The 72,089-nt window shown below is 44.8% G+C and overlaps 1 protein-coding gene across 1 annotated transcript; it reads left to right on the plus strand.

Annotated features, from left to right (window-relative positions):
- Positions 1-22,942: 22,942 nt before the first annotated feature.
- Positions 22,943-24,735, plus strand: LOC112105077 (C2 calcium-dependent domain-containing protein 4C-like). Its single transcript, XM_024197727.1, has 2 exons — positions 22,943-23,034; positions 23,366-24,735. Exon 2 carries the CDS (start codon positions 23,420-23,422, stop codon positions 24,719-24,721), a length of 1,302 nt encoding a protein of 433 aa, XP_024053495.1. The 5' UTR covers positions 22,943-23,034; positions 23,366-23,419; the 3' UTR covers positions 24,722-24,735.
- Positions 24,736-72,089: the final 47,354 nt, after the last annotated feature.

Below are 72,089 nucleotides of genomic sequence, written 5' to 3' on the forward strand. Positions count from 1 at the left end.
GCATAATCCAACCAGCTCTGATCTGTGGGGAATCAAGGATCCCCTGGTATAGGGTTTGTGCTTGTTTTGTAGTGCAGCACATTTTCATTGTATAATTGAAGGTCCTGGGGGGAAACACTCCTTATTAAAACAACTATTGTTGCAAGGCTTGATGTGGCTGTGGATTTTATTGGACCAGTCAGTTTCAGCATTCAGGTATTCTAAATGAAGAAAAATAAATTATAATAGCAAGAGTATATTCCTCAGAGACTGACCAGTTCTGTGGTTCACAGCTGTCTAGATTAAATAATGAATTAATTCCCTACTTGCTGGAAATCAACAGGATCTTCTGGACCATGTCACACCACTTTTAATGGAACAGAACTAATAACATTAGAATAAATCACCATATAAGTCACATACCCTTTGAGGACTTGCAAACAATGTCAATTTACTGCAATACTTATTTTTCCTTCAAATAGATGCCTAATGTATTCTACAAGCAGTTTTCACTCCTTCTCACTTCCAGGCTCTCACGTGCAGGCACGATGCTGCAATGTTTAGGTTAGGCTTATTCAATATAAAACCGCTTCCTTTAAATTTTTTTTAAAAAATTTATTGAAAAATAAGATCTCTATGGGTCTTAGGTTTTGTGGAAACTTATTTTCAGACTTAGTCTACATTTTGGTTTAATTTGGTCCCTTAAATTTGTTGCTCATAATACAGTATACCATTAAGGGGCATTTGCACATAGAATAATGGGTCTATAGAGGATGGGAATATGTTGTCTGAATAAGTATACATGTCTGATTTACTTTATATGTGTAAGCATACCCCTTGTATGTGAAGGCTTCCTTATAGTAGGACACACAACAAGTTACTATGAAATACACTTCTTAATAAAGCTAGGGACTCACGCTCAGAAAATGTCCTTTCATTGATGCTAATGGGACCACGATGCTTGCATAATATGCATACATGGTGTGTGCTTCACTCTCTAGACACTGAAGCAGGAATGAACAATTCTTTGTAGATAAAGTTGTGCTGCCCTATTTTTTTTCTACCCTAGAGGAAAACGCAAGACGTAACTTTCAAATTTCATTAACTATGGCACATATTGCTATAAGCCAGAGTGTAGTAGCTATGCTGAGCCATGTGAAGGACTATAGCAATTACTGCTCTCCATGCCTGATTTCCTACACAAGGCGTGCCAATCGGTTGGAGAGGATTTTAAGTAGGAAATTCTTAGATTAGAGGCATTTAACTAGTCAAATGAAAGGAAACAGCACAAGGAGACCAGGCTAGATATGACCACAGCCCATATATCCTGTGAGAGCAGAGGAAGATGGGCATGCAACCAAAACTAAAGTAATTGGTTGTGCAAGGCAGGGAACCTTCGCTTCCGTCAGGAAAATTCTCCTACAGAATTTGTAGATGCCCATCTGGCAATGGGATGGTTTCTAAGGAGTCAGGCAAAATGCCCTGAATGGTGGTAGAATGGAGACTGACAGCTCATTAATATGAGCTCTCCTTCCCTTCTCCACTTTCATTTCTCACTAATGCGGCCTAGTTAATTTTTGTTGCTAGAAAGTCCAGCCATAGGAGAGATGAAATTCATAACCTTCCACAACACAGGAGTGCCCCATGTGCATGTGCTGAAGGGAAACCATGGAGATCTACTAAACAGTTTGGTAATAATCCAGTTCTAGACCCTTCAAACATCACCCGTAAAGCAATGCTTCCAATTCTGCAGGGAAAGGCCCTTGGGGTAGAAGCCAGACTGCTGCAGGGATGCAGGGCAGAGAAAGGAGCACTGTGGGGCTTGGGGCAAGGAGGAACCTCCTTGATCCTGGATCCACTGAGACTCCCCACCGCAAAGGTTGCTCACTGGATGAAGCAGTGGCCAGCTCCTTGAAACTCACTCTCCCACCCTACTTTTGTGGAATTGTCCAATGTTTGTCTGGCTCCACAGAGCCTCTCCTGGAAGCCCCTCACTCTGAGCAGCAAGTAGTCTCTGGTGCATGAGGGCTTCAGCAAGGAAAACAACTAGGAGAGGAGAGCCAGACACTCAAATACAAATCAATAAAGGCAGAAAGTAAAAAGGAGTGTAAAAACAAAGGGGGGAGAAATAACCAGAAAAGGAAAGGAGAGGAAAAACTAAAGACACAGCAGAGGTGCCAGTAATAGCACAAGGAGGGCTCCAACCAAATAAGGTTGGGGGCTGCTGCCAGAAGGGGACTGCTATACTAATCCCCACAGTACTATAACCTAGCAAATATCAGTTTCCAAATTAGTGGTCCGATCATTTACTTTATTACTAAGACTTTAAAATAATTTACTTTTAAATTTCATTACCCAGGACTTGAATCACTCAGTTGAGTCATGGGCTGGAATTTTGCTGTTTTTGAAGGATGCATGTCTGAGAGGAAACAGAGCTTGAACATTAGCTGTCATATTCCAGGTGCATTTTGTTCAAAACAGTTTTGTAGTGGTGGGAGTCTGGGCATTCAGGTTTTTTTCTTTCTTGCATATGGAGTGTATCCTAGTAGTTAGAGCACAGAAGTAGGAGTCAGCACTCCTGATTTTTTCCTTAATTTTCTAAGTGATTTTGAGCAAGTCACTAAGGCCTAAATTTTCAAAAATGCCCACTGTTATTTGGGGGCCTAACTCAAGACAGCCTGGGCCTGGTTTTCCGTGGTATTTTGTACCTATAGCTCCAAGTGAAGTTATGGGAGCTATTACTGCTTTTCACCTCCAAAGTCAGGCCCATAACTTGGCACCAAAAAGTGAAGCACTCACAACAAATAGGTACTTTTGAAAAGGGTTGGCCTTAATTAATCCCTTTGATGAGGCTCCACTCACCATGCTGGTGCTTCCTGCTGGTCCTCTTGGGGATTAGCTCCACAGGTCAGTACACCCTCCCCCAATGGTGCCTCACCCACTATCACATCTGCTCTCTGACCCATGTCACTCCAGGAACCGCAGTGTTCCCTTCATGGCACAGACCTCTGGCCATGTCACATCTATGTTCTCCCCTTCTGGGGGTCTAGTACAGCCTTCCAACTGTCCAACCACTTCCCCAGTGGCAAGTGGGGGGGACCCAGGCCCACCCACCGCTGCAAGGTCCCAGCTCAGAGACCCCATAGATGGCCATCACAAGCTGCATCCCCTCCAACTTCTCAGTACATTTCTCTGGGCCACTTCCCCGTGATTCCAACACCTTCTTTACCCTTACCTCAAGACCTCAGCATGTCAGGCCTAGCAGCCAGCCAGGAACTCCTTCTCATTTCCCCAGTCCCCGCCAGTAACCGCTCTGTCCATGGTGCTATCTTCTATCCACGTGCTAGTAATCCAGTCCTCCCTCCTTGAGTCCCAGGCAGTGACTGACTACCTCTGGCCATGCAGCTCTTTTTATGTGAACCTGCTGGGCCCTGATTGGCTGCTCCTCGCCACCTTTCTCCGTTGGCTGCTTCCCACACAGCCTCCTACATTTCATTGCCAAAGAGTTAACAAGCCAAGTGACTTCTCTATAAGTTGATCCCTACTTTACTTATTATAGTACTTGTTTAGCATAATATTAGTTTTATTATTTAGTGCAGCCATGTAACATACGGTGTCGGTAAACAAATAAACAGAATATTCAGGATCTCATTATTAACCTCTCAGAGCTGACAAGCAAATACTGAGGATTATCCTGAACTTCCCTCTCAATAATGATATCAGTATGAAATCTGATGCATTGTTCACATCATTTTAGGATAATTCCTTATCACATGCAAAGCCTTGTTTTATTAAGGGACCATTCAGTTCAGCAAAACCAAACTCTCTACTCACAGGACTGCAGGCTGGGACATTGCTCCTTTATTCAACTGTGTCACACCAGAGCATGTGTGGTGGTGGGGTGGGGGAGGAAAAGAGTGAATTCCCACTTACAAAGCAAGAAAGTAAGGGAGGTGTGGAGCCTGGCTCCATCCCATAATACTCTGGATAATCTAGTTAACCCTATCATGACCCCTTTATTCCACTTGCTGATTCCAAATTTAATGTTCTTTGGGTCAGCTCTGCAATGATAGTTTCTTAGACATCATTATTATTACTTATTGTTATTGCTGTTGATTTCCTAGTCTTTCATAATACTTCACAGCTATGGCATAGACATGCAGCATCTCTGCAATCCAGCCATTTTAGGGGTGAAGGTTAACAGTTCACATCACAATGTGCAACAGCATTGAGCGTGGTCATTTTGGCTAAATTCAATGGAGGAAAATTCCTACTCTTATAAAGAATGCAATGGAGTCCCTCCTTCCCCCCAAAATCCATATAGTAAACTGCATGACACCCAGCTTATATAAAGGCATCAATAGTGCTGAGATTCAAGCTGTTGTTTCATAGAGTCCAGAGGGAGAGTGGGGGCGGCAATCCTTCTCTCACATAAGTCAATGAAGTTTTGTGCCATTCACTCCAATGGGAGCAGCATCTAGTTTCATTACATTTCCTCCATTGGTTAATACCACTGCCCCAGAGCACTTTCATTCTGTCCTCATGGTTCTGATTGGATCCTTTTTCAGGCGGATGTCTAATGGCTGTAACAGTGATGTGAGTCCTTGGGAAACATGCAAAGGAGTTGTCAGGGGTTTGGCCATGTTCTTTCCTCTGCCTATGAAATGTGCACGCAACATTTCCACACTGTCATGGAAGGTTTGTACAACAGCCCTCCTGAATTTGTATTCCAGACCTTTTGCAACCAGAGTTTAATGGGATATTCCTCCACCCTTCAGATATACTTGTCCTCTAATTGTAGCTGGAAATGTCGTATTTTGGGGGAAATAATTTCTTTTTAAAAATATACAGTTGATTTGAGTTTTGTTCCATTTCCAAGGCAAAATATGGCTAATATGGAATGTGTTCTCTCAGGGCCCAGTGTCTTTGTTGTGTCTGTTTTTTGAGCTTGGGAGCTAAAAGTTCCATTTTGGGAAAATCAGTGTTCACACCTGTTGCCAATGTGCTGCAATTGATACTGGTGGCTTTTTGTGTAGTTTGACTGTGAAGCATTGAAAAATATCTAGGTCTGGTTCCAAATCTCTTGAAGGTTTGGAAGCATATTTGTCAAAGTCCTCAGTGCTAACCGTAGCATTCCCCAAACTGGTATATCAGCCAGCCCATGTAAGGAAACCTTCAATGCCATGAATTCTGTACACTACCTCCTTTCCTCTTCAGCACCTGCATTCCAGTGCCTATGTCAATGAGGATATACATATTGTGCCTGCCCTCCAAACCACAGCCAGGCAAGGCGCTCAAAACTGGCCAGAGAGAAGTGGGCACTTTCACAAGTACTTTTGGTTGTTGTCAGACCACCATCATCTCCTTTCCCAGTTCTGCAGCAGTTTGCTATTAATATTGTACATCACAAAGACTGCTGCCTTATTTGTTTTCCCCGCAAAGTCTATTTCAGGCATTTTAAAGGCTGCATCACAGGAGGAGCATTTAAGATCATTTGTTTTTTAAATCTAGTGTACGCAAGGCAATTTAGCACAATTAATTTAAAGCAACAGATAGCAGCAAACCAATTAACTGACCTGTACTTAAACTGACTTTGCAATTGTCAATTTAAAAAATTGTAGCGTATTTTCAGCATAAAACAGATATTATATGGTACATTCCCCACTGGGCTGTTGTGAGGCTGAATTACTGTATGGAAACACTTTGAGGGCCTGGGCTGGAAGGCCCTCTATACATACTAAATATGTGCATGTTTTATTTTAATTTTATTTTTACACTAGCCTGCCCAGAGAAGATTTTTGTCTTGCCAGAATAACTTGGGAGAATAAAGACACAATGTAGGGGAAGGGAAGGGCCTGTGGAAATATATGCTGCATATTCCAGGGCTATAATGCAGATTAAAGGTATTTGAAATGTAATCTGTGGGATGTAAAGCTTTCATTTAAAAGAAATAGAATTTCTAGTTCTAGTGGTTGCAAAGCTAACTTGACAGTGATCTGAGGTAGGGTTGTCTGACTGAGTCTGCAGACAGATAGGAAAGAGGTTTGTGAAATACCCTTTCAGTTCAAAACACCTTTAACTCCTAAATGGAATGACAACAGTAATACATTACACAACATGCATGATAGTATGTCAGTAGTGTAGTGTAATAAGCATTGGGCCCTGTTGTATTGATTTGTTTTTCTGCTCATCTGCCTCCAGCTGCTTGATATTAAGATGATTAGCTGAATTAAGAACCTAGTTACTCTGTATCTGTGAGAGGTGCAGATGGTGAATTATCTGTTTTGTGATATACTTCCATGATTTTGACAGCTTTTAAAGTGTTCTTCCCAGGGTTCCCACCCCCCATAGTGTTATGAGTCTTCCTGACAAGGTTATTGACAGACTTGAATTTCTTATGTGACCCCTTCAGGAAAGATGCAGCAATTTTCCTATTAAGGTCCACAGTGATCATTTTAGTGCAGTGTAATGTTAGTACTCTAGGCCCTGCTGTATAAGTGGCTGCTTATCAGTAAGCATGTGAAACACAGAACATTATAACGAAGGCTGAACTGTGATCATCAATAAAATCCAGGAAGATAGGAAAGGCTCTTGGAAAAAATGCAAATAGGCATGATAATAATAAAACAAATAATACATTAGACATGTCACAGTTCAGGGCAACTGCACCTGTATTTCCCCTCAGTGGTTCAGCAAGGGCACTCACTCTCGGCTTCCAGCTCCCCAGCCGTTGCCTTTTGGGTGAAGACCTGTGTCTCTCTTCCTTCTGACTGGGGTAATCCAGGCTGCACGGTTCCCTGCCTTAACCGTGTATTTCTCAGCACAGATTGCCCACGGATACCTGCTTGCTTTCTCTTCAGAGACATAGGCATGCACACGGGGTGTGCCGGGTGTGCCCAGGCACACCCTAATGCAGGGGTGGGCAAATGGCCCCCCTCTCACGGCGCGGCAAGCCGCGGGGTCTGCGCTCCCCGGCCGGAGCGCCCGGCCGAGCGCAGCAAACTGCTGGCCCCTCCCTTGCCTTCCCCCCCTCCCATGGAGCCATGCCGCCGCGCACACAGCGCTCCAGGGGCCGGGGCTGTGCACTCCCGCGGGGCAGTATTTGGCTCCTCGGGGAGGCAGACATGTTCCCCCCTCGCCTGGAGCCATGCCGCCATGCGCGCAGCGCTCTGGGGGCCGGGGCTGTGCGCTCCCGCGGGGCAGTGTTTGGCTCCGTGGGGAGGCTAGGAGCCTCATCTCATGGTAAGGGGTCCGGGGCCAGGGGAGTTGGATAAGGGGTGGGGGCAGTCAGGGGACAGGGAGCAGGGTGGGTTGGATAGGGGGTGGGATCCCGGGGGGGTGGTTGGGGCGGGGGGTCTCTGGAGGGGGCAGTCAGGCAGCAGGGGGGGTTGGATGGGGCATGGGAGTCCCGGGGTCTGTCAGGGGGTGGGGGGTGGATAAGGGTCAGGGCAGTCAGGGGACAGGGAGCAAGGAGGGTTCTGGGGGGGCAGTTAGGGTGGGGGGGGTCTCTGGAGGGGGTTGGGGGAGGCAGGGAGCAGGGGGGGTTGTATGGGTCGGGAGTTCTGGGTGTTCTGTCAGGGGCGGGGAGCGGTTGGATAGACATGGGAGTCCCGGGGGTGTGGATAAGGGTCGGGGCAGTCAGGGGACAGGTAGGGGGTAGGGTCCTAGGGGGGCAGTCAGGGGACAAGGAGCAGGGAGGCTTAGATAGGGAGTGGGGTCCTGGGGGGCAGTTAGGGGCAGGGGTCACAGGAGGGTGTAGTCAGGGGACAAGGAGCAGGGGGGGTTGGGGATTCTGAGGGGGGAAGTCAGAGGGCGGGAAGTAGGAGGGAGTGGATGGGGGCAGGGTGGGGGCAGGCTAGGGCAGGGCTCCCTGAGTGCACACCCTAATGAAATGGGCTGCGCACGCCTATGCTCAGAGACTGATAACAGAATGACTGTCAACAGTTATAGGTTGCATTGCCTAGACAAGCCTATTCTTAAGGTAACAAGCATGGCAGAGAAAACATCTTTAAACAATAAAAGAACCTACACATATGCTAATAAATTTACCAGATTTAACCCCGTCCCTCACATGGATTCTGGCAGGCCCAGTCCTTCCAAATCTATCCTAAAGATTGGAGCCCTTTGTGGACCAGGGGTCCCGTCTGTTTGCTGGATCTAGAAGAAGGCCATGAGCTGGTTTTAATCCAGGCTACATATCCAAAAACCCTTTCTTTGGTTGTCAGTCCCTGGAGAATTTAGTTGAAACTAGTATATGCACACACCTTTCCAGGGGGCCGGCATCTCTGGAGATACTACAGTCTGGGTAAATTTGCCTAATCACCCCCTGCTGTTCTTCTATTTACCCTTCCCTTGGAAATACAAACAATTCCACAATACACACTTGCATTTTTAATACAACGATGTTAAAACTAATTGAATAAGGTTTAATTTAATTCGATAAAGTTCATTCAGGATATTTCAGACAATTGTCAGTCTGTCACAAGGCATACCTCTCTTATATATACCTCTCTAATAAATAAATACACTTACAACTCAAGCAACCGAACAACAAAGATTAATCTGGACCCAGGACATTATATAGAGCCCAATGGTATCCATGTCTGTAGTTTCAAATCCCAAAATGTCTCAGGCTGTGGGAAAGTCTGTGGCTTTTGTTTGTGAACCTGGCCTGAGTGTCCATTTTCTATTGGAATTTAGGATGGTTCCAGCTTTCACTGGGAACATTTCACACAGCTTTACCTGGTACATAACAATCTTTAGTTTCATTGGCTGAAGACGTATGGCAAGGTCTCATATTCTGGTGTAATAATGAGCACATTATTCCATTACACATTATTGAGTTTTTCACAGATAGCTCTGGGTTCCCTGAGTGAAGTTCACAAGGACAGTTTATATTAGGGTGACCAGACAGCAAATGTGAAAAATCGAGATGGGGGTGGGGGGTAATAGAAGCCTATATAAGAAAAAGACCCAAAAATCGGGACTGTCCCTATAAAATCGGGACATCTGGTCACCCTAGTTTATATGTATAAAGCCCTTTGTGGGTTGGGTCCTGTATATTCCAGAGACCATCTCTCTCTCTCTATCCGAACCTGAAATCAGCTGAGATGCTAGACCAGAGAATTGCAAGATTTATATGTCTGGTAGCAGGGCATACTCAATGGAGGACTCATGACTGGAATTTGGTTTTGCACCATTGTTCTAGCAGAGCCTGGATTTGTAGATATTCAAGGTATTCAAATCTACTTACCCTTAAAACTATTCCCCAGTCTTTTGTGGGCTGCGGAGGCTTTCATTTTAACAGTTGACATTATATTAAATTAGATGTGTGATTGTAAATCTTTCCTAATGAGTGAGGTAACGGTCTGATTTTTCATTCAGGTAACTTCCCTTTGGGTATTCAGTAAATGTGATTAAAATCGGCAGTCTGCTCTTTTTCTTTATTTCAGCCTTCTTCTCTTGGTAGATGTTACTATATGTCTGGAGTGCTTTGTTTCACCAGGTGACTTCCATACCAAGGCATTTGTTTCCCATGTAAAAATGGTATCTGGACAAAACATTTCTGATAAACATCTAGAATCATAACTGTCAGCAACTGAAATATGCAGACCTTGGGGTTTGTTTTGTTTTTGCTTTTCATTTATCTTTTATAAAATTGATACTAAGGTTTCTCAACATGTGCTAGTGGTAACATAATTATACAGCCTAAATGGACAGGAAAGCAAGCGTTAGCTTAATTAGGAATTTATCTCATTAGCTGACAGCTGTCTAAATGTACACATGTGCATGTTGGAAGTGGGAATTCTGTGACTCTGGAGCAATGGACAAACAATTCCCCACTTGATGCTGCTTAAGATAAAAAAGACCAGTGATTTTTAGAAAAGACATTTCTGATTGCTGGTGCTTAACTAAACATAGAAAATATAATAAAGGCCTGATTCTTATTGACATCAAGGCCACTCTACACTGCCCTCCACTTTACATGTGTTTTCACCTCCTTTAAGGCTCCTTTACTTCGCTAGATAAGTGTAAAGTGGCCTCAGTGTAAATTAGAATCTGGCCCTAATACTGCAGCTCATATGGTGATGAGAATGAGGCATAAAAGGTCTTAAATCTCTTTAAAAAGAACGAGGAGTACTTGTGGCACCGGTGCCACAAGTACTCCTTGTTCTTTTTGCTGATACAGACTAATACGACTACCACTCTTAAATCTCTTTATAATCCAAGGGTGATTTTTTGGGGAGCTCATTAAAGAACAGCTCCTATCCCATGTGAGTTCCCCTTAAAAATGTCTCACACCACATAGCTGCTTGCAACATACTAGCCACGTCAAAATGAGCTGTGTACATTACAAGCTTGATCCAAAGCCTATGGAGGTAAATAGAGTTTTTACATTGGCTTTCATGGGCTTTGGATTAGCCCCTTTGCCAGATGCCGGTTTGAAAAGTCTTTGAGTTGGGGAGAACCCAGGTAGTATGGAAAAGCTCCGATTTCAGGAAAAGTGATTTTTTTTTGGATCAGAGCCAAATTTTGAAGATTTTTGATATTCAAGACAAAACTTTTTTTTTTACCAGCTAAAATGCCAGACTTTGAGTACAGACTGACTGCTCCATGAGTAACATCCGAGATCGTTTGGCAGAGGACACAGAACTCCATCGGAAGCAGCCGGCGAGCAAGAAGCTGGAACTTGCTTTACAGGGTCCTAAACTCTGCAAGATATTTAGAAACACTGAGAAGATACAACATAAAATACAAAGATATTCAGATGTATTTTAAAGTCTAAAATAAACATTAAAGAGTTTCTGCCTGGGCTGTGTACATTTTAAAGCTATAAAGATAACATTTGAAACAAGATCTAGTTGACGCCTCTCAAAAAACCCAATCTACTGAAGCCAGTGCACATTTTCCCATTGATGTCAATGCGAAGAGGATTAGGACCAATGTAACCAGTCTACATTTTACATGGCAAACGTCAGCATGAGCACATTTGTATAAGAAACAGCATTTCTACACGGCCTCTTATTAAAGAACCTCGAGGTGCATTACAAACATTAAGCCTCATCAATTCCCTTCCAGATAGGTAAATTTTACAGGTGGGAAAATTGAGGCCTGGGGAATGTCACAGGGAGGACTGGGCTCTTTCAGAGGAAATTGGTCCAGCCCACTTGTGCCTCATTAACAGCCTCACAATGGGGCCTGGTAGAGGGGTGGTTGGTCTCTGTGAAGAGCTGATCCCTATAAACAGAGAGAGGAAACAATGGCAGTGACTGCAGAAGAGCTGTAGTGATCAGAGTATTCCGGCAGGAGACCAGTGGTGGGGGCAAATTCAGGTCCATTCCCACCAGCAGAACTCTGTTCTGGTTCCAGCTTGTCTCCTCCTGCAGGGACCTAGGTCTCCCTTGGGTGGGAAGTCTTTGCTTTCTCTTACCTGCACAGTGCATGAGCTGGTGCTGCCAGGAGTCGAATTCTCGGTGGACTCCCCTGCATGCTGCCAAACAGGAACTGACTCCCCATGCACCAGGCTGCAACACCATTTGGTGCACCTGTCCCTCCATCTGGATGAAGGAGTAGCTAGGCCAAATTTGAGTGTTGTTGTGACCCCTTATGCCAGGTCGCAATGTCACTCTCTGAAATTTGACCTGGCTGCCCCTCCATCTGTGTGAAGATTTAGTGATCTAGTATGGGATCACTGCTTAAAAGTGGTTGGGGTGTGGCCCTCCACCCCTGTCCCCAGCTGGCACTACTGTTGGAGACCCTTAACTGGGAGAAGAGGTGAGGCCTAGAAAACAGAGCCAGAAGGTTGAGGGCCAGCAAGACCAGACTCGAAGAAAGACGTTCCAGCTGGGAAGCTCTGGGAGTGGCTTACTAAAAGCAGGAATTGAAGCAAACTTTGCAGACTTCCTTTTGAGACTTGGAGTTTTGTTCTTAACTTGGATGTTAGCTTTTTTGACAGCTGCTGCACATTGAGCGAATGTTTTCAGAGAAACTTCAAGATCTCTTTATTGAGTGGTAACAGATACTTTAGACCCCCATCACTTTGTATGTATAGTTGAGATTTATTCTCAGGTACATCCCGCCACTTTGTATTGCTTGGGCAGTTCAGAATGATCAGCTTTGGGCTCTAATTGGTCAGCAGAGAATTACTAACTAAATATGGGTGCCTTTCTCAAAGTCACCACTAATTCAGTGTGCTAAGGTTTTAGCTAGTAAAATCTTTTTTTTTAAATTCTGATACCACAATTGGCTCGCTGCTGTCCCATCATTAATAATCAAACCGCGCGGGTTATTTCTTTTTTATTATAGATTCTGTGGGAATTAAATTATATACATATTATTGGCAAAAAGCTTAGTGCATTAAACCATTTTTGCCACTGTAACAATGACACACTTAAGGCTCATCCACATGGAGCAACAATGAGCACAACAGGTGCACTAACACTGGGTATTAATTGGTCCAAATAGACCCTGCCAGAAGGGACCATTGTGATCATCTAATCTGACCCCCAGTACAACACGGGCCATAACACTTCTACAAAATAATTTCTAGAGCAAATTCTTTAGAAAAACATCCAACCTTAATTTTAAAATTGCCAGTGATGGAGAATCCACCACAACCCTGGATAAATTGTTTTTACTCTTAAAAATTTACACCTTATTTCCAGTCTGAATTTATCTAGCTTCACCTTCCAGCCACTGGATCATGTTACACCTTTCTCAGCTAGATTGAAGAGCCCATTATTAAATATTTGTCCCCCATGTAGGTACTTATAGTGATAAAGTCACCCCTTAACCATCTCTTTGTTAAGCTAAATAGACTGCGCTCCTTAAGCCTATCACTATAAGACTATGTCTACACTACCACAGTAAGTTGACCTACGCTACGCAACTCCAGCTATGTGAATAATGTAGCTGGAGTCAACGTACCTTAGGTCGAGTTACCGTAGGGTCTACACTGCGGGAGGTCGATGGGAGAAACTCTCCCATCAACTTACCTTACTCTTCTCGTCGGGGGTAGAGTACAGGGGTCGACTGGAGAGCACTCTGCTGTCGATTTGGTGGGTCTTCACTAGACCTGCTAAATCGACTGCCGGTGGAGCAATTGCAGAGTGTTGATCCTGGCTCTAGTGTAGATGTAGCCCAGGGGTAGGCAACCTATTGCACGCGTGCCGAAGGTGGCACACGAGCTGATTTCCAGTGGCACTCACATTGCCCAGGTCCTGGCCACCAGTCTGGGGGGCTCTGCATTTTAATTTAATTTTAAATGAAGCTTCTTAAACATTTTGAAACCTTATTTACTTTACATACAACAATAATTTAGTTATATATTATAAATTTATAGAAAGAGACCTTCTAAAAAGGTTAAAATGTATTACTGGCACGCGAAACCATAAATTAGAGTGAATAAATGAAGACTTGGCACACCACTTCTGAAAGGTTGCCGACCCCTGATGTAGCCTAAGGCATATTTTCTGATTATTTAATCCTTCTCATGGCTCTTCTCTGATCCCTCTCTAATCTATCAACATCCTTCTTGAATTGTGGACACCAAAACTGGATACACAATTCCAGCAGTGCCAAAATACAGGGGTAAAACAACCTTTCTACTCCTACTCAAGATTCTCCTTTTTAAGCATCTAAGCTCTTTTGGCCACAGTGTCCCTTGAGCCAACCAGTACCCTGGATAAAGGCATGGTCTATACCCAGTTTTGGTACCAGTATAACTATTTTGGTTAGGGGTATGATTTTTTTTTAACCAAAATAGTTATACTAGTACAACCTCTAGCATGGATGCAGTTATATTAGGTGGTTTATACTGGCATAGTTTATTCCCCCTCCCTTACAGGAACAAGCGATACCCATTTAAGCAAATATACCCCAATATAACTGAATCCAAACGGGAGGAGGGGGGGTTGTACCACTTTAACTTTACTGGTATAGTTAAAGCCATACAACTTTTGTGATAGAGAAGCTCAAAGTACGTTTTGTAGGAGACATAAAGTTGCTTGCATAGCAAAAGTCAAATCTTAAAAGATAAACCAGTTCAGCTGCACAAGAATGGAAAATTTTCATATTTGAAAATCCAGCAGGACCCAAAAAAGTACACAAATTAACCAGATAGTTTTTGGAAAAATACAACTAATTTTATTTTGAAAATATTAAGACAATGCCTATATGTTTTAATATCAAGCCTGTAATAGTATTAGTATGCTTTAAATATATTTTGTCTAGTATTTAACTGTTAAGTTGAAATACTTTATGTGGGAGGGGAGTCATTCTTTCTACAAGTAGTTGTATAAAAAATGGAAAGGGATGAGCAACATGGAACAGATGTGATAATTTGTGATGATCTTCAAACAGTTGCCAATAGGTGGTGCCCTTTGGCAATTTATGGTAATGAATTCAGTTATAACTTTAGGTATCCTTTACCAGGAAATTTCAGTGAGAAGCTGCTACTCTGAGACTGAGCTAGATACTTTTAATGTGAGATAACGAGGGCTAAATGAAGTCACAACTGTATGACAGAAATAAAATGAATATAGTATTGGCAACAAGCACGAAAAGTCAAGTCTAAACATTATGGTTTCTTGATGGAGGACTGCATAGGATTTGCACGTATGATGACCAGACAGCAAATGTGAAATATCGGGATGGAGGTGGGGGGTAATAGGAGCCTATATAAGAAAAAGACCCCAAAATCGGGACTGTCCCTATAAAATCGGGACATCCGGTCACCCTATTTGCACGTTAAGCACTGGATTCTGCAAAGAGATGTGCACAGGCACTGCCATCAGTGGGGATAATTGTGGGCAGAGGTCCACCTGCATCTGTGCATCTGTTTGCAGAATCCAGGTGCATTTTATTTATCTGTGACGACAAATTGGAATGAAGAGTTTTTAAAATGGCAGTTCTGAAAGGCTACTAAGAATGGTGCTTAGACAAAACATTAGAGAAATATGCATAAGGGTGTTGATTATCAGGAGCACAAGCCCTAAAGAGAGGCTTTTCCAAAGAAAAGCAGGAATGGGGAGAACGTGTGAGCATGTGGAAGAGAGAGCACTCTATGCAGGGGGAGCAGAAATACGGTTTGTGGGGGAGCTTCAGCTACTGCAGCCCTGCAGGAAAATTCATCCCTCAGCCAGTGCAGAGAAGGAAGGCTTTATATCTTCCCTATGCTGGGGCTGGGACCCAGAGTAGGTTAGAACAGCCTGAGAGCAAGTCTAACTTGTACACTCCCAGTGCCGTAGATCAGGGGTTTTCAAACTTTTTCTTTCTGCCCCCCCCCCCCCCCCCACATGCTATGAAAACTCCACAGCCCACCTGTGCCACAACAACTGTTTTTCTGCATATAAAAGCCAGGGCCGCCGTTAGGGGGTAGCAAGCAGGGCAATTGCCTGGGGCCCCACGCTCGAGGGTTCCCTGCGAAGTTAAGTTGCTCAGGCTTCATTTTCAGCTCTGGGTGGCAGAGCTCGGAGCCCCATGCGGTGGGGCTTCAGCTTTCTGCCCTGGGCCCCAGCAAGTCTAATGCCGGCCCTGCTTGGCAGACCCCCTAAAACTGCTCAAGGCCCCCCAGTGGGCCCCAAACCCCTGGTTGAGAACCACTGCCATAGACCCTATTGCTGGGGCACAGTATAATCTTGGCCACTCCTCCTCTGACTCCAACACACTCCCTCCCTCTTCCGGCCAGCTCTGTACCTTCCATCAACCTGTCCCAAAATGCTTCTGTGGTGGTGGTACAGAACTGGCTTAGGGTGGAAGCTGAACCTGGTGACTTCACAGTGGGGCTGCTTTGCAGTTTCTCCAGCACAAGCATTTGCAGACAGTGGTACAAGGGAACAGGCTACGTCTAAGTAAGAACTATCCATTGATAATGAATCAGAGAGTGGACACAAGATTAGCCAACATATATTACTATCATTTAGGGCAGGGGTCAGCAATGTGTCCGTACATGGACACAAGTGTCCTTGGTAAAAATGTTGAGGTCCATGGGGGCGCTCACCTCGGGCAACTCCCTGCAAGCGACTCCCCATCCCTGCTGTTGCTGGCAGAGGCGCGGCCAGGCGCCAGGCGGCTCTGCAGGCACGCTGCCTCCGTCCCCCCTCTCTGAGCACTGACTCCATGGCTCCCAGCTCATTGGCCGGGAAACGCAGCCAATGGGAGCTGCGGGGGGTGGCGCCTGTGGACCTGCCTGGCCACGCCTCCGCTTAGGAGCCGGTGGGGGCACATGCCGCTGCTTCCGGGAGCTGCTGGAGGTAAGCACACACGGAGCCTGCACACACATCCCCACGCCCCAGCCCCCTGCCCTGATCCCCCTCCCACCCTCTGAACCCCTTAGTCCCAGCCCAGAGCACCCTCCTACACCCCAAACCACTCATCCCCAGACCCACCCCAGAGCCTGCACCCACAGCTGGAGCCCTCACTCGCCCCCGCACCCCAATCCCCTGCCCCAGCCCTGATCCCCCTCCCGCACCCTGAAGCCCTCATTTCTGGCCCCATCCCAGAACCCACACCCCAAGCCCAGAGCCCGTGCCCCCTCCCACACCCCAACCCCCTGCCTCAGCCCAGAGGCCCCCCCGCCACCTGCCAATGTCCGTCACTAAGTCCAGTAATTTTGTCCAGTGTCCATCATACAACATAGTGGTTCTGACCCCTGATTTAGGGCCTGATGCTCTTCTCCAGTAAGGTGGGCATGGAGAAGCCAGCTAGGGTGAGTGTAGGGGAGAGGAGCAATGACACTCAAGGCCACAAAAGCCCTTTGTGGTTTGGGCGTGCGGGAACAAGTCATATTCTGCAAGCAACATTCACTCCTGCAGAACCTTGCAGCAGTTTGCTCTGCATGACTTCAGGGGAAGGCAGCCAGTGGCTGAACCAGCTATCAAGAGGAGAGGCCTATATGTCATTATGGGTGGGCAAACCCTCCCTTCTGAGGCTTAAAGATCCTTGGGGTTGGGACCAGAGTGCACCATTGATCCCAGGACATCTCAGGTTTGGAGGTCTGCACCTCTTGTCCCTTCTGTGGTCTCTCCCTTTGATTGGGCCATTAGGAGGAAACACTGGAAGTTCAACCTGCTGGAGTTTCCTGGGCCTTCTGGTTCCCCCTCTCACAGGTCTTTCCTTCAGAGGTTAAAATAAGTCATTAAGTCTTAGATGACCCCATAATGACACCAAAGATTAGCATTGTTGGAGTTCAACTCAAAGCTTCTTTAGCATAGGACCTGATGCATTCTACAGTTCAGAGCTGAAATGAACTATTAGAACCACAGACAGTGGAAAACTGGCCCAAGAACTGGAGAATTCACTTCCATTAGCTTCTTAAACTCAATGTTCATCACAAGCCTGCATTCGTTTCGTGATTAAAGGAATGAATTGCCCCACGATGATCAGTCAGGCTACGAGTCAGTCATGGAGGTCACGGATTCCATGATTTTACGAGACCTCCATCACTTCCTGAAAATTCCAATAATTGAGCCTCGGGTGTGGGGATTAAGGCATCACCCTCATGGCACCGGAGCTCAGGCTTCTATAAATCTGTGATTTATTGTTTTTTGGCCATGTCCTCACCGTGACTTTTAATAAAAATACCCACGCCAAAATCACAGCCTTAATGATCAGCTACTGTACCACTGAAATTCATAGTGCTGCCCATAGGGGGGTGGTGAGCTAAGCTGAATTTCTCGTTGAAAAAGAAATGACTGCAGTCATGTTCTTGTGTGAAAAGGGTTATTAAATCTGAGGTTAGTTACAAGCTTGTGTGTCAGAGAGACAGAGTACACTGAATACCAAGACAGGAGTGACATATTTTTTGTTGTTGAAAATAACAAGCCCAAAATAGGACATGAGCATTCAAGCTAGAACAAATTTTGGTTTTCATTATAGAACTTGTACAATCTGTTTCCTAAGTCATTCAGACAGCAGCTAGCTGATAATGGAGCATTGCCAATCAGCACTGTATTTCATCAGCATCCATCAGCCTAAAGGATCCATCCATCGGTTATTTGGTATAAGAGGAACAAAGCCCTTGTGCTATATCACTGTCACAAATTAAATGTCCTCCTGCTTTAAAAGCAGTTTATTATAGGAACATTTTGTAGCTACAGGAGGCCTCCCTGGCACTGCCTTTTAATTGTGCTCTGTGATTAATCAAGGAAAATAGAAACGGATTTGAACAGAGCGAGCTAAACAGCTAACTGTACATTTGAGTGCTTATTTCCATGGGAGATGTGCAGACACTTAAGCACATGCTTAACTTTATACATGAGTCGTTCTGTTAACTGTTTTCAAGATTGGAGCCTTATTTCTTTTATTGCTCGCTGATACCAGCTGGGATTCTTCTTTTATCTTATTTTAGAATGTAATGCTGCCATCCATCCCCAGGGCATCTGAGTAAGAACAATTATGGTAGAGAAGTTTCCAGTGGAGAAGATCATGGCATGTCTGGCACTGCCCCCTTTTGGAGGGGTCAAAACTCTGCTTGGAGGGTAAGGATTAAAAACAGCCGTGTGTGTGTGTGTGTGTGTGTTATACACCCCCTTGACACACTCCACTCTGATATCACATGGGGCAAAAAGAAAAGTTAGTTTTTACAGGGGGAGGAACTGTAATTTTCATGGCTAATATGCTATGAGATGTCTCTAACACAGACATGCATATGCAAACACAAAGGAAGGTATGATTTTGCTGAGCAGTGAAAAGCTGGGGTTTTGTTAGCAGAAAGCATAAACAGTTGCTGTGCATTCCACTGGCGTACACTTTCAGTTGGATCCTTATCTGCGCACCAGGGCTAGTTCTAGGGTCCCATTATTGGGGAGGGGACAAGTGGGCATTTTGGATCCGCTGGATGTTGCTATTTAAAAAATGAACAACCTTCCAGGAGTCCCGTGGATAGTCAGATCCCTGGAAAATCTTAAGAGTTTAAAAAAGTAAAATTTGGCTATTGTGTGAATATCTGATCATTATCACTGCTACTGCTGCTGCTACTTAACACTGGATAACTTTGTGCATATTTTGGCCTTTCTGGCAATAATTTGGGGCCCCCTGAAGGTTACTGGGGGGGGGATAAATGTCCCCTTTGCTCTCCACCCTGTAGTACTGGGCCTACTGCTCACACAGTGAGCATGTCTCTCTCTGTGCAGGGGATGATATTCATTTTATAAATGGAACTGCCCGTGACTTCTGAAGATTCCCAGGCGAAGTGTTCTCAATCACCTCGAGAGACAGCGCGCATTTAAAACAAAAGAGTCAGATTCGGAAATTTCACTGAAAAACACATCTTAGGTTGCTCAACCACACCGGAGAGCATCTAGATCAAGAGATAAAGTTGTCCCCCACCCCTTGAAGAAAAAAACCCCAAAGTAACAAAACAGAAAAACAAACATAGGTTTATTTCTAACTGTAATTAAAGAGCAGCTGTGGGGGTCATTGTTTCTCATCTATGCTTAGTCTATGATACTAATCTAACCTCTCAGCTGTACAATCTTAACTAAATTCTTCCCCATCCCTAGCTAAAGAAAACGAACCTGTGTGAATAGTCCAGCAGAGTATCCTAAGCAGCTCTGAATTCTTAAAGTGGCTTATAGGCTTTGAGCAAATCTGCCCCACCTGTGTTGGTTGTGTTTCTTTATAAGTGGAAGAGTCAGACTACCCCTTTTTTTAAGGGTCTGTATTTGATTTCAGCTTTCTCAAGTAGCAGGTCAGCTTCAAGTAGGTGAGTTTGCTAAGAAAAACAATTGATTTTCAGAAAGTTTTGGCATGTTTTGTCCTCCTATTTTTCTTTCCACAGGGGTATTCCAATTAAAAGCTGTACAATCTCATTCTTTTAGCACACCCACCCAGTCTAAAGGAACTTGTCTTAAATTAGTTCTTAACAGTTAACTAGTACCCACCAGTGTCTGAGGGACTTTACCCTTTCTTATTCTGGCCAAGAGGAAACAACAACAAGTAAAAAAACATTAAAGAACTAGAAAGAGGGTTGTTGTTTTTTTTTTTTTTTCTGTTTAGACTAGGAAAAGAAAGTGTTCTTTTGTCCCAGGAAAAAGGCAACCCAAACTTTATCCTCTTTGTCCTGGAGCTGAGACAAAGGGATGCTCCCAACTTGTGGTGGTCCCTTTTCAGGGATTCTAAAATGAATGTCCATAAGCCAAGAGTTGTCAAGGACATGCCTTAATCACAATCTTTCTGTGGATGCTTGCATTAGCACTTCCTCCCCCACTCAACCACAAATAACTGAAATCCTGTGCTCAACCAGGCCTCATTTCTCTCTTGCTTTCTCTGTGGCAATTTCTGTATAACTCCATTTAAGAAACAAAGGTAAACTAGTATAAAAACAGACATAAGTGGTGGAGAATCACACTCAGTATTTGTGTTTTGGGGCTGAATCTCTCATTAAATTGAAAATATTTTCCCCCCACGAGTACTGATTTGACTTGTTTCTCTAAGCATGTCAAGCTCTAATCTAGATACCAGGGATTAGATTCACTTATGGAAGTTTGGAGCCAAAATACCTTTTGTGGATCTGGGCCTAAGTGAACAGGAAGCTTGTTTGTCAGAGGATAAAACAAAATTTAAGACAAACTACTTTCTTGTATCTCTCTAATTGGTGGCTTACAGATTCAATTAAGTATTTGGCTAGTTTCTTGGCAACCTCCTCAGCTCACATTGTCTTTCATCACAAGAGAGATTACTATCGGGAAATTTTGCAGGAATGCATGTAGCCATAGCTCCACGTAACTCAATACAGTGTCTGAAAAGAGTCATCTATCCTGATGCTTTAAGGGTCACAGAAGGTTTCTTGCTTAAAGATCACTAGCAAAGCAGAATGAATTGGCTTGATGATCTCTTGCTGCTTTATGATGTGTTTAAAAATCATGAGAACTTCCTCCCTCTCCCACCCTCCAAACTTATTTCCCCTTCGCTGTATCAGGAATGTTCTGTGTTGTCTTCTGGAATGAAAGTGTGCTAAGGGCTTTTGCAGCCCCCACTTCTTTAGTTCCGGGCTGCTGAATCCTTTAATTTTAAAAAAAATTGGAATAGATTAAGAGAAAAGGTTGGCGTTAGCCATCCCCAGAGTCCTCCCAGCAAAGGCCCAGGTGAGCTGCTTTTGCCTGAATTAAGCTGACTGAGGCTCATCCTAGCAGGGATTTGAGCAGTCAACTCTACTAGCTAACCAAAGGTAAAAGGGGTTAACCTGGATCTGTACTTGAAGAAAAGTTGAGGCTAGGTCAGGGTTAGCCCATGTGGTATCTGTCCCTGGTCTAATCTCTCTCTCCCTAAACTGCACAAACCCAGAGTCTGAATAAAAATCACTTCCTCTCAGATTTCACTTGCTTTGTATCCCTGCACCTGTATTCACTTGCACCCACAGTACAGGCCTGATCAGTGGCGGCTCCAGGCACCAGCGCTCCAAGTGCGTGCCTGGGGCGGCAAGCCGCGGGGGGCGGCCTGCCGGTCCCTGCGAGGGCGGCAGTCAGGCCGCCTTTGGCGGCATGCCTGTGGGAGGTCCGCTGGTCCCGTGGATTCGGCGGCAATTTGGCGGCGGGTACGCCGAAGCCGCGGGACCGGCGGACCTCCAGCAGGCATGCCGCCGAATCCACGGGACGGGGGACCTCCCGCAGGCGTGACGCTGAAGGCAGCCTGCCAGCCATGCTTGGGGCGGCAAAAAAGCTAGAGCCGCCCCTGATACCAACGCTTTCTGATTACATCTTCTTCCAGAATACACACTCTGTGTTTCTCTGTAGATAAAGATAAGAGGGGTAGTGGTAATATATAAATATATGCGTTGACTTATACAGAAATGCAAGGGTTAACCATCTGAAGTTGCTCTAAATTATCACAGTGTAAAGGAAATAAAAATCCATGTTCTCTGCTGCTCAAATCCAGGAAAGGTGCCAAAGTTTCTAGATAAACAGAAGCATGGAGGTGACTTGTTACTATTTGTTTTTGGATATTTTATTTTGAAACAGCTTATGGTGTAAATAGACATTACAATAAAACAAGTGGTAATTGGAGCAGGGGGATAATGGGGAGGGATATAGGCTTATGCAGCTTATGGATTCAGCTGCAAAATGCAGTGGTTCTGAGCATTTAGGTGAATTCAAACTCCCTTCACCGTGAAATAGTATGAATGGACCCAGGACCAGCTCCAGCATTTTTGCCGCCCCAAGTGGCTGGTGGGGGGGGGGGGGAAGCCGCGATCAGCGGCACTTCAGCGGCAGCTGTACCGCCGCCACATCATTCTTTGGCCCCTTTCCGTTGGCTGCCCCAAGCACATGCTTGCTGTAAGTGCCTGGAGCTGGCCCTGAATGGACCCAACCCAGGACAATGGTTCCGTGATGCCCGGGAGAAGGGAACCTACTGGGATTGGCATAGCTTGATGCACTAAAATGTGGTGAAAATTCAGCTCTTGCCAGCTGGTAAGAACTATCTCACACACAGCTGTCTTCCCCTGTGGTACAACGAACCACATCACTGATGCCAATGGATGTTTTTACCCCAGGGATGAATTTGGCTCCTTCTGCTGTATGCACAGGCCTCTTGCATCATGCATTAGATCTGTGTACTTGGTGCAGAGAGTATCTGGTTCCCGAGTGAATTTGAAGTGTGTGTGTGTGTGTGTGTACACACCAGTTTCTCCACCAGCCCTGGCAATCTGGGGGGTGAGGAGTGTAGGGTGTCTCCTTCCTTTTCTTTGATTCAGGTGCACCTGCCTCCCAGTAGCAGCAGCTGTTAGCACTTGAGAAACAGGGAAAACAAGCCAGAGGCAGCATGAGCTTTGCTGGGAGCTTAGCTTGGACTGCGTGGAGCCTCTTAGCAGCCTGGAAATTCGTCAAAGGGAGGAGCTGGTTGCATCTCCCCTTTCCACGCCCCCACCCCCCTTCAGTGTCTGATTGGGCATGAGGCTGCCTGGCTTGCTTATAAAAGCAGAGCCTGGCTCTTTTTCTCCCCACTATTGAAGTGAGCTCTCCAGAGCAGCAGGAAGAAGGGGCTGTGCTAAACTGACACTGATGAACGGGCTCTTAGCCAATTGTCTGAAATAACAAGTGGCTTAAACGTGCCAAGGTATGGGTGAGCTTGACTTGTGGAGAAGCCTTATGGAATTTAATGGAGAGAAACTGCTATAGAGCAGGGATTTGAGTCTTAGTTAAATGTGATCAGTTCTTAGGTTAACTTTTTTAGGACACTGTTTAAATTCTGTAGTAACCTATTAGTTTTATCCTTTGCCATAAGAGGCTGGGGTGGGGGGAGATGTCGCTATGATAGTAGGAGAAGATAAAGTTCACCTAGGTTGTTAGTGGTGCAGCAGGATAGAAAGGGACTCAGCATGCAGGCAGGGCTTTGCTTAGCTGCTGCCGGTCAGAAGATGTTCATGTGCTTCTGCTTCTGTTTGCAGGTGAACTTGAGCTCTGCCGCAGGGACCTTTCTCTCTCTGTATCCAGCTGCAGTGATGTGGTTCTTGGAGAAGATGAAAGCATCACCTGGAAACAGCAACCCGCTGAGTCCTTCCTTCCTGGGGCTGCAGCCTGGTCAGATGGTGCCAGAGAAAGCCCGGGTCGGGGCAGCTACTTTTTCCAACATTTTAACCCCAGACAGGATCCCAGAGTTCTGCATCCCACCCAGACTGACCATTTCCTCTCCGCACGACCGCTGCCTGGCAGAGCCCAGTCTACATCCTCCTGGTACGGCCGATTGTGGCCCCAGCCCATTCTTGCCGCATCTCATCCAGATAGAAAGTGCCGAGGAGATTTCAGCCCTGGAGGAGGACTGCTCCAACTCAGACCCACAGTCACAGGCAGCGCTGTCCCTGCCCCACTTCCCCAAAGCCCAGACCTCCTATGGCTTCTGCACCTTGCTGGAGAGTCCCCACACCAGGAGGAAGGAGTCCATCTTCCACAATGACCCATGCAGCAGCTCTCTATCCAGCTTGATGCTGCCTCGATCCAGAGCCAATACCTACGCTGGCAGAGGGGCAGCTTCCAGCCCCATTGCCATTAGCTCTGCCTCTGCCAGAGTGCTTTCTAAGCATCCACTCCTGCACAGGCAAGGCGCTGGGGACAGTGATACTACCTCTTCCACAGACTCGTCTCCTTTCAGCTCCCCACTGCTGAGTAGATCTCCTCCCAGATCCTGCCCATTGTTCAAAGCTCGGAGCCAAGAGGGGCTGCTTGGCAGGGCACTGAGAGCAAGGAACAAATCCAGCATGGTAAGGAACAACTCCTTATCGACAGATGAGAGCAGCTCCAATGATAACAGCCCCAATGCCACCAGGAGGTCTTCAGAGGGGCTAGTTGAGTCCTTCCGTACGCGGAGCTTTCACCTGTCACATTCCGCTATCTTCCCACTGGACCTTACCTGTGGCCGAGAGAGGCTTGTTGGGGAGAGCACAGTGCTACTGGACAGAGGAGGATTGTTGAGACTGTCAGCCGAGTATTGTTCAGACAACAGAAGGCTGAGACTCCGTCTAATCAGTGCAGAGGGTTTATATGATGCATCTGTGGAGCCTAAAAGTATAAACTGCTGCATCACCTTCTCCCTTGTGCCAGGGAAAATTCAGAAGCAGAGAAGCACTGTTATAAAAAGAAGCAGAAACCCCATCTTTAATGAGGATTTTTTCTTTGTTGGTATTGCAGAAGATGATCTGTACAGCTTTTCGGTGAGGATGAAAGCTACAAATAAAGGGTGTAGCTTGAAAAGAGACAGTGTGTTAGGTGAAAGTGAACTGAGTTTAGTGAATCTTTTATCCATCTAAAATGCCAGGCAAGCAAGCAGATATTTATTTTTGTATTTTTAAAGTGTTTTTAAATAAATGATTATTTAACAAATTCCTTTTTTAAAAGCCTTTATTTGGTTTTGTCTGGTAAGTCACCTGCTCTTCCACTGATAACAATTTTGATTGTAAGTTGATCATTTATAGAGCAAAACCTTAGGTTTGTGTGGTGGTAATAATTTCCATGGCTGCAAGGAATACTATTACTGGCTTATGGAGATAAAAACGTTCTGCAAAGGTTTCCTTTCTAAAGGAGAGTATTGTTTTTAAAACCAAGGTTAGGTGTGATATGTCTAGCACAAAGGTTTCCTGATCTGGGTTGGGGCTTACAAATGCTACAGTAAAGCAAATAAAAACAGAACACTGGTTTTGAAAGGTAATAACATTTACACTGTTCTAATCTAGATGGAAAACACTGCCAGTTAGCTTGTGCTGGGGGCCCTTGACATGACATGCTGGTTTTGAAACCAATTCTACTCTGCTATGAGGCCAGATGGTTCCTTATTCAGGAATGGGAGGGAAAGAGTAAAGCACAAAGCAGAGGCTAGGAACTTAACATTCTAAACTTAAGGTGAAGAATAAGAGGGAATTATCTCATTAAGGGTAATAAGTTTAGCTCCTTTTGGAGCAGGAGGGGCTAAGGGCCACCAGACCTTCAGTGGGGGGGGGAGTCATTCAGATCTTTGGGGAAAAGGGGCTTCAATGAAGACCCAAGACACTGACCTGGGGGCTTCCTGTCTCTGCTACACCCTGGGACCACTAATGATGACTGCATGTTGATCTTCCATACACACTCTCTACAAGAGGTTGGCCTGGGTTGGGTTGTGCAGCACACAAGGAGATGTTGCAAGCAGCAGTGTTGGCTGGTAATCGTTATCATGTGAGGAAATAACCAAGGGGGCTCACAGTTATTGATACTGGAGAGATGCAGCTATTGCAGCCAGTCTTCCCCTTCTCTCCCCCCGCCCCCAGCCTTTGATAGTGGTGTCTGAGGGGCAAAGCATGAGAAGAAGAATGGAGCTGGGTTCAGGATCTGGGCTTAGGTCACAAAATGTGGGCTGAATTCCTGGTTCTGCTGTGGACTTGTGACCTTGAACAAATCGGTGCATCTGTTTCTGTTCCCCAACTGTGAAATGGGGTTAATACTTCCCTACCACGCAGTGGAGTAGAGTATAAACTCCATCAGTGTTCCTGAGACACTCAGTAAAGTGACAGGAGGAGGCACTAAACCCCTAGATGTATGTGTTTCCTGGCCAATTGCTACCCTCATTGGCTTCCCTCTGCTCATAAACTGAGGGGAGCAGATTGGCAGTAACGATTTAGTAACTTTGTGAACGGAGCATGGGAGTGGATCCAGGAACTAGGCATTGAACTCCTGGGTCTGCTGCCGACCTATCTGATTCAGTCAGATGCTCAGTCTGTGAAATGTAGATAAGATTTCATACTTGTAATGCATAAGGGAGGGGAACAGTGACGCAGGGACTGAAAAATGAGGGCCTTTTCCTATGTACCATGAACACAATAGAATCAGGATTGCAGATGTAAGGTGCTGTTTGTGTACAGTATTATTGCCTGAAGCCTTTCAAAAAGGTGTCAACTTCTAACAGAAGCAGCTCTTCCCCTTCCTTACCCCCTGAAGTTCAGTCTAGCAACCTTCTCATATTTGAGACCTATAACTGACTGCAATTTGCGGTCACATTTGAGAGTGGGGCTAGAGAAGGGCCGGTTCTTCTTCCAATGAAACCATGTTGGGCTGCTTAAAAATCTTTCAGTCTTAACTGCATCTTTCTCACTTGCATGGGCTACTGATGAAAGCCAAAACTGATTGGTGTCACAGAAGATCTGTAATTCACATAGATATTGCTACGATCCAAAACACAGGGCCCTGGTGAAAATGGAATGGGTAGGAAAGAAGCTTGAGGGGAGAAAATGCTGAGTCCATGCACAGAAGCAGATTAAGCTTAATCACGATCCCTTTGTGTTCAAGCAGACAGACAAACTAGGGCTTACCAGAGCTGAAGCAAAGAAACTTTTATGTCCTATTAACAAAAAGTAGAAGGGAAAACTCTACCAGGGATGTGTGAGGGAGGAGTGGACAAAACAGAAATAAAAAGATGCAGGTGTGAAGAAAAGAAGCAATTTCTTTAATGTCACCTGCATAATCAATTTTGCTTACAAACTAGTTTTCTCCTCACCATCATAGCTGTGTAACTGTACCTGCTCACCAGGAAGAGTTTTCCCAAAGAAAAGCTCAAAGCGCCCTCTTCAGGCTCAGTGTATGCAACTTTTTTGGACTGAGGGGGTTTGTTTGTAAATAAAGTATGCATGGGAATACAAATATTGGACATGACTGTGAGGGGTGTGACCCCCCCATACTCACCCTGAAGGGGTTAACAGAGGTCATATGGGCCAATTAGGCTACAAACTGGGGGACATTCAGGCTGAGAGAAAAGCCCTAAGAAGAGGAAGCTCACAGGTGCTGGAACAGGTGAGGCTTCTATAAAGCGAGGGAGCTGGTAGTAGAAAAAGGGCTGCAGTCCCTTTCCCTAGGACAAGGGAGAGGGAGGGATTTGTCTAGCGGACCCAGAGGAAAGGGGTTTGGTTAAAAGGGTAGAAAATGGGAGTCTGGGATAGGCAAGGTAGGAAGTAGTCTAAGGGAATGGCAGGAAGGTTTATGGTTGCCTGGACCTTTGCTGCTGGAGCTAGGGCCCAGGACTGGAACCCAGAGTAGAGGGTGGGCCTGGGTCCCCCTACCAGTCACTGAATGAGAGGCACCATCTGGGTAGTGAACCTGAAGATTGTCCAGGTCCATTTGTTCTAGCCACTGAGGGAGTGGCTCAGTCAGGGCAGTGGAGTTAAGGACTGCCTGGGAGCCATGGAAGACTGTAAGAGTATGCCAGAAGGGGAGGACTCTTGTGACTTGGCCAGAGGGTTAAGTCAAGAAAATGTGGTGCTGCAGCTCCTGAGGAGCAAGAGAGGGGCCACAGAGCAACAGAGTGAGACAAGGGGCTGGGGAACTGCAGGCAGAGGGAGTCAGGCTGAAAGAGCTAATCCCTAGAATTGCCAGGAGCAGGAGGTGAGCTGACATCCCTGTGACACAGATAAACAGTTAAGCTGGTTTGAGAGGCAAATACAAAATTTCTGCTACAAAAAGAGCATTTGATCCTGGGCAAACAGACACTGTTTGCTCAATTTGAGACCAACAGCTACTTATGATGGTAGTCCAAAAGAAATCTGGCCTTAGTATGCTATGGACCTAGCCAGATATAAAAGAAATGGATTGAGTCTCCATTCCTTACAGTGCAAAAAACTGAGTTTCTAGATGGGTTCATAGGCTGTCAATGTTCCTTCAACATGGACTTCAGTCTGAGCTGTTAGGGAAACAATGAGCCAGTTCCAGAAAGATATGGTTAAAGAAAGAGGGAGTGGACTGAAGCAGGACTGAATAGGGTGGAAAACAGCAGTAGAAGGAAACGGAAGCAGTAGTGGAGGAGGATGAACAAAGGAGATCCGGAGACATGAGGGTGGGGAGACAAGGTTGAGTGTGACTTGGATACCAGAACTCATGAGAGAGGCAGTTGCTGGAACACTGGAGAGACAGGGATGCAAATTGTGAGGGTGGAGCAGACTGGACAGAAATAGAGAGAGCACAAAGGGGAGTCTGACCCTAGGTGATGGGAAGCTGGAGGTAGAAAGGAAGGGTGACACTACTGTATGTCCAATGTACTTGTACTTTCTAACTATAAATGTGGCACAATGACTGGGTTCACATGTGAACCAGGTGCATAAATTCCTCATGTCAGTAATTTAAAGTCAGTTCCTATTTTGGCTCCATTGCCTGTGTCAACCCACCAATAATGGGCTGTTTTACTATCCCACTGCATCCCATAATTTTTTGCAGTAGATGAGTGCAGGTTGCTGGAGCTGGTCAGAAAAACTCTGATGAAACACTTTTTCATTGGAATTTGCTAATTTGTGAAAATCTATACAGTCCACAGAGACTTTGATTTTGATGATGATAGAACCTTGTCTGCTTTCCTGCCAGCTTGCCCATCCAGCTCCTTGGCAACCAGGATGGGGTGTTACAGCAGTACACTAAAGCTTTTCAGCCTCAGGGATGCCATCTCATCTGAAAACAGGAGGGAGGGCATGATATCCTTGCCACATCTCCCTTAGTTTAGAATCTCTGAATGCAAAGTCTCTAGCAGGCCAGAGTTCAGATGACGTTGCAGGGATGGGTCCCAGTAATTCACAAACATGGCTTTGAGGGAGTGGTATGAGTGTGAGACTGGGAGCCAGGAACACGTCTATTCTAATCCTGACTCTAATACTGATTTCCTCAGTGTTGATAGGCACATTGCTAATTCTGTCTCAAATTCCTATCCGTAAGGGAGCACTGAAAACTGTGTAACTTAAAGCACTGTTGAGACTATCAATGCATTCAATTTTCAAGTGCTTCGGAAAAGATACTCCAGAAGTGCTGAGTATGAAGCACTTCATTGGTCCACGCCGGCCCAAAGTTGACTTTCACAGGTGAAGAAAATAAACTTAACATAGCTGAGATTGATATGTGGAACCAAATGGCTGCTTCAGTAGTGACGATGGAGCTGAAGACAATCTCAACCTCAGTTCAGTACGTCACTTGTTCTCATTAAGCTATCTCTGTTTTCAAAGGCAACTGTCCAAAAGCTCCTATGCTGAAAAGGACATGATGCAAGTAGCTGTTGGCTTTTGAATTACTCAGTCTTAAAATGCATGTTGTGATAGGATGGACTGCTCATCGGAGAGACTGATTTTTTTTTTCTTCCTCTTCTCCTGGCTTTCCCTGTTCCTTGTAGAACAAGTAAGTGAATGTGCAGAGAGGTAGAAAACTCTTGTTTCTCATTCTTGCTGTTACTCGCTGCAGTGCTGAACTCTTGTTACCCTTCCTAAACAACTTCGAAAGGACAAGTAGTCAAATGCATACTCCTGTGTAAAAGTCAATCTGGGTGGTTGCTGGGATAATATCTGAGTTAGCAAAACCTTGCTGGAGGCGTAGAAAACAGGATGCAAAGAGGAAAACACATGTCTACACTTGTCATTTTCAATGCTAATTATACTAATTATGCAGAAGAACAATATATGGGTGTTCTCTTCCGCCTCAATGCACTCCAGGAAGGTGGTGTAGCCAAGCCTACATGTGCCAAGGGCCTGAACTTCAAAGGTGCTGAGCCCCCACAGCATCCACTGATTGCAGTAGGGTTTATAAATGCTCAGCTTTCCTGACATTCAGGCCAAAATGTTGTAACTATAATAGCTGGCTAAACAACAAAGAATGGTGTCTGCCTAAAGCCAAATAATAGCTAGAGCAGTGAGTCACATTTTCTGGTGGTTTATTGCAGCAGGATGTTTGATTAAAACAAATAACAGTGGTCTTACGCTCCTGAAATGAGCTTCATAATTAGATATTATTTACTTCCTATTACCATGCATTACGAACAAAACATTGCACACAAAACGCATCTGTAGAATTAAACAACTGTGCTAATGTTTCAGTACAACCCCCAAATTAATAACCATCTGATTGAAATGGACTCTGAAACATTTTATATAATGACTAATACGCCGAACTGAACATTCTGCTCACGTTATTGAAGTTACGGAAAGGAACTCTACATGCTGGTCAAGTGGACAGCCTTTTAAGGAAAATGGGCAGTGGCATGCTGCTGTAAAATATAGATCTGATTATAGGTATGGGATAATAGCTGCTCTAGACACTCTGGCTGCAATTCTGAGCTATGCAGAGGTCAGAAGGAGGGGGCAGGTTGCTGTATACCTCCTTCACGGCCCACAAATTATGGGCCTGGCTTGGGACCAGTGCAGGACTAGAAGAGCTGAGAAGCTGATGTAGATTTGGCTACAACACCTTCCTGGAGTACATTGAAGCAGAAGAGAACACCCATATTCCTCCCATGACCCAGGTACTTCCCCCTCAATGGGGATGTTGTGTGGTTGGTAGGAGTTTGTGCAAAGCTGTTTTGTTGGCTTTACACAACCCACGGAAACCTTATACACAAAGGTAAACCACTGGTATCCAAATTTACCTCCCTTTTATTCTGCTAGAAGTGGTATAGGGGTGCACAGTGTAAATCTCCTTGGTTCACTTGTCCAGCTGAAGAGAATGGGAACCAACAGTAAGATGGAGTATCTGTAACAAAGTGGGAGGAGGGGTCTGGTGTTACAGGAAGTGACCAGGTGTGAGTCCACAAAGCCCCTTACCTACATCCCATACTGGGTCACTGGCAGAACTGGCCACAACAGGGCTCAGAGCCAGTCATCCACAGATGATGTAAGGAGGGAGCAGCACCTCTTAATGCAAACTTTGAGTAGGTGTTTGGAGAAATGAGTGATCTGAAGCTATTTATGAGAAATCTGGCTGTGTTCTTGTATCCTCATACTGCTTCCTGCCAGATCCGTGCACATGCGATTGCCCAAACATTGCACTGCACCAGGTCTTTGAAAGAGCATTCATGCTCAAGCAGTTGGCATCACAGGAGATGCTTCATATTTTAAGGCTCTCTGTTGCAGTCACAGGTATTGGGGGTCCAGTGGTGTAGCCCCATTTGATCAGCATGTCTTTACATCAGCTAGCTCCAGTGCAGAGTTGATTTAAGGCAACATCATATAGTCCAGCATTGATCTGCACTGGGTGGTAGACGCTCAACTAGAGGAAGCCAGAGTGTATAGGCTACGAGGTCATTTTCTACCCTTGTTTGCCATAACTGGATCCTTGTCTGTTTGGGTGACAATGTTAGGGGTATAATGGTGGCAAGAAAAATGTGTCCCACCTTTAGTCAACTCAGCATCGGTATTGTATAGTGGATGTCTTGGATCTGGGAATTGCCTTGTGTGCTCTACTCTATTAGCAACTTCCTGGTGTATATCAGGAGGAGCAATACTTGTGAGGGTGTAATGGCTGCTGACATGGGTAGGGTTAAAGCATCCTGTAATATAGCAGCAGGAGGTGTTGAGTAGAGGAGATAGCTTCTTTGCATGGGAGGATCATGCCCACACTGCACAGGCCTATTCAGCAAAGTGCCAGTGCTGTTGATTGCAGAGTGGACTGTACCCCACTTTGATGTAACGAGCTTGCTGAGAATGTTATTTCATATGCTAATCTTGGCTTTAGGTTTTCTAGATATGGGCTCTAAAGGAGCATGTGCAATTGAGAATAACACTGAGGTATATGGGATTTATGGAATGAGTAAGTTTTGTCCCAAGCCAGCTGATATTGAGTTGACATTTGGCCTCTTGGTTTTTGAGATGGTGAGTTCAGATTTGTCTTTGCTGGGTTTGCATGCAGCTGGTTGGCTGCGTAGTACTTGTCTAGGATGTTAAGTGCATTCAACAGAGTACACCCTAATATGCCAAAGTGTTTATGCTGTGTGGTGACGCAGATGTAACTCCCCTCCTGTTTGATGTCTCAGTATGAGGTTATTAAAAATAAAGTAAATCTGTCTTGTGGCTTTTTGTGCAAACTGATGAACCTCAGGCCTTATGTGATCTGCATTGTGTGCCAGTGTGTATTCACCTCAGATCAGACCCACTGAGACAAACCACCAGGAACAAAGTTTTATTCTGTAAGGAAACAGAGAACAGGATTACGGTCTAGCAGCCTCCTCTTTGCTTGCTTGCATCCTGCTCCCAGTCAGTGCTGAAAGTTCCTGCTGGATGGGTGGGGAGGTGGAGGATACTTTCTGGGCTGGCAGGAACCAGGACATTCTCCCAGTGCAGAGCAGTGTGTAGTCCACAACTTGCAGTTCCCACTGCTGCTGCTGAAGCACACTGGACCTTGGGCTACACACAGATAGTATGCCTAAATTACCCAATGCCAGGGTAGCTTGGCTGGTTGTTTTTGTTGATGTTGAATAATGTAGGTGCTGAGACACTATGTTGTGGGAGGCCATTCTTCTGTTGTCACCATTGGCTCCATTTGCCACCAAGTGCTACTCTGTGGGAAGGTTAAGCGGACCACTGCCAACTGGTTATTATTTTGGCAAATAGCCCCGGAATCATCAAGCAATCTAGATCTTACAATGCCTTTCTCCATGTAGGAATTGGATGCCAGCATCAACACCCTGCAAAGTGGGAAAGCAGCAGGCCTAGAGGATATCCAAACTGAGCAGATGAAAAACTTTGGCCCACGTATACATAAGTGGTTCCTGATTTATGTTTATGTGATTATCTGATAGGAGCTGAATTGCACGGCAGCCCTAATGGCTAGTGAGTAAGAAGCCTCTCCTATAAAAAACTGAAGTAAAATTCCATCAATATCCTCACAAGTCTCTGGTCATCTGAACACATACCTCAACAAGCCCTTACAAATTGGGGAATTGGGGCACTAGAGTATGCCACTGGAATACCAGTGTGACAGGTATCTCAATGTCCTGGACAAGCATCATTGAGTTAAGCTAAACCTTATTGAATTAAGTTTAAGTATCTTAGGAGCTCATTGTACTAAAGTGCAAATGTTTGTTTCATTGTGAGATGATATCTAACTTGTCTAGGAGACATGACTAATGTAAACCTTGGGAAGGATTATGAACGTCAAAGGAGTTTTTTAAACAATGAGCTAAGATGAATTGTTAGAATTAGTAGGTTTCCTAGGAAATACTGGGGAGGAAGCTGTGCCCTGGGGAGGTGGCCTTTCTTATGAATTATCTATTCCCAGGATCAAAAGGCCCAATTGGCATAAAAGAGTAACTCGCTGATTCAGGGGGGTGCTTGTTCTTAGCAAAAGGAGATTATGAATTTGTAGCCACAGGAAAACCTCGAGGTAGGGTTTGAAGGACTGTTCACTGGACAGAGCCCACAAGCTTATTAGCATTTGTGTAAGTTCTTTTATCGTTTTCAATACGCGCTTGCTTAGAAAGGGCTGTGTGGGAACTTAACTGTGGTCATTACGCTCACTGCTTCTGAGGGCAAAATTAAAGCAGGCCTCCTTAGGCAGCCAGCTGCACTTTGCAGGGAAATTCACAATGTAGGCAGGGGTCTGTGCAGCCTGAAAAACCCTGGCCAGGAAGGCAAGAGATGCACATCTCCACACAAGAGAGGTGACAGCTGAGGAGCCTAGAACGGGTATTCCTGCTGGACCATGGAGGGGGAATACATGTGCAGTTGCCCTGAACTGTGAAAACTACTATCTAGAGTCCAAGAGATGAAGAGCAGAGGAATGGCAGGTCAGGAATGAAACCTGGTGTCAGAGCCTGGTGGAGGGTAACACATGCCTCCACTACAGATGGCTCTGGCTAGTGATATGAGTCCTTCATTATCATGAGCATAAATGTAACACTTCAAAGCTAGGTCTTCCACGTGAAGAGATGAAAACTTGTCCTTGCTGAGCAGCATGGGTGCTGGAGAGATAAGTAGTGAACGAGATGTTCTGGCTCATTTCTCAGCTGTTGAATGATGTTTTTCCTATAATTTGTACTAATCTTCAGTGTGAAAGCAGAAAGCATTCAAGTACAAGATGAGACTGTGCTGGCTGAGAATGTTTTGGGTTTCTTTCAGCAGTTAAGACTCTAAGTGTAAATGACTAATATACACTGAAGTAGCAACATGAAAGAAAGTAAGAGTCGCAATTCCTTTTAGATGAATCTGATGAGTGTCTGAAGTGCAGGGATGCTTGATGTTACACAAGCTTAGATCTCTGGTGTTGGTACATTCTTAAAGTGCCACGGATTTTGTGGTCATGTGCCCTATTCTGGAACTGGACTGAAGCCTCAGCTCACTGTCAGCAACATGTGTTCTGCATTTAGCAATGACAGATGAGAAAAATGCACTGAACCGGTGTGTTGGCTCTAATGGTTGTATAATGTACAATTATAATGGACTGATCTCATAACATGAAGAGACAAAAGATGAAACTATGAAGTTTAGAATGGTGCTCAACCCTGCCCCTTGAATTTCCCTGATTATTTCTATAATCGCTTTAACAAAAAATAAATATCGTGTGAGGTGGAAAATATCTGATTTCCTTAGTAATCTGCATCCTGATTACTTTCCATTCTGGCAGCAATTAGTGACTGTTTTAACTAATCATTAGTTGTGTTAGTGATCAAGAGGCCCGAATTAATCATTCCATCGTATCTTGTAATTACGTAGTTAAAGGAGACATAATTTGCTAATTAAATTCCTAACAAAATCACTATATGTTGAAATTCTAGATGCATAGTACATTGGTTAGCCAAAATCTCTGCCTTGGTTATGTAAATGACATAACCCAGACAATTTATTCTAAAAGATGCACTGGTGTTCCCGCCCAAAGGGGCTCGAGGGGACTACAATGGTCCGTGGCCCGGTGTGCTTAGCACCAATAAAGACACCGAGGGGAGAAAGCAAGCCAAGTTTATTTCAGAGCTCTGAAATGGCACTAGGAGACCAGCATGTCTCAAATCCAGTGCAACAAATACAAATAACTTTTACCTTTTATACTTCAAACTGTTTCTATACATCTCTTTGTCTGGCTATTCCCCCTCACCCCTCCCTTCCAGACAACTGTTACAATAAGCTCTACATAAGCTTGTGAGAAAACTTTCCCAGTCTCTGTGACCTTGAGTTAGACATCTGCAAACTAACTATCTCTCTGTTCCCTCCTCCTTATCTCTATTATTTCTGCTAGTGTGAGTGAAACTGCAGCCATCTGCTAGAAACGCTGACCAATACATTTCTGCTTCAGCCTGCCACAGAGCATATAAAGCAGTAAACACAGAAGTAGGTGAGAGTTCACAAGATGGAGTTTGGGGGTTCAGATAGGCCCAGAGCAAAAGAGTTTCATCGACACTTTGGTCTTCCGCTCTCCTGAGTTACCTGGTAGCTATGCCTAGTGGACCCCAACACTGGTTTTAAGAAACATTTTAAGGTGACCATTTCTGACTTCTGAATTGTGACTGTGTTAAGCAAGAAAACTGACTTTGTATGTATATGTTCTTGAAATGCTCAAATAGGTTATTTTTCAAACTTAAAATCTCTTGATCTGAGAGAGTTACAGGAAAATGTCAATCTGGTAATAAGTATTTGAGCGTAAAACCATTTGAGAAATGAAGGGTCATTGTCAAAATCAGGAGATGACCTAGATTAGTCAGCAACAGAAGGAATTTGCAATGCCAATACTAGGTACGTGTCTGGTTCCCTAAAGAATAAGCAGGATCAGAGAATGCGAGACAAAGACCTTCACCAGGTGCATTAGGTGGTGGCTTTGTGGACGATGGCCTGGTCGTTCTACCGGAACTACACCTGCCAGTTCCTGAATTCCTCCCCCATGACCTGGACTGTTAGATGGATAAAGAATAATTTAATGCTGTCCTTTGCTTTGCTTAATGCTGCAGCCACAGATAAGCGCACCTTCTGTTCCTAAAATATACATCTAACCCAATATACAGCTGCAATTTGGTTCCTAGCCTCTTTTTAAGCTACTAAAAGCCTCCACTCCACCCCTTAAAATCCTTATAAATGACTTGCATTTTACTAGTGCCCTGGCCAAAACTATAGGTCAGGGTGATCTCTAAACTTTCTACTGCCAAGTGAGCATGATAGGCCTTGCCTCAGGGACCATGACATGGTGACATAAAAAGCCTATAACTGCCTCAGCATGATGTGCTTGGAATTCCGGGCACTCTGAGTTCAGAAATCATATGAGCTTGTCCAAAGGAAGAAAGGACAGCTGTGTGTCCAGCTCTGTTGCCAGGTGTTACAAGGTAGTGGGGTCTTTGGCCATCTCCATAGCTGTCAGAACATCCATGAGCTTTATAAACTCCCATCAAGTTGTTAAGACAGGGACATGTGTCGTTGCATGGAAAGAAAATAAGTCCTTGTGAATAGAGCTGGTTGAAAAAGGGAAAAACTCAATGAAATAGCTTCACTTTTTTCAAACTGTTACACTTGAAAAGTTTCTGGTTTAGTGAATTACCTGTTCATTTCATTATGTGCTGATCACATCCCATTCTAACATTATGTAAGTGGGGGAATGGTCCTCCTATTGTGGGGAACTTTCCTGGCTTATACACTACCCCGGTGAAAAGGGCTAGCGAAAGGATCTGGGTCCTCGCTCCCACTTCCTTTACCCAGAGGCCTGCCTGACCTCAAGGGCTCCCCTTGCACTCTCCTGTGTGGCAGAGTCCTCGTAACCCCAACAAGGCTGGGCCCAGGATTCCTGGGGGGCCTGGCCCCCAACCTTGTCGTGGTCACTTAGGGCCGGGGCTAGGGTGTCCCCACTCTGGGGTGCTCTCTCCGCACTGGATGCTTCCCTGACCCACTGATCATTACATACAGTTCAAAGCAAATACAATTTATTAAACAGCAATCAATTTAAAAAAATAAGGAAAAAATGGGAAAGGTTAAAGGAAAACACATCACCCTGCTCTGCGGCACAGGGACGTCACAACCAGCATCTCTGGAATGTCAGGGCAGTTCACAGTCTGTTCCTCACAAGTCCCAGGCCTTCTTCTCAGACCCTGGCTGTGCTGCAGGGATGCTGCAAGTCAGACAGGTGCTCTGGTGGTGGCCACATGCTCTCAGGCTTTAGGTGGCAGGACCCTTCTTCCCAGTGTCACCCCCGCCCCATCGGGGTTACAATCCCCCTCCAAGTCTGGCCTGCAGGGCCTCTTGGCTGGGGGCAACTCCCTGCGCTGGGCCCGCTGCCCAGGGTCTCTCTCACTCTCCCCAGCTGCTCACCGCACTGGCTCCGGACTGCTCCAGCCCCAGCTCCATGACTCTGCCTCAGCTCCAGCTTCACTCTGTCCCAGCACTGCTGCTGTTTTGCCCCCAGCTCCCTGGGCTGCTTCTCTGGCCCCTCTGGCTCTGGTTGCTGCAGCTCTGCTCCCAGCACAGGTCTGCTCTGTGGGCTGCTTCTGTGACTCTGCTCCCAGCACTGACCTGCTTCCTGGCTGCTTGTCTGGTTCTCTCTGGATGTGGTTGCTCTGCTCCCCAGCTCACCTCGGGCCCCTGCTTTCTCCTTAGCTCGGCCCCACTCTGTCTGGCCCAGGCAATTCCAGCTCACACTGAGGACAGGACCCCCTGGTCTCATGACTTCCTGATTAGCCTGCCCGCCCTGTCAATCAGGCTGACCTGGAGCATTGGCCTCTCCCCATTGTTCCTGGGGACTGTCAGTCTCAGGGTCCTGATTTCCCATCGACCCTTCACCTTTCTTTTGGTACTGGGAGCTAGCCAGCCAAAACACCCCCACTGAGTTTTAGTAAGGGGACAACAGTCCCCTTACATACCTCCTTGCTAAAATTCTGCCACAGCCACAATATTTACACCAGTACATCTGGGCTGGGCCCCATATTAACAACATATACCCACATCATGTCATATTAAAAACCCATTACAATTATCAAAAGAACATTTAACATATTTAACATTCTATGTCTACTTCTTCATACTATACATGACAATATTCATTAAAACACTACATAGAACCAATAACAATCATTTCTAAGTTTAACAGGCAGTACACCCTTAGTAATTCTCTGGGACCTTCTTAGGACTGATGGTTCATTACCCACTTTTCTAGTCCCCTGTCTCCAGGTAACACCAGGTCAATTTGAGGGATCTGGCCATTTTCATCAGGGTTGGGTTTGCCCCATTGGTTTCAGTCTCCTCGGGACATGCTGCTCTATGCCTCCTACGAGCCCTGGTCAGACTAAAAGTCCAACGTTTTAGATGGTCCCTATGTACTACTCTCTCCTGACCTCCTTGTTCAGGCTGGATAGTGTAAACCGTGAGTTCGGGATTGTTGTGGGTGACCATGGTGTGGGGATTTGGCTCCCATTTGTCCTGTGTTTTATTACGTCTCTGGTGTCTATGGCTACGAACTGGTATACAGTCACCAGGTCTGATGAGAATCCCACTGGACTTGCGATCATAAGTCCTTTTCCTACTTTGGGCTGTGTCTTTAGTTGTACTGAGAGCAACTTCGCTGGCTGTCTTTGGCCTGTCATGGACACCTTTGACCCAGTCATCGAAATTGGTCACCTCATCCTTAGAAAAGACTTCTTGATGCTGGCAACGCCCTTAAGTTAGCCACCTGTGCAGAAATCAGCCCTTGGCGTGTCACTTGAACTGGAACTGGCAGTCTCCCACCACATCTTTCTTGAGGAAAGGTAACTTGTCCTCTCTTCTCTCTCCTTGTCACCCACTGGTCATTTCCATTCTCTTCAAATGTTACCTTCACCTGAGAAACCACTCCCTCAGGCTGATGTACCTCTGCAGTTCTGTTTTGAGGATGCAACTCCACAGCCTTCAAACTTGAGTTTATAAGACTCACTGGTACTCTTCCTTTGATGGCATTAGTTGGTACATTGGCTGGCTGGAGCCCATTAGGTAGGTTTACCCCAGATGTAGGCTCTACAAGAGCTCGATATCTATTGGTATTTCCTGGTACCCAGCAGTGTTCATCAAGGATCATCCCTCTCCGAGGAGGAATAACAGTCTTCTGTTTTCTGCCCACTTAAACATTTCCAATCTGCCCCACAGGGCCCAGTGAATGGATTTGTATCTCCTCTGGAGCCAGTACTCAGCACAGCATTCTTCTTAGAGGTCCCTCTCACGGTTCATTCCCCTGGTTCCTTCTACTGGCAACAGTAGCTCCTTTCAGCTCACTAATGATGTTCATCCTTAGAATCCCTGGGACTACTTCTCCCATATGTCTCCCTTCAGAGGCTTGGTCTTTCAGGATGAAGATGCATTTCCCTGGCAGTGTCTGGCCCATGTAGTCTATGTCTGCTTCGAGGCATCCCACCACTGGGATTACCAGTCCATTAACTGCTGTTAGACATATAAACGGTGTGGTGTGCATGGTCAGCTCCTTGTCTTTCCAATATTTTTGAAAATGCGACTCAGTAATGGTGATGACTTCTGAGCCAGTATCTAACAAACATCTGGTCTTCACCCCTGCTGTACATACTTCAGCAGTTAGACAGTCTTCAAATGCTTGCTTACAGAAGTCGCTAGATATGCTGGCACTGCCCACGTTCCTTAAAACTTAAACCTCAATTGTGAGGCAGTTTTCTCTAGTGCCTGCCACGGGACTGAAGTTACAGAAGGGAGACTACTGCCATTGGGTCTGGCTTTGCCCTGGCTTCCTGGGTAGTCTGCATTTGTTTATAGTTGAGTTAACAGCTGCCCTTCTTATACACAAAGCAGATCTGCACTTGGGCCTCAGGACTTGGGCATTGGCTGTTCCCACTGGCTATGTGCTCTAGTCTGAGTAGCTGGTGTAGGATGATGTGTTGCACTGTAAGGTCCAATCCCAAAATGTAATCAGTTTTTCAGCAGCCCTAAACTGGCATTCTTGGTTGAAGCTAAACCCTGCCCCCATCCCAATGTGGTTTCTGTGTACAAACAATAGACAGATAATCAAATGGGGAAACAACATTTGGTGCTACTCCCATGTGCCTATGAGAAAAACATTGCTCTAGTTGTCAAATGATTAAAGATCATGGGCTTGTAGGATTTATCCCGCTCCTTAGCCTTACTCTGTTTTTCTCCCAAAACAATGAACTGTCTCCTTTCCAGACTTTTCCCTGGTACTTTTTAATAAATGGACACAGACAGGATGAGAGAACCTAACATACAGATGTCTCCTATAGACACCACCACCCAGCCCCTGGATGTCTGACCCCCTTGGGGACCACTCTGTCAGTCCCTGATCTAGGGATGGAGGCTACAGCAGCATGCACGGGTGCTGCTAGGCATCTGTGCTGTCACTGCAATCAAACCATCTCTGGGCTCCTGTCCACTTGCACCCTGTAGCAGCTGGCTAATGATCCTGATTCTGCTTCACTCTTGGGTGATGAATGCCTCTTCCCAGGGTACCCACTAGTTACCCCAGCCTGGCACTGTCTGCTGCTGTTGAAGGGCTGCTTCTCCAACTGATCCACAGAAAAGACAAATGCTCACTGGGGCAGAGAGAGCCTCCCCTCAACTGAATGGAATTACAGATGCTTGGGGGAGGGGAGAGTGCGGATGGGCCCACTAGGTGGACACAATTAGGTCCAGAAGTGCTTTGTGTCCAGTCTCTACTGCTATGACTTTCAGCCAGGCTAGGCTGTCTGGGAGGGTATCTCATCAAACGTCCACCCTCCAGCTGCCTCTTGCCCTAGCAGCAGGCCTTGTGCCACAGATCATCAGTCCTTGCTGCTGACTGAAGTGCTGCTTCCTCTCTTGAGCCTCTGTGGCTTCCTGGGCAACCACCAAAGCTTGTCAGGTCACATCTGCTGCCTCCAAGGTCAATGCCATCACTACAGGGGTTGCAGTCCCAGCCTTCAGCTCTGGCTCATCCCAGCATTTAGCTGACATCATACATTCAGACGCGTGGCCAGAGATGATGGTCCTTTCCTTCCAAGCACCTTAAAAGCTGGTGGGGGTGGGAGGGAAGGGCTGAGCCAACTACTTATGTCAGCTGTATCACCAAAACAGACCTGTGGTGTGCTGAGGGGAAAATACTGTGTCCCAATTGCACCCACTCGATACTCCTTCCTGGCTATATGTCAAGTCAGGCGAGTACCTGGCAGGTGTGCAAAGGGACCTCAGCTAGTCATGGACACCTATTTTCTTGCCAGCTGCATCAATGCCCATGTTGCTATAAGAGGAAGTGTAGCATTTGTCTGTCAACTGATAAGTTTTATATTAAATATGAAGGGAGTCATTAAATAAATAGTCTAAATAAAAGGAGAATTGCACAGAGGAGAGTGGTGGATGGAAACATCTGTAGCTCTCATGCATGAGTGTGTTGTATATAAATTGTATAGCAGGAAATGAGTCAGATCATCAAACGTAATTCTTTGTTTCCACTTACTGTAATGAAATCATAGAAAGGTGCACCATTATGGTGCTGACCAGGAGCCAGGCACTACCTTTTGATAAGGGAGGAGAGTTATATTGGTGCTAATGTACAACCGTCAGGAAGGTTATTAGCTTATTTTAATGCCATTCATATTATCTATAGTATATTGAACTATGGTAGCCTCAGTGATGTGAAGAGAATAAGAGCCACACAATATGTGTCACCTCTGGAAGTGGTGGGGAGTAGCCGATCCAGGCATTTCATGTAATGTGAACTTGAAGATGCTGCAGGTATTATAGTGAGTAAAGGTCTTCTAGAAGCCACCTTTAAAAACTATGGTATCTTCTGCGTTGGGAAAACAGGCCGGAAGGTTATTAGCTTATTTTAATGGAGAATTAAGGGCATCAGTGCCATGGCTAATCTGATTAAGTTATTTATATTTCCACTCAATGTTCATATTATCAACAAATATTATTTTAAGACTGACTACAACTCAACACATGCTTCAGGTGAGTTTAGTACTCATTGCCCTTGATCTGAGTATTAGAGCCAAATGCTATTAGCAGGTTAAATTGTAGTATGCAAAGGAAAATAGCTATTGCTATTGATTTTCATCTACTTATCTTGTTTTCTTTTATTAATTTTCACCTTCCAAACACAGAAAAGGACTCTGTGGGATGTGTCTTGCTCACACAACACTTTGCCCACAATACATCAAGGAAGTCTGATGTAATTATGGTAAAACACTCTTGGCTTTCTAAAAATTGCTACAAATATGGTTAGGGTCTGATGATGCTCCTGTTTAAATGTAATTGCAGTCTAAGAAAAACAAAGTCAGAAGTGTTAAGTAGAAATTTAATTGTATATTCAAGCACATGATATATTGTTAAGTGCAAACATAAGGCAGTTAATACTTGAAAAATATACATTTCCCTATTTAAATCTCAGCCAATATTTCGCCTACTCTTATTAAGCCAGGAAAATTATTTGGTAACTGCCTTCTGTGTAGTTGTTGCACCAATACTGCAGCTTTTGATTTTTTACAACTGAAATCAAAGATTAAAAAATATGGCTTGCCTAATAGGATTGTAATGAAATTGCCTTATTTTGACTAAGAACAGAAAGAATACAGATGTAAGTGTGTGGAGGTATTACACTACAGAAAAAGTATGTCTGTGTGCCATGGTCTAGATAGAGATGATACAAAGTATAAAAATATTAAACCACATTCATAAATAACACTCTGAACTGACTGCACGTCATAAAGGAAAATTATTAGCTAAGATTTGGCCTAGTGGAATTGAAGGTGGTTTGAGCAGGGATGAGTTTAAAATTGAGTATTTTAAAATATGCCTATCAAACTCAAGGCACAGGATAAAATAATGCAAAACTAATTAAAATGCCTATCTGACACAAAGGTTTAATTAAAAGAAATTCCCAGGCTTCAGCATATCTGTAGTGCTGTTCTTGATATCTATGCAAGGTGTCATAATCTAGTACGTTTCCAGTAGGTTTAAGGAAATGATATGATTCTTCAGACGGCTTCAAAAGCAATTTCCCATCCCACCCCCAATAAAAGGTTCAAGTAGTTGAGGATTGAGGGTGGATGTAGAATCTCAAACCAATAGCAATAATTCAGCCTATGCTTGTAGTCAGCGATGATTATAAAGTTTAAAACAGTGGACAGTCATTGGCTGGCATTGAAGGAATTGGTCACTAGGGTGTAATTAGTAGTGGGTGCTGAAAGAGTCTTTGCCCCCTTCCATGAAGAGACTTGAGTCTAAACTGAGACAGCAAGTTGTTGAAAAATGAGTACCATTGATAAAGCAACAGGATTCACCTCTGTAACTAATTAACAGCTGTACTATACACCTGAGTTTTCTGCAGGTAATTTGTCCATTAACTCATTTTCCAATGATACACCCGCACCTTTACATTCAGTACATGAAGAAGTGATAAAGAACAATTCACATAGCACTTTGGCTAGATATTTGGTTACAGAAATTGCCATCACAGATCAGATAAATTCTTCTTTTAGACAAATATTCTGTCATCATCAGTGGCCAGTCCTAGCTGAAATGGATGTAAGAAATCCTATAAGGGATAACCAGAAAATCACCTTCCCATGCAGGAAACTTCATGCTAACATCTACTTTGGTCTATCTAAGGTAGCTGAGGATGCTACCAACATAAATGTCTGCCTTTGCTGACTTCTCTTGATCAACACTGTGTTGCAAGGAATTGCACTGCTAGACACGCAGTGTAAAATCTTTGCTTTTATTCGTATTGCCGCTTCATGGCCTCTTCTTCCTCTTTGTAAAGAGAAGCAACTGTAAAACCACCCTGGCAATCTGGAGAGGTAGAGTGAGGGAGCATTCTGTTCCTGCATGAAAAACATGTAAATTATAGTTTTATATAGGAGAAAGGAGGCAGCATTTGATTTTGTTGGTAATTCATTAAAAATTGATTTCTTGTACTAGTCCAGTATTTCCCTTGACAATCACGTGCTGAATGTTTAGGAAATACAAATTGATTAAGGGAGGAATGCCCCACACACCAAGGAACTCGAGAGGTCACTATGTCTTACACTGACCAACCCTCTTCTTGTATTGGGAGCAAATCAGCCTTTAGTGGGAAAACTCTTACATTTTTGTGCAGTGAGCTTAAGACAGGTCATACTTCAAGCCAAATCTTGCTAACATTGACAAGAGAACAGGATCTGTCTCCAATTTTCTCTCTCTTAGATTGTAGAGGAAAAAAGTTTGTTGCTTGAGAGAGACTCAATGCATGGAGTGGTCTTTCTGCGGATATGAGAACATAGAGCCTATTTTAGGCACTAATACAAATGTTGTGCAATGAGGAGCCTAATGTGTGTCTAGCAACAAGGGAAGTAGATACATATAAGGTAGGCGGCCTACTTTTGGCAGTGCCTGTAATAAAAATCAGATAAAACTGGCATGCAGAGGACTTAAATTAAGGGGAATCATTTGAGAAAATAGCATCTGCATTGCTTGTAATCACCTGATGCAGAAGCACTTGAAGAAATTTGTGTGTTTTGCTCCAGTGCTGTAGCCTGTAGACATTTGTCTCTCAATTAGTTCCCAGTTAGACACAGACAAATGGATATAATCTGATTCAGGGTAAACAAATGGTGTCATTGGTTATTAAGCCAATGTTAAAATATGGTCAAAATATGGAGTGTGGGAGTGGGGTACAATGATTCTCCTCAGTTTTTGCACATCCCCCAAAATCAAACAGAAGGGGCATCTGTACAAAATGCTTTATTTTGGGGCAGCCCCAAGAAGCTGTCGTGTTGGTGGTGATGGTGCTACGTGAAATCTTTGTAATACACTTATAGGTAAATTAGATCACATCTGAAATGAGGCCCCAAACAGAATCATGGGTTTAGTCAAATATAATAGAGCATTCCCCTGACAGTTAAAACTTTATGTTGAAATGCATTTTTGAATAACATGCAAACGTGTTCCATATTTCATACAGATGGTAGACAACAGGAACAAAAGTGATAAAATATAGCACTGAGCTTTATTTTAAAACTTGTAGCATGCAAACTGTTTCAATAGTGAAGGTTATTCAAGGTAAGTGTCTGGCATCAAATAATCTTGCTCTGCACCTGCTCCTGTAAACCTGAGGGCACCTTTGCACGTATCTCTACTTGTACTAGCTGCTATCAGACATTGCCAACCTCCACTGCTAAGAACAAGTAAATGAAAAGCAAAATTCCTCAACCGATTCAAAGCAGATGGAGGCAGGTGAAGTACTTTTTCAGCTATGTTCAAGTTTTATATTTGGCTTGTTGGAGGACTTCAAACACCAGGCATTAAATAATGAATTCTTCCTAAATGATAGTGCATATATTACTCTGTAAGTCACCCACGTCAGATGCTAGTGGTAAATATTTGGACAGTGTGAAATCTAGATGCAGATGGGCAAGTGTCCACATTGTGAGCAAGGTACCAAAGGCTGCATCCAAAATTAAGAGGAGGAATAACAGGACATGAGCTAGTCCCACCTTCTCAAATCCTGATGCCTCTAAAATAGATGCGTTGATGTCATTAATCCAGCATGTCTGCAAATTATGAAATCAGTGGATAATCTTGAAATCAACATAACCCCCTCCATCTAATCATCCATATAATACAGTAAGATGGTAATTAGATTGTACTCTTAGACCAGGATGTTGATAGGATGTCAAATGGAGCCTCCACAGTGGCCTACTAAAATGTGAAAAGTCTGTCTGTCTTCCTCCCTGCTTCTTAGATTTCCCTATTCTCTAGCTAATGAGAAAGGAGTAGCCACCCTTAAAATAAAGTAACTACAACACCTATGTTTATATGCCTTTAATCCCTTCATATTTCCTCCTTAGTCTAAACTAGATGCCAGTATGTCCAGTCAACAAACCTTTTTTGCAACCTACGTGGTTTTTATAGCACTCAGTATTCTGGCAGTGTTTGAGAACTATCAAGCATGACTTACATATAACTTTTAGTTATGAGAATGCTATTCCATTTTAAGACATCCTTTCAGATTTTTGACTGCTTGTCTCACCATCCACTTGACAGTTCCCTTCTTTTCCAGCAGTGCCTACCAATTTATTTTAGTACATTTCACTCTGCATCACTGCAAAATGCTGAAATATTGACAGATGAACTTCAATCTGCCACTTGTAATTCTGATTAATGATACTAATCTGTCACTGAATGATGTAGGCTAATACAACAAAACTTCCTCCTAATGGTTGATTATAAATTAATTGAGGGGATGTCCTGGTTATTTTAGCCCATAAAACCAGTGGCATGTGAGTTGATGATAGGAGAGGACACAAATGGATGGTGCAATTTTCATGGATAGTGAATCTGGAACCCATAATATATTAACACTGGAAACCTGACCACAAACATATGTCCAATCTCAGGTCAAATTCAGAAATGTGAGCACAAACATGAAGGAATACTGACTGCAAAGAGTTTGTGGGCAATCTAGAGGCTGAAATGGGTTCAGATAACACGCTCATAAACTCCTTTGATCAAATTTGAAGTGTCTGTTCAGAGTAGCTGTGAGCAGAAAACAGGGATAAATGAAGCAGTCTCTTCCTAAGAGCTTTCCCAGCTCTTAATGAGATTTACAAAGAGACTGCGAGCCAGGGTGCTGAACCTTGGAAGAAAGTGAGGTGAGTACCTGAGAGTTGTCTGGGTACACCACAAGAAGGACAGGAGACACTTGCTATGGATTTTAATCAGGCCACAACTTTATTATATAGATGTCTGGGACTACCCGGCAGATGAAGTGTACTGTGCAGGCAAATCCATGCTTATTCAAATCAATTCTCTGGGGCTTCCACCAGCCCAACTTTGTTTCCATCCAGGTCCCCCAGCTAACCCATGGCTTGGACCTTACCATCCACCACCCTCGTCAGGGTTAAGGTGGGCTATGAGAATGGGGGTGGGGTTCTGTTCCTTTATCCAGTACCTCCCTTTAAGTCCTTTACTAGGCCATTTATATGGTCACTGGCTGCCTTCCCTATGGAGTACCTGCACTGGACATCCACCACAAGGAGGCACCAGCAATTTGCTTGGCTGCCTCCCCCCTAACCCAGCTGGGTTCCCAGACATCTCCAAATGGCCTCTTGCCTAGCAGCCCTAGTGGGGAGAAAGAACCCATTGTCCCAAGTGTGATCATCAAGGGGCACCAGCAGCTGCATTGTTCTTGACCCGGTACTGGAACAACCGCCCTCCATGGAGGGCCGTATAAGTGACCCATTCTCCGGATCCTTGAATTGACCAGATTCCTTAAAAGAAAACAAAACAAACCACTTGTAAGCCTGGAGCCAAAAATCTCCATTCCGCCGACCGCATCATATTCCGAGGTTCCAGAGAGCCAGTGGCATCTGCTCAGGTTCACTGCTAGCCCCTGGTGCAAGCTCAAAAAATCTGTCAAACTGGAAATGAGACAAGGCATCTGCTATGCCATTATCCATGCCCGGCACGTGCTTGGAAGAAAAACAGATGTTGAAGGTTAAACATTGTAGAACAAACGCCCTTACCAACTTCATAACCCTGTGTGATCTGGAAGTTTGGTGACTGATAACATGTACCACTGCCATGTTGTCGCATCAGAAGCACACCCTTTTATTAGCCAGCTCCGCTCCCCAAATCACCACCGCAACTAAAATGGGGAAAAATTCCAAGAAGATCATGTCACACACAACCCTGTTTTGTGTCCAGGTGGCGGGCCATTTTTGTGCACATCATTTGCCTAAAACCTATGCCCCCTGCCGCATCTGAGTAGATTTTTAACCCCCCTTGTAATAACCATTCCTCCCTCAACAGTGATACTCCATTAAATTGACTCAGAAAACTTTCCCACACCCTCAAGTCTTCCTTCACCTCTCAAGTGACTGCTATGTAATGGTGTGGCCTGGCTATGCTGGCCATTGCCGCTGCCAGCTGGGCACAAAACACCCACCCCGGGGCAACAACCCTGCAAGCAAAGTTCAGGTGCCCCAGAATAGACTGCAGTTCCTGCAGCATACATTTTTTAGCCCCCACTGCTCTCTGGAGCAATTCCAATAGCTCCTGAAGCTTATCGTTTGGGAGCTGAGATACGTCCTCCCTGGTGTCCAGCTCAATGCCCAGGTAGGTCAATGTAGTGGAAGGACCTTCTGTTTTTCCCTCCACTAGGGGTACCCCCAACTTTTTAGCCAGGGCCTGAAATGTGTCCAACAGGTGAACACACTCATCTGACCCGGCTCGCCCTGTGAACAAAAAATCATCAACGATATGAACTGCTTCATCATTGGAGGAATAGAGTATGGAACATAGTGCTGAGTCTATTCCATCATTAACAGAGCCACCTTGCGGGTATGACAGGTGATGGATTAATCAGTATGTACCTGGGGTCTTCTTGGGGACCAACCCCGAGGGGGGGGGGGTGGACTCTCAAATGTGCTATAGGTAATTGATCAAATGGCCCAGCTATCCTGCCTTCCTTTAATTCCTTTGCAATCTTTTTTTTTTTTTAATAATATGTCCAATCCCAGCTACTGAATTTAAATTTTTTGACATCAAATGAGTCCTATTTCCCACAAAAGGGGTCTGAAATCCTGCTGTAAACCCCTCCCACAAATATGCCCCATCTGCCCTGTTAGGGTAATTCCATAGGAGAACCCTTAACACATCCAGCCTAACTGGTTTTGGAGCCCGTGCCCATTGCAGCACTCCCAGCTCATCCCCCTCCCCAGCTTGTGATCTGTGTTCCAGACCCTGTTCCACCCATGCCAAACCTGTGATTGGTGCTTGCGCCAGCCCCGTTCCTGTTTCCTCCCTGTGATCTTCCCAAAACATGTCTCGCAAACATAGATCATAGAATCATATGGTTGGAAGGGACCTCAGGAGGTTATCTAGTCCAACCCCTTGCTTAAAGCAGGACCAATCCCCAGACAGATTTTTACCCCAGTTCCCTAAATGGCCTCCTGAAGGATTGAGCTCATAACCCTGGGTTTAGCAGGCCAATGCTCAAACCACTGAGCTATCCCTCCCCAAGATACATGCCTGTATCTACAGGTGCTGTGAAAACAACCACCATCATTAAATGCCCAGAAAATATTATTACGTACCTCGGGCCTCTCCCGAGCTTGCTGCGGTATGAACAAACCACTGTCTGTGTGAACTCCTGGTGCCCTTGGTGTCATCCACTCCAAACACAGTGTGTGATGAGGTATGTCCCACCTTATCCCAGTTTGTGTTGCTGCCCTTAATCGAAACTGCTCATTATAATTAAACCAGGACATGCCCCCAAACATATTGTGTGCCCACCTAATTATGTCCATATACTTGACCAAGGCAGGGCTCCTCTCTGGGTAGGCCTGTACTATAACACCTGCATAGATGAGGAAGGCAGCCGCCCAATTTTCCCATGTTCTAGGCACCCTTGGCCTCTTGGGCAGCTCGCTATTTTGCTTGCCTCGCCCATGCTTACTGTCTATCAACACCTCCCTGTGCAATAGGGATAACATGTCCACATATTCGCCTCTCAGGATTTTATCTTTAGTTGTACTGAGTAGGTGAACTCCCATCCAGTCAGCCACCCCAGCAGAACCGTACTCAGGACTGCATGGAGGAAGTTCTGCAGAGCCCTGCTCCCCCACAGACCCCCCCCGGGGTCTCTACTCTGTCCCATGAGGTTACGTGTCCTGATGGCCGATGAGTCCCCATGTGCCCAGGGGCTTCATTGCCAACATGACTTCGCTACCCTTGCTGAGGGCCTGCCCCTGTCCTGCTGCCCAAACTTGACCCCATGCTGGGCCTATCCTGTTACCCTCTGCAAACCCTTTGCATCCAGCTGCCTGAAGTTGCTGCAGTAAATGCAAATTAGCTTGCAGCAGCTGTGTCATACCATCAGTGCCCCCACTGAAGGTGCCACCCCTAAGTGGATCTGCCCAGGCTTCTGGACCTCCAACTCCTGGGCCCAGAGTATTTACTACCCCAATAGGCTCACTCCTATCCCCCTCAGGTGAACTCACTGAGGGACTGGCTGAGCACGGTCCCTGCACCTGCCACCCCTCACCAGGCTGCGAGGCCAGATATCACCTCTTCCACCCATGCCCCCAACCTCTGTGTGGTTCAGATCACACTCACCCCTGGGATCAGCATTACTACCATTCCTTGTGTTCAGTGAAGGAGAACAGCTTGGTTCTGGGTGACCTTGTGCCCTTTGGAAGCGCTGTAATGCTGTGGAGAAAACCTCAGAAACAACTTCTCTGACCATTTGATGCACAGCTCCACTGACTTCCCCATTAATGCACACAGCCTGCTCACCTACATGTGTGGACGCTTCCCTTTGGTCATTTCCCTCCCATGAGGCTGCCCTGGGTTATTAAACACACCACCCTGGGCATTAGCAGCCCCTGTACTGGTGAGCACCCCTTGCCCTTGCTACAATACTGATTCCCTTGGGCTCCATTGGGACTGCCCTATGCTGCAGCTGCTGCCTCTGCTTGTCCCCTTTCCAGCAAAGGTACAGACACCTGAGCAGCAACCTGCTCACAGCCATAAAGAATTGCAGCCTGATAACCCATGCATCTACCTGCAGCACGGCTGGTACATGAAACAGTTAAATTCCCTTGTCTCTCTCTTCCCCTCCCCCTCCCAATGCATGGTAATTGTTTCAGAAGCTGACTAGCTTCGCTTGCCAATTCACCCTCCCCGATTGCAGCTTCCAGTCTGCCTGTGGGTGGAAGTACCTGGGGCAAGGGGATGCTAGTTCCCCTTCTTTCCAGTCTTCCCTTCCTGCGTGAGTCTGAAGCCACGCTGTCTCGAGACTGCAGCAGACACCGAGCAGCAGCTTCACTTGCTAAATCACACCCTTTGTGTCCTACTTGTAATTTGCCTCTGCTTGCCCTTCCCTGCATCTGGGGCTGGGAGGTAACAGCCCCCTTTTTCCGAGCTCACTCTTCTCTGTGCCCCTGGAGCCGTGCTGCTTCACGAGCCTGTTTGCTGGTTTACTCGCTGTGTGGAACTCAGGGGCAAATGCTTATTGAAGTGTTAATGGGCAGGATGGCTTGCACTGGATTAATGAATGAATTAAATTACTTCATTTAAAATAACCAGAAACTATTGACGTAGAACAGAAAATAATTCCAGGGTAATGTCAGTCCTGATTTCCAGGGGATTGTGCAGAATACAAGCCAGTGCAAAATTTGATATTAAAGGTTGCTTTGGGATTAACACCAAAATTGCTTTAGAGCTCACATATAGAAATGTTGTCTTTCAAGTGACTACTTTAAAGCTCAGAGGGGCAGCCGTGTTAGTCTGGATCTGTAAAAAGCGACAAAGAGTCCTGTGGCACCTTATAGACTAACAGATGTATTGGAGCATAAGCTTTTGTGGGTGAATACCCACTTCGTCAGACTTTAAAGCTGAAGATGTTGAAGCAACCAGAACACCCTTTTTTTTTTTGAAGGGAGCAACAAAGGCATGTTTTTGTGGTTAACAACAGTGCCTTTAATGACAGTATCTAAGTAAAGCAAAAGTCTTAGCCATATCACTAACTACAGATGCCAGGCTGTTCCAAATGTCCCCTCTTCCTGATAATTCTCATTTTACTGCTTTAATATTGAGTTCAACTCATTACACTAACTTTACACCCACCTGAGTAGTTCTCCAGTTAATGGAAACTTCCTGTTACCCTGTCAATACAGCTTTACATTCCCTTGACATTGTGGAGCAGCATAAAAGGCATGTATTGAGGGCTGAGATTCAGTTCCAGTATACTGTTCAAAAAGAGTTATGGTTGATATAGCCCAGGGGTCTCAAACTCAAATGACCACGAGGGCCACATGAGGACTAGTGCATTGGCCCAAGGGCCGCATCACTGACACCCCCGCTCGCTGCCCCCAGCCCCACCTCCACTCCACCCCTTCCATGAGGCCCCGCCCCTGCCCCATCTCTTCTCCACCTCCTCCCCTGAGCGCGCGGCTCCCTGCTCCTCCCCCCTCCCTCCTGGGGGCACTTAGCACCAACAGTAATGCACCTCACTCAAAGGACAAAACACGCACTTAGTTAGATTTACTTCTGTTAAAGCCCGCCCACTGCACTGGGCTGCACCACCACTCCACCCCTGCTCTGCCTCTTCCAGGGGTGGCAGGTTTGTAGAAATTTTGGTGGTGCCCAGAACCTGCCCCCCCAAACTCCACCCCCACCTGCCTAAGGCTCTGGGAGGGAGTTTGGGTGGGGGAGGGGGTCTGGGGTGCAGGCTCTGGGATGGAGTTTGGGTGCTGGATGTAGGCTCTGGGCCGGGGTGGGGGGTGCAGGCTCTGGGATGGAGTTTGGGGATAGGAGGGGGTGAGGGCTGTGGGGTTGGGGATGAGGGGTTTGGGGCATTGGAGAGGCTCAGGACTAGGGCAGAAGGGCAGGGGAAGGGCAGCCTGCCCTGGCCCTAGTGAAGAGGTGCACTAGGACCCTGCGGCAGCAGGTGATGCCGGAAGCTGGCAGAGTGGAGTGGAGTCAGCATGAGCTGCAGGCTCCGGGGCAGTGAAGGGGCAGCAAGTGAGCCCAGGGGACACTCGGGGGAGACACGTGGGGGTGGCAGGCGGGGCCGGGGGAGAGACCTGGCCCCAAACATTGGGGAGCAACGAGCAGGGAGCTTAGCTGCCACATAAAATAACTCGGGGATCTTGGTGGGCCGCAGGGAAGAGCTCCGCGGGCCGTGTGTTTGAGACCCCTGGTATAGCCTATCCTTAAATCTGACTTCCTTGTTCTTATGAGTTTCAGTTTCTTGGTGATAAGTATGTATGTCTTTGGCATTGGAAATGGGTTAGTTTCTGAAATAGGTTCGCTTCTTGTTCTTATGTGACACCTTGACTTTCAATAGTTGACCTGCTGAAATTCACATTATTTTGCGAATACCTTAAGCTTGCTGGCACTCTGTTACTGAAAGCCAATGACAAGAAGGCAAGTAAACAGGAGAGCCTTAAAGGACAGAAAGTTGTCTGAAAGAGGCAGAGAAGACTAATGAACGATGGACAAACATTTGCTTTGGAATTACATATTCTACCTAGATGTGATGGGGTGTTAAGCCCACACCAGCCTGGAAAGGGTTAACCCTCCTCTGAGCCATGTTAAGTAACCGGATAAGCCACACCAGAGAAGAGTTAGGCTTGATAGGCAATCCCTAGTTGATGATGGAGCCCAGCAGAGAAGACAAGGGGGATGGTATAAAGCCAGGATATTTGCATCTGAAAAAGAAAAGCACAATCATTCTCTGGACATTAGAGAGGGAAAGCAGAAACCCTGGGGATCTAGGCCCGGAAGGAAGGGTTTACCAAAAAGGGTGGTGGAGCAGAAGCTTGAGAAAGGCAGCTTAGGAAAAGGATCAGGAAAATGGCAGAAAGGTGGGATGTTGTAAACATTGGGTCACTGATTAAAAGGTCCCTGAGCTGGAACCCAGAATTGAGGGTGGGTCTGGATTCCCCCACCAGCTGCTGGGGAGGTGGCACAGTCAGGGCAGTAGGTTTGAAGAACGCCTGGGATTGTTTGTCCTGGGGGATTTTGATACCGTGAAAGGGGAAAGCACATAATAACCTGGACAGAAGGCCAAGCCATGAAGAGGAAGTGTGTGGTGTGAGGGAAGGGGGTGTTGGACCTGCAAGGAGCTAATCCCCAGAGGACCCAGGAGGAGGCACGAACATAAGAACAGCCATACTGGGTCAGACCAAAAGTCCGTCTAGACCAGTATTCTGTCTTCCGACAGTGGCCAATGCCAGGTGCCCCAGAGGAAATGAACAAAACAGGTAATCATCAAGTGATCCATGCCTGTTGCCCATTCCCAGCTTCTGGCAAACAGAGGCTAGGGACACCATCCCTGCCCATCATGGCTATTGATGGACCTATCCTCCATGAATTTATCTAGTTCTTTTTTGAACCCTGTTATAGTCTTGGCCTTCACAACATCCTCTGGCAAAGAGTTCCACAGGTTGACTGTACATTGTGAAAAATACTTCCTTTTGTTTGTTTTAAACCTGCTGCCTATTAATTTCATTTGGTGACCCCCTAGTTCTTGTTTTATGAGAAGGAGTAAATAACAGTTCCTTATTTACTTTCTCCACACCAGTCATGATTTTATAGACCTCTATCATATCTCTCCCTCCCCACCCCCCCGCCCCAGTCTTCTCTTTTCCAAGCTGAAAAGTCCTAGTCTTATTAATCTCTCCTCATACGGCAACTGTTCCATACCGGTAATAACTTTTGTTGCCCTTTTCTGAACCTTTTCCAAGTCCAATATATCTTTTTTGAGATGGGGTGACCACATCTACATGCAGTATTCAAGATGTGGGTGTACTATGGATTTATATAGAGGCAATATGATATTTTCTGTCTTATTATCTATCCCTTTCTTAATGATTCTCAACGTTCTGCTTGCTTTTTTTGACTGCCACTGCACATTGAGTGGATGTTTTCAGAGAACTATCCACAATGCCTCCAAGATCTCTTTCTTGAGTGGTAACAGCTAATTTAGGCCCCATCATTTTATATGTATAGTTGGGATTATGTTTTCCAATGTGCATTACTTTGCATTTATCAACATTGAATTTCATCTGCCATTTTGTTGCCCAGTCACCCAGTTTTGAGAGATCCTTTTGTAGTTTTTCGCAGTCTGCCTAGGACTTAACTATCTTGAGTAGTTTTGTATCATCTGCAAATTTTGCCACCTCACTGTTTACCCCTTTTTCCAGATCATTTATGAATATGTTAAATAGGACTGGTCCCAGTACAGACCCCTGGGGGGACACCACTATTTACCTCTCTCCATTCTGAAAACTGACCATTTATTCCTACCCTTTGTTTCCTACCTTGTAACCAGTTACCAATCCATGAGAGAACCTTCCCTCTTATACCATGACTGCTTACTTTGCTTAAGAGCCTTTGGTGAGGGACTTTGTCAAAGGCTTCTTGAAAATCTAAATACACTATATCAACTGGATCTCCCTTGTCCAAATGCTAGTTGACCCCCCCTCAAAGAATTCTAGTAGATTGGTGAGGCATGATTTCCCTTAACAAAAACCATGTTGACTGTTCCCCAACAAATTATGTTCATCTATGTGTCTGACAATTTTTTCTTTACTATGGTTTCAACAAGTTTGCCTGGTACTGAAGTCAGGCCTACTGGCATGTAATTGCCAGGGTCTTCTCTGGAGCCCTTTTTAAAAATTGGTGTCACATTAGCTGTCTTCCAGTCATTTGGTACAGAAGCTGATTTAAATGATAGGTTACGGACAACAGTTAGTAGTCCTGCAATTTCACATTTGAGTTTCTTCAGAACTCTTGGGTGAATACAATCTGGTCATGGTAACTTATTACTGTTTAGTTTATCAATTTGTTCCAAAACCTCCTCTAATGACACCTCAATCTGGGACAGTTCCTCAGATTTGTCACCTAACTAGAATGGCTCAGGTTTAGGAATCTCCCTCACATCCTCAACTGTGAAGATCAATTAAAAGCATTCATTTGGTTTCTCTAAAATGGCCTTATCATCCTTGAGTGCTCCTTTAGCATCTCCTTTAGCACCCACAGAAGCAGGAAGCCTGCTGATTTAAAATATTTTTTGCTATTACTTCTTGAGTCTTTGGCTAGCTGTTCTTCAAATTATTTTTTGGCCTTCCTAATTATATTTTTACACTTCACTTGCCAGAGTTTATGCTCCTTTCTATTTTCCTCATTAGGATTTAACTTCTACTTTTTAAAGGAGGCCTTTTTGCCTGTCACTGCTTCTTTTACTTTGTTGTTTAGCCACAGCGGCACTTTTTTGGTTCTCTTACTACGTTTTTTAATTTGGGGTATACATTGAAGTTGAGCCTCTATTATGGTGTCTTCCATGCAGCTTGCGGGGATTTTACTTTTGGCGTTGTACCTTTTAATTTCTGTTTAACTAACCTCCTCATTTTTGTGTAGTTCCCCTTTCTGAAATTAAATGCTACAGTGTTGGGCCACTGTGGTGTTTTCCCCGCCACAGGGATGTTAGGCTTAATTATATTATGGTCACTATTACCAAGCAGTCCAGCTATATTCAGCTCTTGGACCTGATCCTGTGCTCCACTTAGGACTAAATCAAGAATTGCCTCTCCTCTTGTGGGTTCCAGGACTAGCTGCTTGAAGAAGCAGTCATTTAAGGTGTCAAGAAACTTTATCTCTGCATCCCGTCCTGAGATGACATGTACCCAGTCAATATGGGGATAATTGAAATCCCCCATTATTACTGAGTTTTTTATTTTAGTAGCCTCTCTAATCTCTCTGAGCATTTCACAGTCACTATCACCATCCTGGTCAGGTGGTCTGTAATATATCACTACTGCTATATTCTTATTATTCAAGCATGGAATTACTATCCATAGAGATTCTATGGTACAGTTTGGTTCATTTAAGATTTTTACTTCATTTGATTCTACACTTTCTTTCACATATGGTGCCACTCCCCCACCAGCATGACCTATTCTGTCCTTCCGATATATTTTGTACCCTGGTATTACTGTGTACCATTGATTATCCTCATTCCACCAAGTTTCTGTGATGCCTATTATATCAATAATCATAAGTGAACCCTGTGGCACTTGATCATTGACTACACAGGGCTTTATGCTGTTATATGTTAAAACAAGTGAGCATGCAGTTTGGTAATAACCCCTGCACGTCACATGCCAGATACTGGTGTCTACCACGCCCAGGTCAGTCAGTCCAGCATATTCTAGGGTTGCTTCTTTGACATGCAGTTGAATTTGTTTGAATCTGACCCTTAATTTTGGAAGTTCAGCATGCTGTTTGAACCGACCGGGATTCTAAAAGTTGTCAGAGGAAGCTGGGTAAACAGTTATGTTTTTGGTGCCCTGGAAGTGATGTGAGGTGATTCTGGTTTTGGCACCTAGGAAAGAAGGCGTTACGTATTGAGGCTACATCCTCTGTAACTACAGAAAAGGTGGAGGGGCAGAGACACCACTTCACATCCCAGCAATGTTAGCCTGCACCACTAACTTTTTGGTATGAATTAAGCCAGTAAGTGTCTAAAAAATAAGTTAAAAAGCTGGCAGTTTGCTTTCCTCATTTAAGGTTATCAGCAGGTTCTCATTGTTGGGTTTTGTCCTAAAATACTGATGTTGGAGAATGATCATTTAGAGTGTAGTATAACATGACAATATCAAGTGATTGGTGGGTGTTCAAGTAGGGCTAGCAGTGTGTTTGCAAACACTCTACTTCCTGGACAGACGATCTGAAGCCGTTTTAGAGTTTGTGCCCATGTGGCATGCCCATAAGTTGTTAAGATTATTCCAAAATATATAGAGTATTTGGTGTTGTGCATTTTAGATACTGCAGCACAGAGCAGTGGTGACACATCTCTACAGAGCTTTTTAGTAGGCCATTCCATCTAATAATGGGTGCTTTTAAAGTTTTATTTAAAGCACTTAAACAGTGAATAATAAGTTTGGATACCTAGTATCCAACCTGCTGCTTTATTTACATCTAAATTAACAAAATGATGGGCAATGTTGGTCCATAAAATGAGGTGCCAGTTAACCTAGCTTCTGTTTTATTTTCTTGGATACTGTATAATTCTTACCTAGGAGATGGCTTTGAAAGGTGAACAAGGGTTTCTATAATTAATTATTGGATGGATCACTCACTACAGAAACAGAACATGAAAGGGAAAGGGTCATGGAAAATGTTCCAATCATCATCAAAGCTAAAATCTCCATTCACTGATGAGAACAGTGTTTTGATCAAATGTTAAACATAGGCAAAAATGCTTTCAGATGTGTAAATTATACACTGTTACTATAAAATAAGAAGAGCTGGTCACATTTTAAGGGAAAGTGTGACAGTGGGGGAGGAACAGCTGAATTAATTATCAGCTCATGTTTATTTTAAATGAGTACTTGGACAAGGTTGACTTAGTCAAAGTTTTTGATATTGTCGTGCACATCATGCGATCTATGAAACTGAAGATGACATTATAATAAACAATCTTAAGTGACCTCAGCAGTGTTTAAGGTAAAGTAACTTGCCAAATGCATGGAATGTATAATAGTGAAGTGTGATTATCTTTTAATACAATTGATGTGTGACTGTGAGGTCACTGAGTTATTGCATGAGTGCAAGCTGGGGTACACACTGCTTTTGGATATCAGTCAGAGATGGAAGTAAAAGCTTCAGAGAGTGTTGGAGTGAGTTATTGACAGTGGTGGAGACAATATGAAGGTATAAAACAGGGGTCAGCAACGTTCGGCACGCGGCTCGCCAGGGTAAGCACCCTGGCGGGCCGGGCCAGTTTTATTTACCTGCTGACGCGGCAGGTTCGGCTGATCGTGGCCCCCACTGGCCGCGGTTCGCCGTACTGGGCCAATGGGGGCAGCAAGAAGCGGCGCGGGTGAGCGATGTGCTGGCCGCGGCTTCTCGCCGCCCCCATTGGCCCGGGATGGCGAACCGCGGCCAGTGGGGGCCGCGATTGGCCAAACCTGCCGCGTCAGCAGGTAAATAAAACTGGCCCGGCCCGCCAGGGTAAGCCGCGTGCCGAACGTTGCTGACCCCTGGTGTAACCCTTCTGCCAGGCCAAGTGATAGCAGCAAGGGCCGGGTTCAGTACATAGGGGTCCCTTCCCAACAGCGTGACACAGAACCAGCTCGAGCCCCCACCCAGTGACCTGGGAAAATCTTACACACACCCCTGGGCGCCTCGAAGAGGCAATACTTCCCCTCTCGCAAGCACAGAGCCTCGGTGTAGCAGAAAAATGTTTAATAACATGAGGTAAACGACATAGCATTAAATTGGGAAAACACCACAACTAGAGTTCATAGACCAAACCATGAGCGAAGACCCACCCCAGCAAATTGGGCCGTGTCCTTTCCCGTTGGTTCTTGAAATCCGCAACCAAAGTCCCAAAAGTCCAACAACCCCAAAGTCTCTCGGGTCCAGCAACCCAAGAATCACCAAAGTCCCAAAAGTCCAACAACCCCCCAAAGTCTCTGTCCCTGGTCAGTGCAGCCCCAGAGTTCAGGGGGGAGGGGCGCAGGGTGTTAAGGGGCACCTTACGTGATCCGAGACCAACCGGCCGCCTCTCCGTGGGGTTCCACCTCAGCCTTCACCACGAGCCGCTCCACTCCACCTGCTGTCCCGTGAGCCGCTCCTGCCGTCCCACGAACTGCTCTGCTCTGCTCTGCTCCGCTCACCGACCTGTGAGCCGCCCGGCTCCACTCCGCTCCGACCGTCCCCGCAAGGCTCCGCTCTGCCAGCTGCTCCTCCAGCTGCTCTGCTCCGCTCACCGACCTGTGAGCTGCTCTGCTCTGCTCCAACCGTCCCCGCGAGGCTCCACTCGGCTAGCTGCTCCTCCAGCCGTCTCCGCAAACTGCTCCGCCAGCCGCTTAGCAATTCAGGCTCCCCCACTAGTTAATACAGCCTCAGTGATCTCAGCTCTTAGTAACTTTAGCTCTTTTGTGATTTCAGCTCATAGTGATTTCAGCTCATAGTAGGGGAGCCCCAGTGCTGATGCACTAGTGGCCCAAAGTAAACTCAGCTCAGCAGCCTGTAACTAGACTCCTAAGGGAATCAAAGTTAGCTCTGACATTCAACAGTGGAGAGAGGAGAAGGTGCAATTGGTGTTTCAGGCTCACGCAGGAGGCCCCACACCACCAGGTACCAATACCTGCCCCCAACCTCTCTCAATTCACTGGGTTTTGTAACCCATGCCCCTTGACAAGCAAATGCTACTTAGGTAATGGTGACGGATTCACTCAGTCCTTCTGTCATACAACAGTTCCACTGGCCTTGATTCACAGAATCAGGGTAACAAAACTTTATTCTTCCTGCCCCAATAACAGAGAAACTGGGGATCCCACACCAGCCAAAGTAACCACTTTTGGTTGCTGTGGGCTCATGCTAGGCGTGTGGGTGTGCCTATGCAAACGAGATCCGCCCCTGGAGTTCTTTTCCACACTCGCCATAATTCACCACCAGATGTCAGGGTAGAGCTCATCCTGACTCTGCTTATACTGGTATAAAATGAAACACAAGTCTTTCCCCTTAAGCTCATATTTCCCTACTTCCAAGTTTTTGGGGAGATGGGATATGTTCTGCTACAACTTTAATTGTCATTAAAGTATTTGTTTGATATGGAGCTCGGTCGTACAAAGAACTCAATCTGGAGGTTGTGGCGAACATAATAAATGGGATGTTTGGCCAAGTTAGGGAAATAGCTTAGTCATTTGAATGACTTTTTAGCCATTTTAGTGTTTAAACTTTTTAAGGCTTTTTTATGCCAGACACTGGCAACCCACACTGTACTCAATACATAAGCCTAAATTTCAGTGGACTGTGTAGTCTGGCTTGAGTTGCCTACTGGTGTTAATGGCAGTTGCAGGCAAAATCCCTGTGTACTGCTTTGGAAACTTTGAAGAAACTGCTCGGTTTTGAAACTTAGCTTCCCCCAGCCAATCTAAATGCTGAAGTCCTTTGCTAATAGCCTTTCAGTCACCTGTACAAAATATCTAAGCTCTTAAATTCATGCTTCATAATAGGTAATACTTGAAAGAGAAATGACTGTTTTCATAATCACATCATACACTAGAGAAAGCTTTAGTTTGTGTCTACCTGCAGCTGACTTTACATTCTGTTCTTGAAACTGCATTTTCTTTTCTTTTTTTTTTTTTAAACTATGTCTTTATTTAGGAAGTTAATTTTAACAGGCTTACAAATCCTGTATGTATCAGAGACAATTCAATACAATCCATGCAACTGTGAGCTTTTGTTTAGAGAAATATTATGAACGAATATAGTAATCAGATCTGTCTACTTAACAGGATATTACCATGTTACAGAATGAACATTTTACGCTACCCATATGTCATTTCTTGTGATTTTATTAGTGATTTATTTTATTTGAAAAACCACGTGTCTACTAAAGTTAACGTTGAAATTGGAGAGGTGTACTTTTTTTTTTTTTTTTTAGGGGATGGTACTTTGTCTGCATATTGAATAAATGGTAGTTAAATGTCTAAATATCTATCTGTCCTCTTTCTATTTTGTGGGTACATAATTGGTGGATTAATTTTTCCTTAACAACCACCTCCCATAATTTTTGATCCATTCCTCTAGAATTGGACTATATTTTTTTCCAATGAGGCTATCAGTAGCTTAGTAGATAAGAGTTTAGTTCTTCATTTCCTTTTGTGTGATTGTTTCAGTTAGGAAGCCCCAGGTGGATTTCCAAAGGATCATTTGGTAATAAATATCCAATAACTTGTGATACTTGGTTATAAATTGCATCCCAGTACTCTTAAGTGACTGGACATGTCTACCATATGTGCCTAAAATCTTCTCTGTCACCACAATTTTTCTAACATTTATCCCCATTCAGTCTCTCTATATTTTTAACCTGACTGGTGTCAGGTACCATTGAAATAGTATCTTAAAGAAATTGTCTTTATTGTGCTACCGACCAAGGCCATTGGTCCTCTTTTCCTGATCAAACCCCATTCCTCTGAGGTCTATCCAGGTCTTGTTCCTAGCTTTTCATATATGGACATTCTTTTGTTAGGAAAGTTGTCTGCAAACAATTATATAAACTAGTTATTTTTGTTCCTAATTGACCAGATGCTGTCACTTCTATTAAAGTTAGCTATCTGTATAAAACAGCTTTTCTAGAAAGCTGGGAAACATAAGGCCTAAATTGAAAGTACCATTACCATGGGGAAGTGGAAAAGAAAAGCTGCATAAGGTAAGGTCTATGCCCATATCACTGTTGAATTGTGACATGAATATTTTAGCACAAATACTAGCTAGCTGATTGGAGTCCATGCTCTCGATGTAGCTCAAACTGGACTAGTTAAAGACAATATTTGAAGCCTAGTTGGAATCATCCATAATGCCAGATCAAAAAAATTCATCAATTTCTTGTTTTCCCTTGGTGCAGAGAGAGGTTTTGATAGACTAGAGTGGAACTTTCCATTTCAAGTCCTGTCCCATATGGGCAGTGGCCCTTTCACAGGTTGGGCTGCTCTCCGGCACTCTCTGCAGGGCCAAGCATGGTGCTGCAAGCACGCCCTGCCCTAGGACGCAAGATGTGGCTGCTGACTCAGAGCAGAGCAGTCCATGCTATAAGTTCGGCAACATCAGCCTCTAAGCAGCTAACTAAGGATAACAAAACTCAGAATTTGGCTGTCTGCACCTTTAAACAGATAAAGTTCACAGGCAAGAGCTTAGTTGCAGTGCTTGAGGGCAAGACCCTGACCTGACCTTAGGGTTCTGGTCTAGCACTGAGGAGCTCCTCCTCTGACCCAGACTCACCCCACACTGCCCATGAGAAGAAGAAGGCAAGCCTTCTTTACAAGACCTGCTGGCTTCCGATTGGTCAGTGTCTTCTCCTGGCTCTTCTAGACCTCTGACGGACTAAGTCTTGCTGATAGCCTGGACTGAGTGGTTTGTCCTTGAGCAGAGGGGAGTCAGGGTGCTGAAACCTCCTGTAGGGGACAGAAAAGGTCTGATAGTCCCCATCACATGCGCCCAGTTCCTTAAATGGGTAACTGTTCTTTGCACCAGTCCAAAAGCAAGTGTGTTAGTTAATGGAGTTAAGTGTCCCCTGTTTGAATTATGCAGAGGGGCTAGGCAGGGATGTCTATTATCTCCTTCACATTTTGCATTTGCCATGGAGCCTTGTGCAGGGAGGATGAGGAACAATAAATTTATCACAGGAATAAAACTTGCAGGAACACATCAGAAAATAGCTTTATAGGCAGATGTTGTAATATGATTTTTTTTTGATCAAAACTGCATTTTCTATATATACTTGCAATCCCTTTCCTAGGATTCACACAGTTGTCTGTTAACAGCTTTCTGTTATGTTGACAATGCTGCTTTGAATACCTGAATCTCACCAGTTAAGGTATGATAAGCAAAATATTTTGGAGATGCAGGAAACTTAAAAATAAGCTCTTCACTTCATTTCTTGACATAATGTTTAACTAGCTGTGCATAATGTGGGGTTTAGCTTCATTCACCAGGTTTAGATGAACAGTAATAGCTCTGTCCGCCTGAATCTGCAGGACTCAAAGACCAGCAAAAGAGCTACAGTGTCTGATAAAAACATTTCTCTATTAAGGCAGGATGCATCAATACATAATTCATGTCCTGTCTGCACTTTGTAACCATTACTGTCTAAACAGGATATAATGGGTGTCATAACAAGAGAGGATATAAAATGCTGACGTGTGCATAACAGGAAATATTTTATTTTTTTAACTGACTGGAACAATGGTTAAAACAGTGACTAAAATTTTACTGCATATCCTTGTTTTCATTTTCTCTTGTTGACCTTCTTGATTGCTGTTGCATTAGGGTGACAAGTTTATCTTTGTGCTGACGGTTCTGTTTATGCACATGTCTATCACTTATAATCTGAAGTAATGCCTGGAGAAACAACGTTTCTCAAAAATCTCTAGAGTTCCTCTTGGACCTGGAGTAAAACCTGTCAAATGGCTACAATTTTTGAGATGGCTGTAATTAAGTCCCAGGAGGAGAGAGGGAAAAGGTTTGCTTTTCTTCAGCATTTGGCCAGACTCAATGCCTGCCTTCAGTTATTCCACTGCAAAACCAAAAATGATAGCAGTTCAAAAGGAGATTAAGAGTATCTCAAAAACTTGTATACAGAGGAGATTCTGAAAAACCTCAGTGTAAACAGCTTATTGTATATACGTCTGTACTACTATGTAGCACAAGTAAAGACTGGAAAGAGACTCTTGCCCTGCACTGAGACTACAGAAGAAAAATTGGGAAATATATCATTGAGAGCTGAGCAAGTGAGCTAAACAGGCCTAGAACTGCCACATAACTAGTCTTGAATTGACTTGTAGGACCACTCTTGTAAGATACATATTTACTTAAGTCAATGCTCCCAGCTGAGTTAATGGAGGAGGGGTGGGGTGAGTAATTATTCCATCCACAGAGTTAGCCCAATGATGAGACATCTGAGATAATGGTTGTGATAAATGAAGGGGTGGGGTAGCTCCCTTTTATGGACACCCAGCCAGCCAGTTAGTAGCTGTTCTCTTGTTAGTAGCTGTTCTCTACTTGCTTTACCTGTAAAGGGTTAAAAAGTCCATAGGTAAAAGGGAGGGACTGAGCACCTGACCAAAAGAGCCAACAGGAAGGCTAGAACTTTTTAAAATTGGGGGGAAAACTTCCCCTTTGTCTGTCTGGGTTGTTCTCCCAGAGAGCAGAGACAGGGCTGGAACTATGCTGTAAAAAGCTTTGGGCCAGGTATGAAAATCATCAGATCATACCTAGAAACTACTCATTTGAAACCCCAGATATCTAAGTAGATCAGGAAATGTCTAGGAAGACACGATTAGGTTTGTCTCTTTTTTTAATTTTTTTTATTTCTTTATGGCTTGTGAACTCCTCTGTGCTAACTCCAGGTGCTTTTGTTTTGCTTGTAACCTTTAAACTGGACCTCAAGAGAGCTATCTTGATGCTTAATCCTTGTAATTGGTTTTTTTTTTAAATCTAGCAAAAAGCCTAAGTTCCAAATGTATTTTCTTTTTTTGTTTTTAATAAAATTTACCTTTTTAAAGAACAGGATTGGATTTTTGTGTCCTAAGAGGTTTGTGCATATGTTGCTTAATTAGCTAGTGGCAACAGCTGATTTCCTTTGTTTTCTTTCTCAGCTCTTCCCTGGAGGGGGGGGTGAAAGGGCTTGAGGATACCCCACAGGAAGGAATTCCCAAGTTTGCCTTCCTGGGGTCTCAAAGGGGTTTTTGCACTTGGGTGGTGGCAGTATCTACCCATCCAAGGTCAGAGAAAAGCTGCAACCTTGGGAGTTGAATACAAGCCTGGAGTGGCCAGTATTAATGTTTAGAATTCTTGCGGGCCCCCACCTTCTGCACTCAAAGTGCCAGAGTGGGGAATCAGCCTTGACAATGGTAAAGAGGAAAGTTGTCATGGATGAAACAGCTGAAGTCTCAGAATTAAACTAGTAACTGATAAATGCTCTAGGCCTCCTGACTAGGAAGCAGTAGACTGTGAAATTGTACAAATAACAAAAAAACAAAAAAAAATAGTCATTAATGGGAGGCTTTAACTTCTTAGGTGTAGATGGGATTACAAAGGGGGTGGGAGGAGATAAAATGCTTGGAAACAAGATTATAAATCAGTTGTGACCTGTCACTAGTTGGAAAAGACTCTTTTCTAATGAGAGAGATCTCTTAATGGAAGAGCCAGGATTCATCAGTGTTAATGCTAAAAGTGTGTCAGAATACATGGAAACCACTGAACTATCACTTGGTATGATGAACTGGGACTGTCTGTACAACATGTGAATTGTGTGCAAGATTATGAACTCTACATGTCTGTGTCAGGCTGCAAACTCCATTCAGAATGTGTACCCTTTCCCCTTCTCTATTGTCTATTACAAAGGCTGGTGGCAAACGAATAACAATAGAGGGTAGATGACTCTTTAGTATCCAATCACTGGAAATCTATTTAGTCTGGACAAAAGACTGGTCCCTGCCTGGAAGAACTGATTTAGCAGGGGAAGTCACCTTGGCAACAAAATCACCCAGCTGGGGTTTGTGCTCATGTGAGGAAGTTAGCAAGGTGTCACTTGACACAGATGGGCTGAAGGTTTTGAAAGGGTAGAGGTTGATCTGCTCAGGGGCCATTTTCTCCAGTTTATGATGAGGGTGGGAGACCAGTTAGTATGAAACAGCCTGCATGAGGAGGGGACACTTTGCTTGCCTGCCATCCTGGACCAGATGGTTCCCCCCCAGGACTCACAAGAAAATGGTGAGCTAGGAAGTGAGGGATGTTGTTTTTATGATGTTTTATTGTTCTGTAACATCTGTACTCTGCTGTGCTTTACATGATTAAATATAAAAAAAGCATAAAGATGTTAGACTGTGCAAAGTGTGTGTGTGTGTGTGTGTGTGTGTTTGGACTGCTTCACAACCTGCTGCATGCCCCTGAGAGAGTTAAACTGTAAACCAGAAGCTTCACACCTTTTGGGGTGGAGTTCTGGGACAGGGATGTGTTCAGACTCCTGGAACCTGGAGAGAGTCCAGCCCCTGCTCCAATCTCAGGGATCCCCTGGTTCACTCTCAGAGGACAGACCTTCCATCTGGCATCACCCTCTGAGTGTTGGAATTGCTGCCCTGATGCCCACCCCTTCTGAGGGCAGCACTGACCCTTTAGACTCCCCAATACCTGCACTAACCCCTTCCCAAAACCTTCTCCCACCCAAAAGATGTCAAGCTTTTGGTCACACAAAACAGTAAAACATCCTGAACACTCTGTCTCACTTTCCAGCTTGCCATTCTCTTTCATAGCAGCTGCGTTTTAAAAATAACCTGTGGCTCCCTGTTTTTGATTTCCTCATTAGAGGTACGGTATATTGCTGGAACAAACCGGCTTACTGACAAGGTTTAGAAAATGAGAGGTAGAGTCCGTCCATGGTACAAGCACTGCACACGAATCCAAGAGGATGCTAGATAGGTTCTAATAAAGAGATGGTCGCATCCCCGCAACCTAAACTACTAGGTGAGGAAATGTGACTTACTTTCTGATTGGTAACCAGGACTTAATGAAGCATATGGTGTTTTCCACAATTGCTGAACCTTCTTGTTTACAAGCACCAGTAAATGTCATCCTGTATATTAGATCCTGACAAACAGCACAAAAATCTACTTAGGGCACGTGAGTGGGAAACATACAACAGAGCTGTAAGCAAACACCCACTGGGTACATGGCTATCCTATTAACAATTCATGTCACTTACTACTGAATAAACATTAGGTGTCCAGACATTGTAACTATTAGTTTAACTTAGTAATATTTAGAAATTACACAGGAAAAATTGTTAGTAAGCTAACTAACATTCTCAAGTCAAGCACTAAAAAGGTAGGAAATGCCCGATTTACAGTTGGCCATGCAACCTTAATTTGGCTCCCTTGCGCATCCAACCTATAGAAAGGAGGGGGCAGGGAAAAGAAGTATGTGATCATGTAACTAAAGATCACAAGGAGGTGAAATTAAGATGGTTCCAGCAACAGCAAATCTGGCATTTCCTAACTGTTGAGTGCCTGACTTTTAACATGGCTTTTGTATGTCACTTCCTAGGATTTTGAAGGACAAAAATAAGCTATTCTGTAAAAATGTTCCAGAAATCTCCCCATCATGTATCGTCTGCAGGATTTGAACACTGAACCTGCAGCAGCACAGATGTCTGCCATTTGAGCTACAGCACTAATGATGTTACCTGGCAGCAGGAGGGAATTGGGACTATGGCCACCCTGTGCTGGGTCCTGGGGATGGCTGTGGGGAGCCCAGTGCTCGCTCTCCCTCCCAGCAATGTGAGGTGCTCTTGCCCCATGGGGTGTGTGTGTGTGTGTGAGATAGAGAGAGAGAGAGGGGAATATGGGATGCTGAGGCCTTGTCCTGGTTCAGGAGCAGGGGTTGTCAAAGGGAAACACAAGATCTTCCCCCCATCCCTCTCCAGTTACAGCTACTGTGGTTTCTCCCAGGTATTCCCAGAGCGGCCTCTATTGTTGCTTTGGTGGAAGCATGGAAGATGCTCTTCATAATATTCAGTGATTTTTGGCAGGCTGCCAAAACTTTTCTCAGCATCCTAAGCGAGAGAGGGGAAATACTTAGGTTTCAACCTTTTACCACTAGGCTAAATCGCAAAGGTATTTTTTGGGACAAAGACAGTAAGCACTTCTACAGCTAGTGGGGTTTCCCTCTGCTAAATATCAAAGGCTGGCGGCAAACTATGGTGGTGTTACTGCTTCCCAAACAAAAGATCCAAGGATCGTCTCTCCTTCAGCTCACCAGGAAACCTAACTGAGTCAGGAGCCCTGGAGCCAGCACTACCAGGGCTTCCTAGTTAGGGTGACCAGACAGCAAGTGTGAATCGGGACCGGGGGTAGGGGGTAATAGGAGTCCATATTTAAAAAAAAGCCCCAAATATCGGGACTGTCCCTATAAAATTGGGACATCTGGTCACCCTATTCCTAGTTCCTCCTCCAGCCCTTGTCTTGGAGTTTCTAAAACAGAATACTGGGGGGTTTCAATTCTGCAAAGAATGTTGAGGTTTTGGGATTTGTCCTAATTTGGGATGAAAAATGTTCGTGAAAACTAAATAGTTGTGGAACTAAAATTTGGTTTCCTGGACAGCTCTAGCCAAATGACACATGATCCCATGAAACAAACAAACAAACGTGTCCAGGCATGAAAAGTTATGCATCTTAAAGTAAGTGGTGCTGACTGTATATCAGGATTTAAAAATCTGGCCCAATGTGTTAGTACGGCTAAGAGATCCAATTTAAACAACTGATGATAGGCTGATTGTTGTCTTAGTTCAGAACTCAGGATTTCAACAGAAGTTAAACAAGTAGCTTGAGGGTGAAAGATGAGCTGCAGGGCCCTCCCTTTATACTTCCTGCCCTGCCCCGGTACTTCCGGCCAGGGGGATGGTGTGGATGTGGCTCTGCCCATCAGGGCGAGTGTTGTGGTCCCTCGCTCTCCAGTCCAGGGAGGCCATTCTGCCTCACTACAGAATGGTAGGCCGCTCTGCCTCACTACAGCTGCTACTGGCATCTTGAAGCCTCTCAGGTCTATATGCCACTAGCATGTTTACTGCAATGGTGACAGCTGAACTTATTGTGGAGGGGCATGGGAAAGCATCTTACTGAAGAGGAAGAAATAAGGCTGCGATCCCCAGAAACCTTCAGGAGAGGATTGCAGAGTACCTCCATGAAAGTTTTAATGTAGGTCTCTTTCAGGAGGAAGAAAGGACATCCCTATGTGCATAAAAAAACTGCTCCACCTGCCTAACCCAATAGGGAACAAAAAGCAGATACCAACTCTACCTCTGTTTGTTGTACCACTAAATTTTCTTGTATGAGTACAACAATGAAAAGTCTATTCTGTGTCTTGTTAACTTGAGAGTGGGCCAGGCATGGTCTTTAAATTTAAACATTGTAAGAGATAATGCATGCACATGCTTACTTGGGGTCCCTTCCCCTTCATGCTTGGCTGGCATGACTGGCTAGACTGTGGTGGAGTCTCCATCAGGTCCCCACTGCATCTTCCTCTTCCTTCTCCTCCCTCCCGCACTGTTCACAGCATGGGTCTCCATCTCGGCCTCCTTTGAGGTGTCCACAGTGGTTTGTAGGGTGCTGGGAAGGTCTCCACCAAGTAGGACTTGCAGCTCGTGGTAAAAGCACTGGTCTATGGCTCAGCACCAGATCGATTATTGGTCTTCCTGGCCTTAGGGTAGGTCTGTGCCAGTTCTTTCGCTTTCAGGGAGCACTGCTGCTGACCCCTTCGTATCACTTTGCCTACATCCCGTGTAATCTTTTCATAAATGTCTATGTTTCTATGGCTGGTCCATAGCTGTGCTTGCACAGCGTCTTCTCCCCACAGGCCCAGGAGATCCAATAGCTCCTGTCTACTCCAGGCAGGAGCACGTCTCGTGTGAAGAGGCAGCATGGTTGGTTGAGCAGTTGCATGCAAGAGGGGAGAGTTACTAGGTGTGGTCACCAATCATGAAAAGACATTTCAAAAATATGTAGGGTGTTGTTAAGGAGGGGATGACTTTGGATCTCTGTACCCGTAGGTAGTGCAGTTAACAATTGTGATCAGAGCGGTCAGTGTCGGGCATTGTGGGACAGCTGCTGGAGGACAATTAAGGTCAACACAGGTCACACCATGTCTACATTTGCACTACGTTGACCTCAGTAGGCCAACCATGGGTCCATGCCATTTGGGGAGGTGGTTTTACCGCCCCACTGTAACAGGGCACTTACATTGCCCAGAGACAAATTTGAGCGTAGACTTAGGCACAAATAGGTCAATACAAGGTGAGTTACATTAACCTAACTTTATAGAGTAGACCAGGCCTCAATCTGTAATTCAATGTGTTTGTGGGGGAAATTGCAGAGCTCTCATTTCACATAAACTCATTTCTGAATCATTACAGTGCATGCTTAGCATGTTTATTATACGTGGCAATTCCTTTCAAAACACACATGTTTAAACAGATGGCTCATGTTGACTATTTAATACAGTACCTACAATTAAGTTAAATCTCAATGAAGTAGACAATGACTGATATTCTATTGACATCAAAGCTGGTATTTTGCATGTTCATCTTATGAATTTTCATTTGCAAAGCTGCCACTGCAACCTTATTGAAATGTCAACTGAGATAAACCTAGGTGTAACTGAAGAGGCTAGATAAGGTATCTGGCATTTCATTAATCTGTTTTTTACTACGATTTACTAGCAATCACACATTCATGCTGTTTTAGTAGTGAAAGAAAAGGACAGGTGCAAATGTATTTGAGCTAATTTCTATAAATAAACATAGTGAATGGGTGAAACCTTGCCCTCCCTCTCTGTGTGTATGGAGAACTCTAAGTGCACCCAAACTCACTTGTTTCCATGGCACAGAGGGGGCAGGTTGTGGTAGCATGCTCTATGCACTGGTAGCAGAGAGGTAGCATGCTTTGTGCACTGTATAGCAGTCTCTGCCTCCTTAGCTGGTGGCTTTGGAGGAGGGTTGGGTGTGGCTACTGAATACTTCACCATATGGATAGCTTGGTTCTCTTTCTGAAAAAACAAAGACCTGGGAACTACAAATTTAGCTTTTACTTACTATGCTAGCAACTTTGCCTTTTATTTCTCAGGTAACTTTACATCACTTTGTGTACTGTTGCTCAGATTAATTGTTAGCAGTCTTATTTGCTGGAAAAATGAGTTTTATTTGCTTTAGTTTTTTAAACTACTGTACAACTTACAATTGGAAGGTGCTTATAGGTCATATGAACAGAAAAAGAAGACAGCTTTCTAAATCACACTCTAAAACAGGGTGTCTCTCAGAGTCTAAAGCCAACAATCGAGGAATCCACAACATGTAAGCCGGTGAAAACCTGGCTGCGTATCTTGGGCCCTCTATGTTTCTCTGGGGGGAAAAACTATGGAGTGTCTCAGAATTCTGCCCAAGAACCCTATGTTTGGGATTGTAGCCTCTTGATTAGCCTCATTTTTTCCAATGGCTCAGTTAAGAGAGAGTATGGGTAGGCCTAATGCAATGCCAACCGTGCATATTTAAAACATGACATATCAGTTGTCTCCTATTTCTCACGTTCCCTTTATATGTTCAGTCCTTCATGGCACTCTTCTCCTGAAGCATGTTTCAAAGGCTCCTCTTTACTTCCGTACCCAGTTTGTCACAACATTGTGAGAAAACTTCCAAACGAAAGGACACTTTTCACATACAGTTGCCATAAGTATTTTTCAAATGTCCTTTCTTGTTGAGGACAAAATTTCTAACCAAGATATATCTGCTGGGGTTGGGAGTCAGTTTTCCATGACACAAAGCTTATGGAATGGTGAGGTCTGACTTGTGAAGTGTGACAACAATTAATGTTAGAATGGACCTACTGGGTCAGACCAAAGGTCCATCTAGCCCAGTATCCTGTCTTCCGACAGTGGCCAGTGCCAGGTGCCCCAGAGGGAATGAACAGAACAGGTAATCATCAAGTGATCCATCCCCTGTCGCTCATTCCCAGCTTCTGGCAAACAGAGTCTAGGGACACCATTCCTGCTCATCCTGGCTAATAGCCATTGATGGACCTTTCCTCCATGAAGTTATCTAATTCTTTTTTGAACCCTGTTATGGTCTTGGCCTTCTCAACATTCTCTGGCAAGGAGTTCCACAGGTTGACTGTGCATTGTATAAAGAAATACTTCCTTTTATTTGTTTTAAACCTGCTGTCTATTAATTTCATTTGGTGACCCCTAGTTCTTGTGTTATGAGAAGTTCTTGGAAGATCTCCAGCCATTATCATATGATGTTGTTATCCAGCATCTGAAACAAAAGCAGAAAGAGGCTCCTTTTGGTTCTGATCCAGGGCCAGAATTAAAAGATTGCGTGAGGGTGTTTTTATTAGAGCTTCCAGTTTGAGTGACAATA

Source organism: Terrapene carolina, unplaced genomic scaffold, assembly GCF_002925995.2.
Source record: "Terrapene carolina triunguis isolate 2854851 unplaced genomic scaffold, T_m_triunguis-2.0 Scaffold67, whole genome shotgun sequence".
NCBI classification, from domain to species: domain Eukaryota; kingdom Metazoa; phylum Chordata; order Testudines; family Emydidae; genus Terrapene; species Terrapene triunguis.

What these genes read in the sequence shown, in the direction of transcription:
- LOC112105077 (XM_024197727.1), top strand. Translation starts at nt 23,420, where the DNA reads ATGTGGTTCTTGGAGAAGATGAAAGCATCACCTGGAAACAGCAACCCG.